Here is a 72,089-nt window from a genome sequence, read left to right on the forward strand (position 1 = left end):
AAACTGACGCATTGAGTCACTGACACTTCATATGCTTGGAGTAAATGTCCTTTATAAAGTAATTGATAGAAAACAGAAATATTAAATTGTGAAGGAGGAAATATTTCCATAGGAAAAGTATGAATGGCCTCCCGAGTGGCGCAGCAGCCTAAGGCCCTGCATCGCAGTGCTAGAGGCATCACTACAGACCCGGGTTTGATCCCAGGCTGTATCACAACCGGCCATGATCGGGAGTTCCATAAGGTGGCACGCAATTGGCCCAGCATGGTCCGGTTGTGATGCAGCCTGGAATCAAACCAGGGTCTGTAGTGACGCCTCTAGCACTGAGATGCAGCGCGCCATTCGTGAGTCGTCACTGTAAATAAGAATTTGTTCTTAACTGACTTGCCTAGTTAAATAAAACAATTATTGAAATAGTTGTTGGAAGCCCATTTGACACAATCTTCCTGGGAAAACACTGATGTCATGTAATCTAAATATATTGGTGGTGTATTTCTAAGAATTACAAGTGATGTAATTTCCATTTGCAGAAACTGAAAATAACTTGAGTGCTGTTTCTGCATAAAGCTTACTTGAGTCTAGGTGGATCTGGAGCCCAAATGCATCTGGAGCCCAAATGCATATAACAGAGAAGGTAGTTATTCCAGAATACCTATGTTTCATTTCAAGGCAATTTAAAATGTTTTATCATTCAAAATATCCAGGGGCGCAACTTTCACTGGGGACGGGAGGGGTATGGGGGACATGTTTCCCCCACAGTCTGAAATTGCATTTTTGTCCCCCCCCCCAGGTTTGTCATTGGAATGCGATACAAAACGAGGCAACGGTGTGCTTTAGGACCATGCGGACACCTGCGAACGGTCGGGTAGGCTGTTTGGAGAGTGTGTCTACTGGATTTAAAAAAAATTGTGTTCCCCCCCCACTTCTAAAACCAAAGTTGCGCCCATGAAAATAACCACCACTGAATTTCCATTCTATTAAAGCAATACAAAGAGTGAATTGACAACACTTCTGAATATCCAGTACATTCCATTTCATAGAACACTCCCCCTTTCTCTATTTTCAGCTAATGCATGTCTGTCGTGTGACCTACCTGAGCTCCTCTTAACAGAACTGGGTTTCTTGATGTCTACTACATAAAAGTTTGCCCTTTACAATGCCCACTGGGCACAGACATCAATTCATCGTCTATTCCACGTTGGTTCAACCTAATTTCATTGAAATTACGTGGAAACAACATTGATTCAACCAGTGTATGCCCTGTGGGTGGTTTGCTCTCTCCCTCTGTTTTGTTCAAACTGGGAAGGTTTTACACTCCTGTGTAACTCTGTCATGTCACACTGTTTAGTGTACTATTCAATCCCAATTTGAGATATGCAAATCTGAAATGACACATTTCCTGTTGATATCAATGAATTATTAGCACTTGAGTAATGAGTGCATCATATCTCAATGATTCTACCTTCTGTATGTGTACAGTAGGCATATTTTCTCTGTCGTGCAAAAAATGAACAGTACTGTTTTGCAGTTGTGTAAAGTTTTTGGGGGTATCTGTATTTTACTATTTATATTTTTGACTACTACCACTTTTTACTCCATATATTTTCCCTGAAACCCAAAAGTACTTGTAACATTTTGAATGTTTAGCAGAACAGGAAAATGGTCTAATTCACACACTTATCAAGAGAACATCCCTGGTCATCCTTCTGCCTCTGGCGGACTCACACATGCTTTGTTTGTAAATTATGTCTGAGTGTTGGAGTGTGCCCCTGGCTCCCTGTAAGTACATTTTAAAAAACTTGCTTACTTACAGGCTCTAACCAATAGTGCAAAAAAGGTATTCGGTGAACAATAGGTAGGTAAAGAAATAAAACAACAGTAAAAAGACAGGCTGTAAAAGTTGCAAGGCTACATACAGACACCGGTTATTCAGGCTGATTGAGGTAGTATATACATGTAGATATGGTTAAAGTGACTATGCATATGTGATGAACAGAGAGTAGCAGTAGCGTAAAAGAGGGGTTGGCGGGTGGTGTGTGGGACACAATGCAGATAGCCCGGTTAGCCAATGTGCGGGAGCACTGGTTGGTCGGGCCAATTGAGGTAGTATGTACATGAATGTATAGTTAAAGTGACTGTGCATATATGATAAACAGAGAGGAGCAGCAGTGTAAAAAGAGGGGTTGGGGGAGGGCCATTTGATTACCTGTTCAGGAGTCTTATGGCTTGGGGGTAAAAAAAAACTGTTGAGAAGCCTTTTTGTCCTAGACTTGGCACTCCGGTACCGCTTGCCATGCAGTAGTAGAGAGAGCAGTCTATGACTGGGGTGGCTGGGGTCTTTGACAATTTTTAGGGCCTTCCTCTGACACCGCCTGGTGTAGAGGTCCTGGATGGCAGGCGGCTTAGCTTGATATTTATTCAAGTATGACAATTGAGTACTTTATCCACCACTGCTGTTTTGACTGGTATTTACCTGGTATTTGATAGGAAATAATGTGGTAACATTGGGTATTTTCTGGTACTTTACACCTCTGGTGGCATGCATTTTGTTCATAGCCTAGTACAGTAGAGAAATGGTGCCCTCATGCTTTAACTGAGGGTGCCACACGTTCTGACTGAGAGATGTACTGTTAGGCTTATTCCTTACAACATATAAATGCAACAAGCACACTAAATTGTAGGCTACACACCACAACAACATTAGGGTTTGAGTTACAGCTATTATTGGGTAATAATGAATAGCAATTGGGTAATGGCAATACAATTCCATATGTACTGTAAATATATTTGTATACCAACTTTATGAAAATTGAAGAGCATTCTATTTCAAGTCGATTCAGTCCAGGCCAGATGGTAACATCAAATACATTTCAATTCCTAACTTAAATGGATGAGATGGTAATGGTTTGTCATCCTACCACCTTTCTTCAGGACCAGGGTGAAAGCCCTGTTGGTTCCCAATTGGTATTTTGAAGTTTACGGTGTGCACTTAAACCACATTCTGTGCAGAAAGAGAATGTGTTTAATATAATAAAACATCAGTTTTATTTCAACATCAAAACACTGTTTTATTGATTTGATTCTAAATGACCATTATCATAACACAAGATGGGCAGTGCAGCAGCTTCATTAGAATAGGGCCCTCTGTGTAACAGTTGTGATTAACCACTGGATGGAGCTAGTAAACTTCATAGATCTACTATCACACTCTGCACATTGTAGAAATCAGGGATTTGCTATAGTAGATGTCAGTGTTTTTATGTGCAGTTCAAGCGCAGGCTGTGACGGTGACATAGTTCCCATACGTCAGTAATCATTTAATATGAATTGATTTAGTGTTCATTAGGCATATGAATCATTAGGAGGTCAAACATGTTTAGTTGGAGAACATGAGCGTTCTTAGAAAATGACTCGCATTGTGTCAACGCAGCAAGTGATTTCCATGGCATTTCTAACGGGTTCCCTGTCTCTCTGAGGGTTGTTTGCTTGACAAGAACTAAGGAGCCATTTATTTTCTTCAGAAGTAGCGTTCTAATTCTTGCCGCCTAAATGTCAAGCATATTTTCCAAGGCCTTGTTTTGTACTCTGTGCCTGTGTAAGTGTAACTGGTTGGATGTGTGTACACTACTTTGAATGGGAGCAAGCTGTTATACTGTACAATCAAGAATGACTGACAAGCTTTCTGATCTGCAACTTCACTCACCTGTGACATGCACGCTTCCAGTAAATGGTCCAGCCTAGCACAGTTAATCAGGTTAAAAATGGTTATTTGTGTCAACATTTCAGATTCCAAATATGAATGTAGCCAACTGTAAGCCGGAGACCTAAACAAGCAGTTACAAGAAGTCAGATGCCTTACAAATTCAGTGCTACATTAGTAACACTATTACAGATTGCTATTTTGGGGCCAAGAGGAGGTTGTACATATTGAGATGCAAGCCAGTTACAGCATCACAAGACAGTCCATAATTGTGATCATCTCTGTTCATGGTTGCTAATGATTGCCATCACAGAAACCAAATCGTTCACCACGACCAAAGGAAAATAGTCGTTAGTGTCAAATTGTTGATCGTAAACTTTACCGCCAAACACCAAATCAGCATACATCCAACATCCTGCTACTTGTAACATGTTCTCAAAATTGTTATGTATAACTTTTTACTCATGTTGTCTGTTGCTACATGACACCGAAAATACTAAGAAATGGACATGGATCAAATGATAAGAGCTGGACAAAGTTGTGAAAGGAAAAATTTAAGGACGTCCGTAACACAAGTATACTCCCAATGTATTCACATTCTGAGAATTGGCACAGATACACAATGAGTCCATTCTGTATACCAACTCTGTGACCTTGTCAATCTCAGTGCTGACACTAACCACATTTTTGTTGTTTAGCAGATGCTCTTATCCAGAGCCACTTGCAGGAGCAATTAGGGTTAAGTGCCTTGCTCAAGGGCACATCAACAGATTTCGGTTACTGGCCCAATACTCTTAACCGCTAAGCTACCAGCTGCCCTGGAAGGTAATTAAGGACGTTTGGGAGTTTGATCCCCGGCCGAGTTATACTAAAGACTGTAAAAGTGGAACCTGCTTGGCACTAAGCATTAAGGAGATAGATTGAGGGTAAGGCCCTGCGATAGACTAGCGTCCTTTCCAGGGGTGTACTTCTATATCAAGCTGCCTCACACTACAGAAACAGAAGATAGTCTCCTGCCTCTATTAGCCATTCTGGCTCACACAAGCCAAGGTTCGTGCAAGGCTACTTACTTACAATTCTGTATGGATCTTTGCGAGGAATAAGATCCACTGTTGTATCAAAGCCAGTCACTATTAAACTATAGGCAAATTCTTAGTATTTGATAGTTCCTTATTTTTATAACATCTCACTCGTGATGGAACTGGTTTCAAGTACTTGTATGCATTTATGAGTGTGTGCATGCTCACTTCCTGTGGGCCGTGTCAGTTTAGTGTTATTACTGTATGTAGAGGTGTGTGTGTGTGACTCCTATGGTTTGCCTTCAACCCCATTCGATGTTCAGAACGGATGTCGGAGGGGCTAGGTCTACATAAGGGTGCACATTTTTTTTAATTCACAGAAGCTCTGACGAAGGCCGTGAGGCCGATACGTAAGCTTACTAAATATCAGTGATACTATCAAGAGCAGTGTGCGGTTTCCTTTTTCCTTCATTTTGACTCCTATGGTTTAAAAGTGGATAAACGGGCAACTTCCTAAATCTTTGTCCATCATGTTATGATCATGAAGAAAGACATTGAAACCATTGGGACAGAAAATACCCGTCCTGTATCCTGTATTTACACCGAGGTGAATAATAAGACCTGTTCGTCAGAGGGAAGTGAAGGTGAACCCAGGAGGAGGTCACTGGGTTTGCATTCTAGGTAGAACATACTGCTGGGGTCCTTAAAATAGACTCTGACGTTAAATAGTTTGAGTGAGTGGAAAGTTTGTTTGAACGTTCGCCACCGGAGACCGTTTGAATGTATTGAATTGAATGTATTGCTAAGATTCTGGCTTTGTTTTTATATTTTTTATTAAACCCAGGAATGTTGGTGGATTGCTGTTGAACCAAAGGTGCAGGGGCTTGGGGAATGGCTCCTGTTGTGATCTGCTTGGGGGTCACAGGGTCAAGTCCAAAAATATGTTGACAGGAAGCTAAAGGACATGGAGGGTACAGGTGGTCGCCCGCCATACAATGAGCTGAACACAGATGCAGCTAAAAGCATGTAATCTGCAGTCGCTGACTCCACTCAGCACACAGGAAACAATAACCTCACACTGAGTTGCCCCCTCACTTAGAGAAGTGGGATGAAAGGGCAGAATACAGCTCAAGAAGAGCATGATAGTGCTTTGAAGCTTGACAGACGTCCGCTTTTTCACCTGCTTTATGGAAGTATAGCACTACGTTCACCCAGGGCCAACCCACTTCAACCACCACTGAAGCCTGCCAAATTCCCGTGCTGTTTGTTAAATTAGCGCAATTGAATTTATGAAAACAATAGGCGCGTGATGCTCATTACACAAAGTCCTGGTTTGTGCAAGCGCCTCACGAGGGGCATACTTGAATTGCTCAGTGACACAGTATAAAAACTCCCAGAACGGAATACCTCTTGTCTCACTGAGGAACTCTCTCCAAATCTGCCCACAATATCCAATTAAGTTAGGCAGGGAAATGTTAGATAGCTGATCATCCAGTTTTGTGAAAGCCATTTAGTGCCAGCATGCTCACACAGCCACTGTGGCCCATGCCAAAGGACTCTTCCAGGAGTTAGATTTAGCAGTCTTTCCCAAACCTCTTCTCAAGTACCCTTGGCTAATGTCACTGTTTTGATCTATTCCTGATCTAGTTGACCTGATCAAAGTAACACGCCATCGGTCATTTCAATCAGGTGTGCTAGTTCATGAAGTAGTGACTATTTTGCTGCAGATCAAGAAGGGTGCCTAAAATTCTCCCCTCTACCCTGGTAGTACATTAGAACACACTTGTAACAGTCACATGATTGTGTCAATAGCATTTCTGTGAGACACTCGCGTGCCAGTAAGTTGTATGAAGCCAGTAGGCCTACACATTAATCTCATTTTGGGGATTGTCACCTTCAGACTTGTTTTTGTAGTGGTTTGTCACATTTTGAATAGTGACAATTTGTTAGACCATCAATCAAACCCATGTCATGAAGTGCTTAACAACATGACGGTGACAATAAAAAATGAACACCAGAGGGGAAGTTCATCCTCTCCTGTCTGGCCAGATAGAAGTTTAGAGTATACAGTGTGGCAAAAAAGTATTTAGTCAGCCACCAATTGTGCAAGTTCTCCCACTTAAAAAGATGAGAGAGGCCTGTAATTTTCAACATAGGTACACTTCAACTATGACAGACAAAATTAGAAGAAAAAAAAATCATGAATTTATTGACAAATTATGGTGGAAAATAAGTATTTGGTCTATAACAAAAGTTAATCTCAATACTTTGTTGGCAATGACAGAGGTCAAATGTTTTCTGTAAGTCTTCACAAGGTTTTCACACACTGTTGCTGTTTTGCCCATTCACCCTTTTGAATGGCGGACACAATCCAGGTCTCAATTGTCACAAGGCTTAAAAATCATTCTTTAACCTAGATTACATTTACATTGCTTTGAAGTGGATTTAACAAGTGACATCAATAAGGGATCTTCGCCTGCACCTGGATTCACCTGGTCAGTCTATGTCATGGAAAGAGCAGGTGTTCTTAATGTTTTCTGTACTCGCTGTATGACCATGTATGAACAATCGGTTGTCCTCAGATCCCAGCACGTGCTAATAGTTTTGTCCATCATGTTCTAGTCCATGAGGTGTGTATTGACTGTGATCCAGCGGTGTAGTGAACTTCACCTCTGAGTGGTGATAATGTAGCATTCATAAAGCCTTTATGAGCATGACATAGAGGGTCATAATGCTCTACATAACATTACTCTTTATTATGCATTTATAAAGCCTCAAAACAAATGTAGCCTCTTATGGTATGTTACTGGCGGTCATGATGTGGAAAGTGGACTGGCACGTGTTGCTGCATGTTGTGGACAGTTCTGTTGGACACGTGTATTTTTGCAGTTCTCCTCCAATCTGACCTGACCATTCGTTTGGGTGCCTTGTGTGTGAAGCCCAACAGCAGGAGATTAGCTGGGCTCTTATCATGGCTATGTGAATGTCAACAGAGGGATGCGACCCCTTAACCCATTCCATATTAAAGAACAGGGACCGTCTGAAAAATAGATTACATAATGGGTTTTACATAACGACCTCAACAATTAAAGTGAGGGTAGAGGAGCGGAAGAATTTGGAAATGATGCAGTTAACCTTGGCATTGAGCGCACAGACTGGTCATTGAGGCACAGCAGAGGTCTCCGAAGGGTTAGTCTCTAATGAGGCTGGTACAGTGTGCCTACATGCAGTCATAACAACAGCTATATATGCCTTATCTAATTGGATAATAGGGATTATGATTTTCACTCTCAACATAACTCTGTATTGACAGTTAGGCCTATTCCACCTGAACTGCCATTTTGATAAGGTACAAAGTGTTGTGAATAGTGACATGGTGAAAAGTAGTCCAAGGGGCATTTGACAAACAACTATATTTATACGTTTCTATGGTGCCCTTATGTTGTGACAAGATTTGCCACTTCTGCAAAACAGTAAACATACACCTGTGGTATTTTCAGAGTACATGACCCCCAACTAGTCATGACCTTCAGAGTACTGACACTTACTGTTGCCCCCCCCTCCCCACCTCATGGTCATGGTTAGACCGTAAACATAAAAAATCTACAGTGGCTTGCGAAAGTATTCACCCCCCTTGGCATTTTTCCTATTTTGTTGCCTTTCAACCTGGAATTAAAATGGATTTTGGGGGGGGGGGTTGTTGTTGTATCATTTGATTTACACAACATGCCTACCACTTTGAAGATGCAAAATATTTTTGATTGTAAAAAAAAAACAAGAAATAAGACAAAAAAAACTGACCTTGAGCGTGCGTAACTATTCCCCCCCTCCCCAGAGTCAATACTTTGTAGAGCCACCTTTTGCAGCAATTACAGCTGCAAGTCTCTTGGGGTATGTCTCTATAAGCTTGGCACATCTAGCCACAGGGATTTTTACCCATTCTTCAAGGCAAAACTGCTGCTCCAGCTCCTTCAAGTTGGATGGGGGTCCCACAATATTGAAGTCATACCACAGATTCTAAATTGGATTGATGTCTGGGCTTTGACTAGGCCATTCCAAGACATTTAAATGTTTCCCCTTAAACCATTCGAGTGTTGCTTTAGCAGTATGCTTAGGGTCATTGTCCTGCTGGAAGGAGAACCGTCCCAGTCTCAAATCTCTGGAAGATGGTTTCCCTCATACGATTTCCCTCAAGAATTTCCCTGTATTTAGTGCCATCCAGCATTCCTTCAATTCTGACCAGTTTCCCAGTCCCTGGGGGAAAAAAACAACATCCCCATAGCATGATGCTGCCACCACCATGGGGTGGGGATGGTGTTCTCAGGGTGGTGAGAGAGAGGTATTGGGTTTGCGCCAGACATGGTGTTTTCCTTGATGGCCAAAAAGCTAAATTTGAGTCTCATCTGACCAGGGTTCCTTCTTCCATATGTTTGGGGAGTCTCCCACATGCCTTTTGGTGAACACCAAACATGTTTGCTTATTTTTTTGGGATGTTCAAGGTTTCTGTTAGTTCTTTTATAACCAACCCTGATCTGTACTTCTCCACAACTTTGTCCCTGACCTGTTTGGAGAGCCCCTTGGTCTTCATAGTGCCGCTTGCTTAGTGGTGCCCCTTGCTTAGTGGTGTTGCAAACTCTGGGGCATTTCCGAACGTGTGTGCGTGCGTGCGTGCCAGGTCTTATTTAGGGGCTTCATAGCAAAGGGGGTGAATACATATGCACGCACCACTTTTCAAATTATTTTTTGAAACAAGTCATTTTTTTTCATTTCACTTCACCAATTTGGACTCTTGTGTATGTCCATTACATGTAATCAAATAAAAATCCATTTAAATTACAGGTTCCCTTCATCCGATCTCACGTTAGTGCAACATATTCTGACGATTGTCTACCATACAAGGTGAATTAGCTGAGGACGACTATTGGAGAAATATCCCACCCAGCTGGTACTCTTAGCCCATCGTTTTGATGAGAAAAGAAATGTACAAATACTGACCTGTAGCCTAACAGCTGAACTTATGGGGTTAGCTGAAGAGACTATTTGTTTTCTTTTGTCCAGATGCTGACCTAAACTACAACCTGCTCTAACCCTAGAGGGCATATCAACATACAACATGCATTTATTCAATCCCGTTGCACAAAGAGCAAGACAAAAAATATGGTTTTATACCTCTGGTAGGTTTTGTGTTGCTTGATTTTAGAAATTAACAAGTTTCGGAACTTCCAGAACAATTAACATTTTAATGATTAGGGTACAAAACCAATGGGCTGTGATGCATACATACTTTTTATGACAACAACCAATCACATGAAGCAACCCAGTTCAAGATGTCAGAGGTCATTCTAGGGTCAGATGATGTACACAACAGCATGTACACCAGTATAAGCAAAAGTTAATCTGTTAGTCGGTCACAGCTGTGTTGATGACAGATGTGAGGCACACAACTTGGAAGGATAAAACACAAAACTTCAGACTGGGAGGACATGGCTAAATGTTAAGCCTAATGGTGGCTAATTGGTAACCCTAATGATGGCTAAATTGTAACCCAAATTTGGAGGCTAAATTGTAACCCAAATTTGGAGGCTAAATTGTAACCCAAATTTGGAGGCTAAATTGTAACCCAAATTTGGAGGCTAAATTGTAACCCAAATTTGGAGGCTAAATTGTAACCCAAATTTGGAGGCTAAATTGTAACCCAAATTTGGAGGCTAAATTGTAACCCAAATTTGGAGGCTAAATTGTAACCCAAATTTGGAGGCTAATAATACACTTCAAAGACTGAGAGGACGTGACTAAATGGTAACCCTAATGGTGACTAAATGGTAACCCAAATGGGGACTAAATGACCTAATGGTGTCAATTTCCTCCATGCTGGATACAATGCGGTATGAATCAAACACACTTCTGAACGAGTAATGCAGAAACCCATTCGGCAACTTTTGAATTACAGTCCGAGCAACCAACTGTGAAATTCAAAATGGGTTGAGTAGATGTCATAAGACTGACAGGAATCAGTGCAGTGTGTTATTCTTTTTTAATTTTTTTATTTTACTTATTTGAACAAATTTGTCTTACCGTTAAATCATTTTCGGATGGAAATTGACAGTTCTATAATTATTCAGATAAAATGTATAAATAAATACAACGTCCAATGGTTTATGGAGTAGCTCTTTTAGTAGTTTTTGTGGTTAAAAAGGGGAATTCATTTACTAATTGTTAACAGGAGACTGGAATTTGATAATTGGTCTGAAGTCAAGCCAGAGTCCCCAAAATAAAAATATGGTCACAGAGAAGGACTGAACTGAGGCACCTATTACTGTATAATTACATTTATGACCAATACTGTGGAGCCATTACTATACCATTGATCAAAACCTGATGTGCATGAATGAGCTTGCATGCATGGATGAAGAGTACAAATATTGCCCAGACATAATGACAAGAATAACACCCAAATCTGAGTTGAGGAGACCGCAATCAATGTTCTGATCAACAGTCTAATCGTAATTTAGGCAAGTACTTTGCAAAAGACGTTTGCTGAAGTGCGACATGATGTAATGGAAATGATACCACTCAGATGTGTCGACGTCTGTGTTATTAGGGATCTTCTAACCATTCATAACGATGGCTTGTTTGCCAGTGCCCCTGTTATGCATGTTTGGATCCAAAGGGGCCATTGTAAGTGGCAATGCCTGTGAACAAATTGCTCTGCTGAGCCCTGTCTTAAACACTGATCCCAGAGCTGCGACTGAGTGGCCCCTATCCACCTGAGTAAACAGCTAGGAACAGGGGGCCTTCTATTTTACACTTGGTTGGGGAACTTCCTCTGTGTCTGTCTGTAAGATGAACTGAGTACACAGATGTTCTCTCATGCAAAAATAGACACCTTTTCACATTCACTCTTGAGTGCTGTTTGTCCCTCGAATAATTAAAGTCCAGGTCATGTTGAGAGCCAATAAAATACAGTTGTTTATTATTCTACATGAACAGCTGGTGTCTGCTGTTTGACAAAAAAATAAACGCTTGGTCTTCCTATATTTGACTCAACACATCCATCTGAAGCCTGACGTTACATAATGCATGTTCATTTTTCATCCTGATTATTGACCATATTGAATAGAGCCCAATGTATTGTACACATCAGAGTTGTAGTCTTGACTCAAAGTTTTAAAAAAATATGACATGACACTCCACCCAGACTTACCAAGTGTTTCATGCCTTAAGACTGAAACCTTTTTTATGACTGAACAAATTACGGCAAACCTTACACTAAGACCGAAAGGGTCTTGAGTAAGACTAAAACTGATGAACGAACAGATGAAATGGCATAGCTGTCAACACTTTTTTTACACAAATACCCCTCCCACTTTCACTATGTTCACAGGACAACTTCTTGAGGCTTGACCCTCTTAACTTGGAACCTTCTTGAGACTTGACGGTCAAGACGAACTGCTCAACTACACCAGAGGTATTGGGTTAGCATGCAGTGAGTATTCTATAAAGTTTAGTTTTACACAAACTTCTACAACCTCAGGCAATCTCAGAGAGAGAACTTGTCTGAGCCTGAAGTGTAAGACACTGTGTATTTATGCTCCATAGAAAATAGACTTGATACGGAGGAATACAACAGGGATGTAAGTCTGCTTGCATGTGTTGCTGCTGCATCGTGCCTAAGAACAGCCCTTAGCTGTGGTATATTGGCCATATACCACACCCCCTCGTACCTTATTGCTTAATTTTATTCTACTGTATTTAGTCAATGCCACACCGACATTGCTCGTCCTAATATTATTATTTCTTAATTCAATTATTCCCGCTTTTAGATTTGTGTATTGTTGTGTATAGTTAGATATTACTGCACTGTTGGAGCAAGGAACACAAGCATTTTGCTACACCTGCAATAACATCTGCTAAATATGTGTATGTGACCAATCAAATTTTATTCGATTTTTAAAAAAGACAGATGGGCACAGTCATAAAAAATAACATCAGAACTTGTATAAACATTTAACCTGTTTCAGTGGAGTGACTCCCATTTGGCTAACAGATCAAAACATGCAGTATTTGTTGCATAAACTCTCTTGGTATTTATAGATTAATACCTCCAAGCTACAGACGCACCCATATCTGAACAATAATGCTATGTTGAAAACCATTCACCTTTCACAGAGAAAGATCAGGATAAGCTTTTATTTTAATTTACTATAAATTGGTTGCTTTATCCCCAAGAGCAAATTAGGGATTTGTTGGTATAAAAGGGTGATATAATCTTTCCATAATACAGATGATTTACTATTCTTTATCTGGCAAAATGTCTGGCTATAAGTAGATTAACCAATGTAGCAACTAAATGGCATTCTCCAAAAATGGCATTCTCCAAAAATGCTAGCCAGCTAACGAATGTAAAAACAGGTTGGAGGAAATGATAACGTCCCAGGGAAGTCAAAAAGAAGCTAAAATGTAAAAAGAGAGAACTATTACTTTAAGACATCATTAGAACTCACTAAATCAGATATCTCATAATGGTCCAAATTACAATTCTACTTTTACAGGTTGCACTAATTCTGGGCTGGGTGGTAGCCTAGCGGTTAAGAGGTTGGGCCAGTAGAACATCTGCTAAATGACCATTTTTTTTTTTTAAATGGTCACATTTCACAGATCATTGTACCTTTTTATAGACCACACCATTTTTTCCCCCAAGTCTTTACTAAGTCCCCCCTCTAAAGTTTTTCGAACAATTCACCGATACATCATGAGAAACAATTATTGAGAGGTTTTTAGGGGTGGCATAGGTAGTGGGGAGGGTCTCGTTTTGAGTAGGAGAATTGAGTTTGGGAAGGTGTCGTGAGCATTACCATGCAATGCCATGTATGAGGTCACTCTGGAGACTGTGACCCCAGTCACGCCTGTCACTCCTGGCTGTACCTCCGCACCCACCGAAACCCCTATCTGTGCCCCTCCCCAAAGCTGAAATAGACTGGCTTCAGATAACTGGGTCAGCCACCTCTGCAAGCCGAGTTTCCCACCTCTGTGAAATACCCAACGCCTCAGCCACTCTGACACAAGAACTTGAAGTGTGTGCACAATGATTTACCTGTGATTTTACCATCAGGTATCTACTCAATCTCACATAGAAGTCATCATTCTGCTATATCATCCTCCCCTTTTAAACTGGCTGCTTCTTCTTGTTATATCATAAGGGAGGATAAAGTAGACGGCACGGGTCAAAATTTTGATTTATGACCCTGTGTCCAGATGACGTGTACAAATATGGGCCTCCGGCCAGGACATCCTGTTCCTGTGGTCAGGTGTTAGAGGGTGTGTTATTTTATATCTATATTGCATCCTTTGAAGTTGTCATGCTGATTGATGTCTAGGGATGGTTGAACTGGGGGGTTCTGTGTTTGAACTTTTGAAAGAGTATGGCCCCAAACCCCCAGTTGTATTGTCCTTATGGTTGCTATCTATGAAGCAGGTCTGTGTCTGTGTGTTAGAAACAAGGTCCCTTGGCATTGTGTCAATTTCAAGCTTTCAACAACAATTAAACAGCCATCTAAGTAATGTTTCTCAGCCTAACACACAGAGTTCCCTATTTAGTTCTCTTTATATGTACATGCACAGAGCTTCCAGATGGCTCCAGCCTATGGATGTTCGGTGCATGTACACCGGGGAGATTAGAACCCCCAAAGAAAAGATCCTAAAGGTAATTTCAGATTCCACATTTCACAATATGTACAGACATAGAGAGCCTTAGGTAACAAGCAATACGTGTTAAATATGTGTCACAGTCAATCAAGACAGCCTCTTTATGAAAGGCCTTTACTTATGGCTAAACAGTTTCTACCAAGTTTATTAATGAATGCTGTGGGATAAATCAGGTGTTTCTAGGTGGGCTTAAATAAATCTACAGTGAAACAAACGTGTACACTTTACATACATGTTTATTAACTTTTAAAAAGACCACAGTAACATGACAGATTTTGTGCAAATGCAACGAAATCTGCTAGGGGATATTCAATGTACAGACATAGAGAGCCTTAGGTAACAAGCAATACGTGTTAAATATGTATCACAGTCAATCACGACAGCCTCTCTATGAAAGGCCTTTACTTATGGCTAAACAGTTTCTACACATCTTATTAATTAATGCTGTGGGCATGCTGGTTGTTATATGCCCCTGAGGTTCATCTACGAACGTTGGAACATCTACAACTATTGAAGATGCAAAAAATGGGTTTTCAGAAATACATTTGGTTTGCAGATATGTATTATTATAAAAATAATATAACATTATTATCATAATCTTTAGTATTATTATGTTACATGTGAGACAACCAGAAATGTCAACGTAGACAATTTACAAGAAGGTGTTTACCAGGATGTGATAAACACTTTAAAGGAGCTCTAATTCAAACATGCAAGGATATATATTTGATACAATTACCCACTTTAAAACTGTTGCTGCAATATCACTTCTCAATGTGTGTACATTTCAAGCTTTCAACAATAAAACAACCATCTCAATAATGTTTCTCAGACTAACACACTGTTGAATTGTCCTAGTTAGTAAAGAAACAACCACTAAGACAACACAAAAAGTTGTAATATAATCTGTATACATGTCATTCTATACGGAAAACAGGTACATTTTGAAAGATTATGATGTTGATGTGATTTTTAATTCATCTCTCAATTTAGGATAATACTGTTTATTTTATACTTTACTTCAATTGTATTATTTATCATGTCTCATACTCGGCTAATACAATACCAAGCCATGCAAATAGCTATTGAATTAACCCAGAACAGGTGTCTTCTTTTTTTTTTTTTTTTTTTTTTTTTTTTTGGATCGATAAACGATGCATTCACACCACGCTGCGCTTTGGTCCTCTTCTTACGACGATCGTGACAGCTTGATCTGATCCTCAACCCTATTACGACAGCATATAATATGCAAAACCATAAAACTCTGACAAGAAAACAATTAAAAACGTTAATACGACTACACGCATTACCATTATTTTAGTTAACATCCACCAATGGTTGGATTTGGTACTTTTTCTTTGTACATGCACCAAGCCTCCAAGGGGCTGACAACCGTATTCTTAATGAGAAATATAGTCTAATAAAACAAATGTCTGCATAATGAAAGACATAAACTGTGTCCAACAATGTATTTCCATCTGTTTTAAATGTTGATATTGTCAGTAAGGTCACTGAGACTAACAATAGACAATAGTTATTGTGGGAGGTTTAGGGTTAAAATATATGGGAAGGATCATATGGGAATGTTAGAGATTTGGTCACTGGGGCGATTTTGAAAGAGGGAGATTAGAACCACAAAGTAATAGGTTGGTAAGAGATCCTAAAGGTCATTTCATATTTCAGTTTAGGGGGTTATTAACTTTATGGCAAACAAATCACACTATGTGGATTATAAACGTGTACATACATAGAGAGCCAACACATCAATATCTAACAGGGATGAGTGGTGATTCATAGTACAACAGGAGTCTTCTGTAACCTGCAATACTTGTTAAATATGTAGTCTAGAGATGAACCTAGAGACATCAAAACATCAACGTTTAGAGCAGCTTGGAGATTATTACCCATGTAAGGGGGAGCAAAGAGCTGATTTACCCAACTCTGTACAAACCCCGACACGGGGTATGATAACTCTGACGCGTACGTCTAATGATTATTGTAGATGTTTACAACTGAGGGAGTTTACAGTAGGTCAATGAGATGTATAAAGGAAAATTGACATAACAGACCTCAAAGACCAACAGCCTACTTTATAATATAGAATGCAGGGGTGTGTACTGAACATGTACCCATTATAAAACAAAATAGTCTACTGTCAAATGCATCTATAGTTTTTAATGAAGTGGTCGCTGCATTCATTTAGATTATTTCAACATAGTCTAGAACCAGTAAGAACATAGATTGAATGATCTGCTTTGTGCTATTGAGCAAGAGGCCTGACCCATTTCTATGTAAGAAGCCACACTTTTTATATTCAGCTTCTTAATTAACTAACTGATAAATATGTTTTTTAAGTCCGCTTAATATACATAGAAGAACATACATACGTAATATACATACGTAGAACATACTAGGTACATATACAGTGGGGCAAAAAAGTATTTAGTCAGCCACCAATTGTGCAAGTTCTCCCACTTAAAAAGATGAGAGAGGCCTGTAATTTTCATCATAGGTACACTTCAACTATGACAGACAAAATGAGAAAAAAATCCAGAAAATCACATTGTAGGATTTTTAATTAATTAATTTGCAAATTATGGTGGAAAGTAAGTATTTGGTCACCTGCAAACAAGCAAGATTTCTGGCTCTCACAGACCTGTAACTTCGTCTTTAAGAGGCTCCTCTGTCCTCCACTCGTTACCTGTATTAATGGCACCTGTTTGAACATGTTATCAGTATAAAAGACACCTGTCCACAACCTCAAACAGTCACACTCCAAACTCCACTATAGCCAAGACCAAAGAGCTGTCAAAGGACACCAGAAACAAAATTGTAGACCTGCACCAGGCTGGGAAGACTGAATCTGCAATAGGTAAGCAGCTTGGTTTGAAGAAATCAACTGTGGGAGCAATTATTAGGAAATGGAAGACATACAAGACCACGGATAATCTCCCTCGATCTGGGGCTCCACGCAAGATCTCACCCCGTGGGGTCAAAATGATCACAAGAACGGTGAGCAAAAATCCCAGAACCACACGGGGGGGACCTAGTGAATGACCTGCAGAGAGCTGTGACCAAAGTAACAAAGCCTACCATCAGTAACACACTACGCCGCCAGGGACTCAAATCCTGCAGTGCTAGACGTGTCCCCTGCTTAAGCCAGTACATGTCCAGGCCCATCTGAAGTTTGCTAGAGAGCATTTGGATGATCCAGAAGAAGATTGGGGGAATGTCATATGGTCAGATGAAACCAAAACTGTGCATGTACATATAAAGAGAACTAAATAGGGAACTCAACAGTGTGTTAGGCTGAGAAACATTATTTAGATGGCTGTTGAAAGCTTGAAATGGACACAATGCCAAGGGACCTGGTTTCTAACACACACACACACCTGCTTCATAGATAGCAACCATAAGGACAATAAAACTGGGGGTTTGGGGCCATACTCTTTGAAAAGTTCAAACACAGAACCCCCCAGTTCAACCAGGTCCCTAGACATCAATCAGCATGATTGAAGGATGCAATATAGATATAAAATAACACACCCTCTAACACGTGACCACAGGAACAGGATGTCCTGGCCGGAGGCCCATATTTGGACATGTACACTTCATCTGGACACAGGGTCATAAATCAAAATTTTGACCCGTGCCGTCTACTTTATTCTCTCTATCATACCCACCCCAAATACTGTTAATTCTTCCTTTATCATAAAGCAAAACTTGTAAAAACGTGGTGAATTATTGATGTAGCACACTGTTACTGGCAATACATATTTAACTAGTATGTTTATCAGAAATGCTTGGTACCATAGATAAATATACAAAAGGGAAAATACTTATTTCAAAGGGAATAGCGGCACCCATGCCGTGTCTGCTCTGGCGTCACCTGACTCCTATCCTCAAATGGTTCCCTAGATCAGACCTACATGTCTTCATTGCAAACTTCATTACAGTGTAGGAGTCTTTAATCACTGTCAGCTGGTAGGCACTGACCCTCCTCCTGTGAGTGCTTTAGTAGGTATCACTCTCTAAACCAGAGCGTGAGACAGTTGATCTCAGATAATGCACGACAGAAGCCAGCCTCTCCATGGACTTCAGTGAAATTGTTTAGAAATAATTTATCCATTAATAATAGCAGATCCAGAATCAGAGTTCTGATAGGGAAACATTAGCGTAACATACTCACCATCTACTGATGTACTGTAGGGTGGCAGGTAGCCTAGAGGTAGCCCAGTGGTTAGTGTTGGGCTAGTAACTGAAAGGTTGCTGGATCGAATCCCCGAGCGGACAAGGTTCAAATCTGTTGTTCTAACCCTGTACAAGGCAGTTAACCCACTGTTCCCTGGGTTCTGAAGACGTGGATGTCAATTAAGGCAGCCCCCCGCACCTCTCTGATTCAGAGGGGTTGGGTTAAATGCGGAAGACACATTTCAGTTGAATGCATTTAGTTATACAACTAACTGGGTATCCCCCAGTCCCTTCCCAGTAAGAGTTTGCAGGTTTTCAGAATGTTCAGCTGTACAGATGTAGGAATTTAACAGGAAATGTCAAATCTGTAGTGTATTTGAGGTTTAAAAAGGCTTCTGAAGTTCATAATTTCCACTTTGAAAGACTTGATTTTCCCTTACAAAAAAAATATCAACCCCTACAAAAATCCACATAATAATCAACATTTGCTGTTGCTGCAGGATTATATTCCTGCTGTAGCATATGGCTCAAATTAAGATCCTACATCTGTACTGTATGTTTGGGACCAAAACAGCATACCGTACATATGGATTATGTAGTTGTCACTTAGATCAGGGGTTCCCAAACTTTTTCACTCGGGGGGCCCCCCCCCTCCAGCATTGGGGAACATTCCGCGCCCTCCTACATCTGTACTATATGTTGACAATTTATGTCTATGTGATATATCCCCCACGTCTATTTCTATGGGAACAAGCACTGTTCATGACACAAACTGTTGACACCCCTCTTATTGGTGTAGAGAATTTTGCAGGTTTAAAGCTTCTTTCCTGCAATTCTACACATTTTGTCATGGGGTAAAAATAAATGTTGCAGATTTAAAGCTAGTTTTCTTGCAATTCTATACATTTTGCCATGTCTAATGTGTATTAATGTGATATTTGAGTGAAAAAAAGTACAACTATATCTTTAGCTAAAATAAAGGTGAAATTAAATAAAATACTCAGTCATACAGACAGAATGGATAAAATATTAAATAAAAATCATATAAAACAAGGTCTCTAGAAGCCATGCTTTTCAATCCAGAACACAAAGGATAATGCCAGAATAGCATCTCATCCTCACAAGTAGAAAGCAGAAACTGACTGTCTTCACTGACCTGACTAGTGATTCAAGTATGTTCTTAATCTGAGCACATTTGTTGTTTTTAGAGAGACAGTAGGTTCAGGCAGAGTAATCATGAGACTTTGCTCCCAAATCATGGGGAATGTGTTTTTGCCAATAATCTCATAAATGTGAGGACTTGTCAAAGTCCTGCCATTGATCAAAATGGCATGAACCGCTTTATAATGTATGGCTGTCACAGTAAACGCATAGTCAAAATAGTGCACATAGTGGACTCAAACTTGAACCCTGAACCTCAAGATAATGGTGTGCAAGGTAATAAGGTCATATTGACCATGTCAATAGCCAGGCCTTGTTTAATCAGTCCATTACTCAGGGCAAGTCCAGAAGAGGACTATTTTGCACTTGAAAACAAAATATATAGTGCAAATGAAAATAATTCTACATACTAATTTGTGATTAGTATGAGTGCCTTGTCGCTGAACAGGAAGTTGTTTTTTACTTATCAGGATACCAAGTATGGTTGAATATGTCCCTTTTGATTGGTTTGTGGAGTTATTGATGAAACCTTGTTATGCCAAAGTGTTAAATCCGTTGTTAATTGCAGGAAATTAATTTGTGTCATTATCACCTTCAGTGCATGAATTGTGATTTTTCTCATTTTGGTACTGTATTATATCGTTTTTAGTATGCTTAGCATGCTTGCTCTATCGGTTGGTTGCTGACTCATAGCTTTTTTTTAGTATGCTTAGTTCTTTGATGCTTTAACGCTCTCTGACATGCTACTGTATAGAACATTTTCTATTCAACTCACCACCTACCTGCCCTCCAGGACACCTTGCTGGACTAAAGATCATCAGCTTTGAGAATGTGAAAGCTGGGATTTTATCTCAGCCATCAGACTGTTAAACAGACAAACATTGCTAAGTCAATGACACTGACTCTACTCCAGCCAGTTGAGATGATGTTATTTTTTAAACAATGCTATCCAATTTATACAGCTCACTCAGTTCTTTGATTACATTGGCTCCATTAACGTCCTTGCATCTGACATGCTGCTCTGTACCATCACTCATTCATATATCCTTATGTATAGAACATTTTTTTTTGGAATTGTTAGTTAGATTACTATTCAACTCACCACCTAACATGAACCATGGTCACTATATGGGTGTTATTACCTTGTAGCAATAATGTAAAAGTACAGACAATTGCATACAGATGTAGGATCTTAATTTGAGCCAGTTTGCTACAGCAAGATAATAATAATCCTGCGGCAACAGGAAATTTGAATTATGCGGATTATAATTCATATAAATATTTGTAGGGGTTGATACATTTTTCATAAGGGAAAATCAAGTCTGTAATTTCCACCTTGAAATGTCAAACTTCAGAAGCGTTTTTAAACCTCAAATACACAACCAGAAAAGTTATCCCGCAACAGGGTGATCAAATTACGATCCTACACCTGTAGTAGGTTGTTCGGGAATTTATGTAGCTAGAAAATATAAAAAGTTAGCACCATGCCTTTATGAGATCTTTGTGACTGTATATATTACACATATATTAAACCATTCATAAGCTGTTGTAAAGTGGAGCGAGCGTATTTATTTAAAAAAAAATTGTATTTAACCTTGATTTTAACTAGGCAAGTCAGTTAAACACAAATTATTTTGTACAATTACGGCCTACCAAAATGCAAAAGGACAACATAATTAAGCTACTTGTCCTATATCAACATTTTACCTGAAATGTTGGTGATTGGCTAGATTTTTATTTATTTATTTTGATGGCAATTGTTTTTAATGCATTATTACGATACATGGGTTACGAAAATGTCATCTATTTTCAGGATAGCCTGCCCTACAGTGATAAACTGCAAAAAACTTTCCATAATGAGTTCTAGGATTACGAAGACAAGACATCTTTAGAAAAACACTGTAGGTTGTTGCATGTTCAATTATTTCATATAAGTAATTACTTTTTTTAATCAGTTATCCAACTGAAATGAATTTGAAAGTGAACGTGTTGAATGAAAATGCATCCACAATTGAAGGTTTTTGGAAACTATATGAAGCGCGCGCAAACAATGGTAACGGTGCCCACTCCTCCTTGAGTGCGTCTACTCTACAAACATAATGTGAAATGTCTACGAAGATAACACACCAACGTGAAGGCGCTCCAAAATCAAATTTTCTCTTCATATTGCCTACGTTACATATTTTAGTCGGCCACTGTCACTGTCCATCATACAACATACAACATACAACTTCCATGTTCTGCCATTGCCTATCGACGACTGCGAGATACAACAGCCAATTGGTTGCGTTCAGTCGGAGGGTGTCTTGGTAGTGAAACATGATGCTTGAAGAGTTGCCATCACATGGTGGAAATTTCCACTGTGTCCCTCGGTTGTTAAGTGGGAAGTGTCTCCCTTACTGGTGTTCACTACGCTTACTTGTCCTCCACCTATGAAGTCCCGAACAATTAAAATTTAGGTAGGTAGGTCCCCATTTAAGCTTTTTTCAAATGTTTAGCGTGTATATGTTCTCCCGTAGTTGTATAGGTATTGCATACTTGTTTGTCAACGTCGGTATTTTGAAACACTGTATCCCATTTTCAATTCGCACCGGAAAGCTAATGGTTAATGTTGACATTATTGACAAAACATCAACAAGATAAATTAACCAAGGCTGAAAATTGCGGTTTAATCTCTCAGGTAATATGCTTAGCCAATACATGTATCGTTTAAATGAGCTATGGGATACTTAAAACACGTAATGTATTAGCCATGATATCTGATCAAATGTCAAAGTCCCTGGAGTATATTTGCTGTGTTGGGTGTAGCCTGAACGTTAAAGAATAATGTTTTTCGCGCAAATAACATGTGTCGTGTAGCCTACATGAAGGGCAAATATTCTATGGTAGACCGTTAATTATTCTTATAACGCCAGTAAGTGATATTACATGTGTATGTCACTATTTTGATGTGTTTTGGAGAAGAAAGAATGCCGTTTCTTCCAATGTTTGGAACTGCCCCGCGTGTGTATTTCGCATACTACAAAGGAACGTGAAAATCACTATTTTTAACCATTCAATAACCTTCACAACGACACTGTCAGAGTTATAAAGTTTACAAAGGTTTAATAGTTATTTTGAATAATCATTTCTGTAAGTGTGTTTTAATAGTTGTACAATTATAAATATAGTGGAAATATCTGAACATGTAGAAATAAATTAGAAATCGAGGTATGTTGGAGTGTGTGGTTTAGCCTACAGACTGATTCCGCCTTCTTTCGTTGATTTGGGAGGTGCGTATTTCAAAAAGATTCCTCAAGGGTTAAGTCATTTTAACCCTTAAGCTTTTTCTTTATCTTTGTCGTTGATGAGGATATGCTTTGAGAATATTCATATTAAATTTCACCTCTCTATTTGCTACTTTGCTATTTGAAAATGTAAACTTAGATATATATTATAAAAGTACATAGGGTTCTCAAATCCATGTGGTTTAAAAACACTCCTCTCTGTACCAGCATTGACGGAAGGTTGTACCTTATCAGCCCAGTGAGCCTACCTTAACAGAGGCTCAGGCATGCCATATCTTAAATAGAAATAAAGTAAGTGATTCAGGGAAAGAGTTATATATATTGTCTGGTGAACTCCCACTGACACTGCATGCATTATTAGGAAACATTTGCCACCAGTAACATATTTTTATAGTAGCCATGCAGACTACTGTGAGATGGGATTATTTTAAGTAATATTGGTTTTGAGTTGGGTAACCAAATTCAGGTGGCCTGACCTCAAGTTTGTCCCTAAATGGTAATGTTTCACACATATGTAGACAAATTCTGATGTTATCAAGTGCAGCACACGTATAGGCTAGCATTGGAGCATAGTTTCCCAGTTTGGTTAAATGTGTTTATGGCGTGAAGGTTCAGGAAGTGAGACATGAAGTTAAAACAAAATGTCCAGCTTCCGAATGTATCACAGTGATAATACAGGTCTGTTATCTAGATCATGCCAAAAGGGTTCATACAGTTCCTGTTGTTTTGAACTTTACAATGCAATTTTAGGTAGGTAATGCAGTTACTAAATTGTTGCTTGGTAAAATCCAACCCACATCTTGGGTTGCTGACTGTGTCCACAGACTATTTTCTAGGTATCCATTAAACAAGGTCCATTTGTAATATGGGTAAACTATCTCTATCTCTCTGTGAAGTCTCTTTGGACTCCTTTCAAAAGGACTATTAATAAAGTGTAAAAGTTTGGTGTTTTTTTTCTCACAAATGGTAACACAAGTTATAGAGACAAAGATTGGAAATTACTTGCAAAAGTGAGAAATGCTTTTCACATTTGATAAAGTCTTGATTTCACAGCTAATCTACTGATGTAACCATTCGGTGACAGACAGAAGCCTAGGCTATTACAGAGAACACTGTATACCTTTCATTGTTTACGGTCTAATAGAAAATGGGACAATTCTATGTCAAAGACTTTCATGTCAGCAGTGTGCAGGTGTGTTCAAATGCAGGCCCTGGCACTTTTTCTCAGCACACACCTGTCAGTGGGGATATAGAAATGGGCATGCTCTTTTCATTGGTCAGTATGAGGTGTGTGATGCAGTGGCTTGAGTGACAGAACAGATGTAGGTTAAAAGCCCAGAGCTGTTCATGTTCGAGCAATGACAGCTGATGCAATTGGGACTGTGTGGAACAGAGCAAAGTCGGGTTTGAGGTGTGTGGTGCATGGCAGCTACTATTAACACTAATCCACTATTATTCCGCAAAGGAATCAAAGGATTTCAGGGTGATTTTCTAAAACACTGTCACTATGTCCTATTGAAATCTGAGAAGGGCATACAATGTGAGGGCTGGCTATTTTTACCACTACTGTTGCATAATGCAACTAAATAGTTTGAACAATAAGAATATGGAACTTAAATACGCCCTGCACTAGCTATGGTAAGAAATCATTCCTAGGCTAGCTTTAAATTTGTGAAATGGCTTTGAACCAGGTCTCTTAATAATTGATCTTATCTCTGAGACTAACCTGCATTGATAAATCACATTATGTAATACCAAATCCTACTGCATAACCAGTTTGCTCATGGCCCCCTCAGGCAGGCTGACAGTCAAATCTCTATACCATCTATACATTTTATATGCAGTACATTAAGAGCAGGTAAGGTACATAATTAATGCAGACATAAAGCTGGCTCATATCTCACAGTTCTTACATGAGGCAACTGTGTGGCTGATTTAGTAATGCAACCCAAGTCCTGTCATGTGCATTTAGCCAACCTTTTGAAAATCATTCCACAGAACTCAATTGGGAATGTGTTACCTTTTGGTAGCATCAAAATCATCAGTGATGTAGTGGAGGGTAAACACAATTTATCCACCTTTTTTTGCCCAACAGTTTATCCACCTTTTGCGGAAAAATGCATTGAAAGAATAGGAAGCTTCACTTTTTCACCACGACTGGCAATCAACGTTTACCCACCTTTTTTCTTACCACTACATTATTGTATACAATATAGGCTAGCATTAGGGATGAATCGCATCAAATTCAAAGGCGAAAGGGTTAGGTGATAGTCAACAGAGGATCGTATGAGATCACATCATCTTATGTAAGACTTTGGTTTACTCGGGTAGAACAGTGATAAGACCACTAAATGAAAATTACGTAGCGTCAAAACAGACATTTCCAATGTTACAAAATGTAAGTCACTCTGGACAATTACATAAATGTCTCTCCCAGCGTTATTCCACCACCTCTGTTTAGTTTGGCAAGTTCTCAAAATGGCATAAAGCAGTGAAAGGCAAACAGGTTTGCTGATAGTGCACCCCTTCCCTGGAGGAACCTGGCATATCTCTAAATGACCATACTGTCCCAGACTAGAGCTGGGCGCTGCCAACCACATGAGTCCGCTCAGGGTTTTAAGAGTTTGCCTGATAGCCGGTCACACATAAACTCGCCAATGGGTTTGAAACAGAGAGACTCTACAAGTGATTACTTCCTGTAAATAACTAGCATGGAAAAATTTGCCACTCCAATTTATGCTGGATTGTGAGTTTGTCTTGAAGGTTTTACAGGAAGCAATCGCTCGATGAGTCTCTGTTTCAAATGTCTCAGTTGCCAGCACGTACTGGCTCGAAAATTGAGCAATTATCAGCAAGTGTCTAATGACATGCAGGGCCTCACCTGGCCCCGGGAGTACCCTCCCCTAGCAAATTCAAGGCCACTCAGATGTGGTTCTACGTCAAGCAGTGCAACTTCGTCATCAGCCAACAAAAGCCATGGGCAGATCAATATGGACTGATAAGACCATCGGAACAAGGGGGACCTGGGGAGAGTGTTCACAAACAAAGTTAGGACGGACCCTGTACAGTACCAGGAAGCAACAACGACTACAGCCTGAACCCCATCAAGGCCAACAAAATAGATCTTACTGCAGAGGTCCAGCTCAAACACGCAGGGACCATGCTTCGGTGATCCTCTTCACCACAAACCTGGTCACACATTGTTGTATTTGATTATACCTTATATGAGGCCCTGCTATTACTATCATGCTCTTGTGCTGACCTGACCAATATATATCACCATACCCTTCACAAGATCGTTATGAGTATGTACATTCGTTATTTTTTGACAAAAATATGTACAGCATGATAAATGCCAGTATTGATGCTAAGGCTTGAGCAAAGAAATATGTACAACAAGGTCACTGAGTTGTACGTATGTACATAGTCACATGGAGACCATGTGTTTGATCTATTTGATACCATTCCAGCTATTCCTTTCTGGCCATTACCATAAGCCCATCCTCCCCATTTTAAGGTGCCACCATCCTCATATGCTTAGTACAGTACATGCTTGTGACTGTAACTCATACAGTACCTTTGTTACATTGATGGCTAATATTTTCTTTGATGAATCCCAACTCCAATTCTGAAATACCTAATGGCTCAGACACACCGGTAGGATTGTCAAACATTTGCCTGCTGACAGTACTTAGTGCCTCTGAACAGAGTGTTGGCAGTCAATCTCTTCTGTGTTCAGACAGCAAAGACCTTGAAGTCATCAGCCACTCAGCCTTATTAAAATACACCCTACCAGAAGGTGGCAGTAGCGTTTTTTGCCAATACATGTCTGTGTGTTGCTTTGTCTCGTCAATGTTAGCTAGCTAGATGCACTAATGTTGCTATTGTTGTAAAAAGCCCTTGTTGATACTAGCCAGATGGCCACAGCTAGATAACTAGCTAGCAAGATGACAAAACATTGTTTTATTTCCTCTCCATAATCGCATACCGCCCATATACAGTTTTAGCTAGCTGGCTAATGTTAGCATGATTTGCTAGCTAGGGTTCTGATGTGCTAGCTAGGTAAAGTAAAGATACTGCATTGACTCTCAACAGCTATCCCTTGTGATTTAATCATAATGTTTCTAGCTACAGTGGCTAGGTAGCATGCTTGGATAATGTCGTGTGTATTGTGCTGCACTTAGCACCCTATTTGTTTCGTATGAAGTGTGTGTGACTGCCTTGCTCACTTAGCAAGCCAACGTTAGCCAGCTAGCTAGCTAACTAATAAGCTAGTGCACATTTATCAAACCTACCAAAAAAATCACAAAACTCCTTAGCTACACATAAAATATGTAAATACTTGCTCTAGATTTTTTATTTTTTTATGCAGCTTTATTGTTTTAGGTAGAACAGTTCTGATTAAAAGGATGGATTAGCTCTCTTTTTTTCCTTCTTATTGTCACTACTGTCGGCTCCACCACGTGGAGGTTTGTGCTCTTTGATTGGCTCAAAGTCAAGTTGTTGGCCACCGCCGGCCATTGTGATTCTACAAGTACACAGAAGGTATGTCTTGTGTTCTAGCAAGAGAGGGATCGGCCTCCTACTGTGATAAGTACCCAATCGGCAGTCAGATTCTCGTGTGTTTCATACTTAGCAGTTTTCACTGAGAGATTGAATTTGAACAATATTAATACTTTCCCATGGGATGCCAAGATCTTTTAGACTAAACCAGATGTTCTCTTGAACAGTTCTCTTGAACACTTCAACTGTGATGGTTTCAGGTGTAAGTGTTGCATGAAGTGGTAAAAGCATGGCAGTCATGTCACAGCTCGTGTAGAGATGTGAGGTTCTGAGGAATGGCTTATATTTAGCTCTGTTGCTATGTGGACTTTGGCCTGATGGGAGTCTCTCAGGCTCTATCAGATCATTTCTCCCTTACTCCAGTCTAGCTATGCTCTCAGTCAAATCCCACAGATGAATGCGAACCTGTGTTCTTGAGGCCATCTTGCTCTCTCAATGCTAACTTGTGTTCTTTTGGCTAACTTGTGCTTAATGCTAACATGTGTTCTTTAAGATAACTTGAGCTCTCACTGCTAATTTGGTTCTTAAAGCTACCTTTTGTGCTCAAGAGTCACCTGTGTCGTCCAGGCTAACTTGCATGGCTATTTTTATGCTCAGGTTCAACTTGCATAATGCTTGCGTTGTAGGCTAGTTAGTACTCTACACCCTTAGAAAAAAATCGTTATTCGGCTGTCTCCATAGGATAACCCTTTTTGGTTTCAGGTAGAACCCTTCTGAGTTCCATGTAGAACCCTCTGTGGAAAGGGTTCTACCTGGAACCAAAAATTGTTTTCCAAAGGGTTCTCCTATGTGGACAGCCGAAGAACCAGTTTTCGCTTCTAGTGTAGAAGCAAAACCTCAGCACTGTTGGCTAACGTGAACATCAAGGCTAACAAATGCCCTATTTGGCTGTGTTCAATCTGTATGGAGATCCTCATGGAAATATTTGCATGTTTTGGAGCTTACCCTCAACCAACATCTTCAGTTCCATAGACGCCAGCTCACATGCTCTGACCTGTGGGAATGCTAGCGAACACACCTACTTGTTAGATGATATTGGCAAAGGCCTAACCAAACACTTTGCAAGTTTTTGGATGGAGAGAGAGCTGAGAATAGAGAATATTACCACTTGGTATTTACTGATACCGGACAGGTGAATATCAGCAGTGTCATGAAGCAACCTTTCCTATGTCAATAGCTAAATGCTGCATTTGCAAATTTGAGTTCCTGGCATTCAGAAACCATTCTCGCGAGTTGAATGGGGAGAAGCAACACCTAATTTCAACATTGGGTTTAAAACTGATCAGTGGCGGACATTCAAAGCTTTACTAGTTGTACAGATGGATACAATGACTCACACAGCCAATAATAGTAACTAGCTAGTGTAGATAAGCAGTGGATCGAGCGCATCTCAAAGTAGGATACACGAGTCGACCCCATCTTGAACTGGGCTCCCATAACACCCAGGCATTTATGGTGGAGCTGAAATTGTGTCAGGGAGCCTCGGAGAGTGGACATGTGGAATGTGTCACGTCTCTGAGAGAGAACGAGATGTACATGCCACTCATAATTAACTTGCATGTGCAGACAACATCTAAATAGTGGATTTGTGGGTATCAACTTGACAGACAGGGTGGTTAGGACACTTTTAAAAGGTAATGATAATAGTAATTACTAATCATTGTATAGATATCAATGTAATCCCTGGCTGAGTCATACAGTAAAAATGGGAACTGATGTGTCTCTGCTTGGCGCTGCTTCATAGATATGATACCCTTGACTTTCTCCTAAACTACCCTGAGTTGGTCAGCTGATCACTAGCCTGAGTCATTTTGATGTCATGTTGTACCCAAACTGTTTGTATTGACCCCTCCTTTTTTTTACGCTACTCGCTGCTTATTATCAATGCATAGTCACTTTACCCCCTACCTACATGTGCATATTACCTTAATTACCATGACTAACCTCTTGCCCCCCACATTGACTTGGTACCGGTACCCCCTGTATGTAGCCTTGTTATTGTTTTTGTTTTTATTGTTTTGTTTTTTCAACTTTAGTTTATTTAGTAAATCTTTTCTTAACTCCTATTTTTCTTAAAACTGCATTGTTGGTTAAGGGCTTGTAAGTAAGCATTTCACAGTAAGGTCTACACCTGTTGTATTCGTAGCTAGGGTGTGGAAGGGCTGGTGTATCTCTTGCACTGTATTCATTCATTCCTTATTGACCTTTCAGCATTTGAGGGATTACCAGAAGGAGTGTTATATCCTCTTTGCTTTTGAATGCCAGTGTTACGCACCTGATAGTGCACAGGCTAATGGCTTCTAATGGTTCACCAGACGTAAGCATAGAGTTACATAGCTAAGCTCAAAATGTGTTGAGAAACACATTCTAAACTGTTATGATGTTAGGGCCCAGACATTCTTCCAGCAATCTTGATGTTGGACAGAAAGAGATGTTGGTTTATTTGACGCAACAAAAGCGTGACTTTGCATTACCGTCCTGGTGATCTGTCATCTGGCCAATCATTCACCGCCTACCGGAGATATTTGCAGCAAGTCACATGGCGTCTGAGGTACCAACTTATTTTGGTTGCTTTAAAATTCCTGCTTTTTATAATTGGTTAGAGAGCTGTGGAGGCTGCTGGAATGAGGCTAGCTGGACGACTGCTGCGCTGGTAAGAGTCTGGTGACTGGAGTGCTTTGCACAGTTTGTGGGTGTGCATGCGTCTTTCTTGGGACAGGACCCTGTATTCACCCTATTAGAAATGCCTGTAGTATTGTGGTGACATGGTGTTTCAGCTGTTCCAGTTACCTGCTGGTGCCAGTGGACTGGTTTGGTGTTTTTGTTTTGGAAGATAAGAGAGGTCAGGGGGCCCCTTGACCTGTAATTGACAACCCCTGTTTACCAGCTGCTATTGACCCAACCTGTGGGTCTCCTGCTGCAGAAATAACCCCACTATAGAGCATCTACTGGCCAGATCCTACTCTGTCCACGTCTCTTATCTTGTAACTAATTACAAATACTACATGTGAATATACGACATGCTATTTAGGTTATTCTGGGGAGATTTTAGATCTGTATGTGTGAGTGATGTTATGTGACTGTACTGCTCTGTTTCTGCAGATGTCTTGTGTGGACCAGACAATACTCTCTGCTGTAACAGGTGTGGACCAGACAATACTCTCTGCTGTAACAGGTGTAGACCAGACAATACTCTCTGCTGTAACAGGTGTGGACCAGACAATACTCTCTGCTGTAACAGGTGTAGACCAGACAATACTCTCTGCTGTAACAGGTGTAGACCAGACAATACTCTCTGCTGTAACAGGTGTAGACCAGACACTACACTCTCCTGTAACAGGTGCAGACCAGACAATACTCTCTGCTGTAACGGGTGTGGACCAGACTATACTCTCTGCTGTAATGGGTGTGGACCAGACTATACTCTCTGCTGTAATGGGTGTGGACCAGACTATACTCTCTGCTGTAATGGGTGTGGACCAGACTATACTCTCTGCTATAACGGGTGTGGACCAGACAATACTCTCTGCTGTAACAGGTGTAGACCAGACAATACTCTCTGCTGTAACAGGTGTGGACCACACAATACTCTCTGCTGTAACAGGTGTGGACCAGACAGTACTCTCTGCTGTAACAGGTGTGGACCAGACTATACTCTCTGCTGTAACGGGTGTGGACCAGACTATACTCTCTGCTGTAAAGGGTGTGGACCAGACAATACTCTGCTGTAACGGGTGTGGACCAGACTATACTCTCTGCTGTAACGGGTGTGGACCAGACTATACTCTCTGCTGTAACGGGTGTGGACCAGACTATACTCTCTGCTGTAACAGGTGTGGACCAGACAGTACTCTCTGCTGTAACAGGTGTGGACCAGACAATACTCTGCTGTAATGGGTGTGGACCAGACAATACTTTCAGTAATATTTATTTTATTTCAGAAAATGTGGAGGTTGGTTGTGGACTCAAAAGAAGCATTTCATGTGTCTGATTTGAAGTTTCTCTGTGTATAATGGGTGTGTGTGAGGGGGGTTACAAAGTTGGACTGTTAAGACCCTATCCTTCAGCGGAGTGAGACCTTGCACTCAGCGGCACACTCAGCTGCGGCCCCTGATTGGCGGGCAGTGTCACAGCCTCCACAGTGGATTCCAGTTGTCACTGGCAGGCCCTGAACACTTACCGGCACGTTGAGTCAACCCATGGTAGTAGGGGTAGTGGGAAGGGAGGCGTGTGTGGTTGAGGGCAGGACAGGGTAGGACAGTGACCGCAGCATGAGGATGGTAGCGTTTGCACCCAGGGATGACCACCTGGGGTGTGTGCTCGGCGGGCCAACACAGAACAAACAGCAGTTGCTGCAACAACGCTCACTGTGCAATCTTGGCTGAGCTTTCAGGATGTCTGTGTACTGTCCCCCTCTCTCTAACCCCTCCCTTTCTTCTTCTTCTCCTAATTCAGTCTCTCTGCCTATCTCTCTCTTGCCCTTTTTCATTGACGTGGGGGGGGGGGCGTGGTTGGCTTCAGGCTCCTGATATGATTGGCCAGGGTGGGTCCTTCCCCTGCTCTTTAAAAGCCTTCCTCTCACCTGGGTTACAAAAAAGCAGCAGCTCTTGCCTCTCCTGGCTGTTCACTAGCACTGTCCTCATTCTCCCCCCAAACAAAAACAAAACAACACTTTGGAACCTCTCTCTGTCATCTCTGAATGAGTGAGTATGTCTCCTTTTCCACATGATTTATCTGCTTCTCATGTCAGGGAACTTTAGTTACCTTGGTCTAAGTTTGTGATTCAAATAGCCACTAAATTGAAACTGTTGAGAAAATAAAATCTTGTATTGAAAAGTGGAGAATTTTCCACAGTTTTCTTGAGAAACTGTAGATGCACCTAGCTGAATTAGTTTGTTTTGTGCTTTTGAGATTGTGGGAGGTATTTCATTGGTTGAAGTATTCAGTTGGTTTCCTTTGAGCATTTGTTTGTGGGTTTATTAGATGTTTTGTTGCGTTATTGAGATAACCAAGCCACTGCTGAAGTGGGACTTGCATAACTTGAGTGGTAGTTTGAGTTAGACAGAGCTAATCTTTGCGCTAATGATGTATTGTGTACCTCCAGTAAGAATGGGATCCTCTGGTACTGTACTTTTATTGTGTCCTTAAACTTGGAGTTGAGTGTTATGTAAGTTGCACAGACTCCTTTTCTGCTACTTCTGGATATATAAAACTAATGAAGTTCATGTTTTTCCCATTCAGTTGATTGATGTCACGCTGTTGGCAAATTGGATAAGAAGAATCTCAAGTTTTGATCAGTGTTTGTTGTGTCACAGTGCTGACTTTTCTATTAAAAGTGTTGTAGCCTTGTTGTATGCAAGCACACTACTGTTAGTCATTTTCAAGAAGGTTCTTTATTTGCACAATGTACAAGGCTTGTTATCAAATATTGTGTTTGATAATGCAATAAACGATTTGGCATACAGTATCTTAATTTGATCATCCTGTTGTTGCAGGAATCTTCCTTAACAGCAGGACATGCAAACTTGTGAGGTTTTGAAAAGGCTTCTAAAGTTTGTGATTTTCACTTTAAAATGTCCGACTTAACTTGCCCTTAACTTGCCGAAAAATGTATCAACCCTTACACAAAATGTCCATGAATTATAATCCACGTAATAATTCACATTCCCTGTTGCTGCAGGATTATTTTCCTGCTGTAACAAAAACTAGGCTCAAATTAAAATCCTACGTCTCTACTTGCATGCATTTATCACATTGGTTTTATCAAACAGCAAATGCACACACATACACATTGACAAACACACTGTGACAACTTTAAATCACATTCACTCAGTTGTTGTTATTCAATATAAAACGCGTTTCAAACAATCATATGCAAAAGTACCAGTGGTTTTAACTACAGTGGGTAAAGCATACATTTCAGATGTGCATGAAAGGCAAAGGTTCAAGGATTTTGCTGGGGCTGGGTCCATGGCTATACGTAGCTTAGTCATAGCATAACACAAGGTATACGCACAGGGAGCAGTGGAGTGCTTAGTTGCATGGATGGAGGGGTGAAGTCTGGTTGTGCAGGTTTCTTCTTATTTCCTCGAGGGTAGCACACTGGGGAGGTGTACAGTTGGGACAATGATTGATTGATTGTATTTGTATGCAATGCACACTTTTGATCAAATATACAAATATCTACCAATACGAAGATATAGGCCTACCAGTCAATCTGTCTATCTAGAGGAGACATGGGAAATGTATTAGGACACACAGCAGTTCCAGGAACGCAGCTGGTCCAGGCACAGCAGGAACTAGAATGCGATCAAACCAGAACTGTGTAGAGTAGACAAGCCAGGCAAAACTAAGTATGTAGAAAAATGCTTCGCAAACTGCTAATGATTTGCTTGGCTATGCGTTTCCATACAGGGTAGGTGACAGCAGTCACAACAAAAGAGGTGTGTGTTAAGATACAGGTTCAGTCTGTCTATGACTTCTCACAGCATGGAGTTAAAGGGAAACATGGAACTCCTTACATGACCTGTTTCAGTCCTGAAGGCCATGGATCTCTGTCCTGACTGGGTACAACATGGAGGACCTACTGTGCATAGGCTCACTTACGTAATGGCTTATTGACTGTAAACGTGGCGCGCTTTGACGATCATGTGAGGATGATGGATTTTATACTTGGCCCAGTTTCATCAACGCCTTTCAATGGCTGGGGCAAGAGTTTAAATAGCCAGAGTTGAAATAGCATGTGACTGAAATGTATTTTCTAGCACTAAAACTTCCTTTCGAAGAGTTTTTACAATCCTTGTTTTTTGATGGCAGCGCTGAAATGTTAATTCATGGACTTGGATTGGTGGATGAGGTTATGTTCCAGAGCTGTTTGTTTATGGCTTTGTCACAACATTGGACATCCATGTGTGTTACTAAGGTTTAGATGTGTTTCACCGTTGTGTTTTTCCTGGAGAGTTGGTCGGTAGGACAGGGGAGGGAGCAGGGTGCCACTTTTGGGAACCTGGCTGCTCGTCTGTTTTTACCCATTCCTATCAAAGAAGCCTTTGTATGGGAAGAACAGCACTGTGGGTAATTGGCTGTTAAAATCATTTAGCAGAACTCTGTGTGCGCTGCCCAGTGCCTCATCTTGTTGTTACGTAATAGCAGCAATCAAATGTTCAATAGAATGGAAATATGAACACATGCCTCCTGCTGGCCCACTACTTCAGTGCACTCGGTGCGTTCAATTGAATTGGGTTTACCGTGGACAGCAATACAGACAGGCCTTTGTAGCATGCTCTCCCAGAGGTTAGGAACATTTGGTCGGAAACTTGCCTGCCTCAAGGCCTCATTAGCCGACCTCTTTGACCTGAATTTAGGGTTCAGGCGTGTTTTTGACATAAGGTTGAGACTTGCTTTAAGGTTATAGTATCATAAAGGAAACTGCACAGCAGCAATAGAACATGGACTTGTGTCTGAAAGGGTTACTTAGAGGTTATTTTAGGGGAAATAATGTGTGCTAATCTCTAAAAATAGATATGTAAAATTGAGGTCACAATTGATATGGGATTTTACAGTCTGTCAAGCAAAAAATACTACAATGACTTATCTACGTCGACTACAAAATCCTTTTGAACTTAATACAGTTAGAGGCCATTTCGTTAACTCTCAGTGTATAGCAGAGTACAAAAGGTATCCAAAACCAGTCAGCACGGAACGTCAAGATTCCAACGCGTGACAGGAACAGTGATTTTGAAAGACGCCATAGTTAAAGCATGTATCGAATGGGGAGATAAAATGCTGCTGCGGGTTCAGGGGAATGCGACACAGAAGGGTGTGTGTAGAACGACACCTTTTCTAACACATGAAGTGTTTTGTCAAGGCCCTAGAGTTCTGGCCAGTCAGATAAGACTCATTGAATGTATCTTCATAACATTAACAGTAACTAGCTCATTGTTGACAGATTAGACAGTCAAATCAGAGAACTTGTGGCCATGGCCTTTTTGACTGGACATGTACTACTTTGTATCTTATTAGGGATATTGTCACTTTATTGAGGGCTAGTCAACGTGTAATTACAAAGAAATTATGGCTAGTTGAGGCCCAGAACTTTTAGTCAACGTTTAGACAACATTGAATGATTGGTTGTATGTTTGCTGGTTACAAGGGCTTCCCGCCACCTCAGCAGCTCTCTGAATATTCTTAGAACTTTTACTATTTCTCCCTTTGCCCTTATCTGCAGGTATTTGCCCTATAGTGTAAGGCTGAGCTAAAGCACGCCAACCTACCGAGTACAACTGCTCTGCTTTGGACCGTGACCCCTTCCCCAGCCCCGCACCACTATAGCCGTAACCATGGACCGCATGGAGCTGAAGAAAGTCTGCACGGAGGCAGACGATGACAGCACAGACAGTTTGGACGACCGCTTCACAGAGCCCATCGACTCAGAGAAGGCCACCATCAACAGGTGTGGTTCAATACTGTATCAATTATTTTATCTGAGTCTTTCTACAGAACAAAACTGGAAATAAAGCGCATTGCCTTAGTTGTGGCAACAAGAATGTGTTCTTTGCCAAACTGTACAGAAATTGTTCTTTAACATACATTTCTTGTCTCCTACCGATCATTGTCTAATGTACACAATGCTATTCAATACACTGGTTAGGAGAATCTCTCGGCTCATAGCTTCACTGTAATCTCATTTCATCCATCAACCAAAAAAAGAAAAGAAATAGAAGCTGGAACTAGCCTAACTGACCCTGTAACCTCTCATGAGGTCCTAACACGACTGTCATAAACTAGTCATAAAGAAGTATTTTAAACTAGAGATTGATTCAATGATTGTACATCTGCAGTCACTTCCTGGATGAGGATGGAGATGCAGAGAGCCACAAGTTTCTCACTAATGGGATTATGAAGAAGAAGAAGTACGAGGAGTATCAAGAAGAATACGTAAGAAGACTGATGATGAACTATCGATGACAACACATGCATGTTTGCTCTTGCTCATGGACACTATCTCTTAACAACAACCTTGACCATTTCCTCAAAAGCTGTCTGCTTTTATTCAAACCTTCATTCCGAGGAACCCTTTCGTAGGAACTGGTAGTTACGTGTCTGTGACGGGTGGTGCATGCACGTGTGTGTGTGTGCGTGTGTGTGTGTGTGTGCGCGTGAGAAATGTTCTTGTTTACGATCAGTTGAAGTCATGGTAATCTCTCTCTTACCCTCTCTCTCTACCTTTCTCTCTCTCAGCACCCAGGACATACCTCCTTTGGTATGTCGGTCTTCAACCTGAGTAATGCGATCATGGGCAGCGGCATCCTGGGTCTCTCCTATGCCATGGCCAACACTGGCATTGTGCTTTTTGTGTAAGTGTGTGTTAACTTCTGCCATAGAGACAATGTGGAACGGGGTCAATGTTTGGTTTCTGCAACAGTCAAGTGATTAAAGCACCAGCTAATAAAGTAAATAAATCTGTCTGCATCGTATAGTGTTACTGATAGGACTGAAATAACTTCAGAGTCCTTGGTATAGCAAGTGGGGTTTGACAACAGGGTGAGTGGTGGGGTATGTATTTGGGAATAGACAGACACTGACTTTGGCTCGAAGTCGGGACCTTCTTGTGACATGCCATCCCCAGCATGCATGCAAAGGTGGCGTGAACAACCATGTTACAGCCCCGCCTCTGAACTCCATCCCCCCATCCATTCCCAGCTTCCCCGGATTGTGTTGACGGTCCATAACAGCCTGTTCAATCAAACCCTATAACCAGGTTTCTCAAATGTCCAAAACAGGATGATGATGCTTTATTTCAGTTCTGTTTCCACTGTGTATAGCTGGGCTTTACCAATAAATGATTTTGTGACTGAGTACTTTCACTAAGCAAAACATTGTCATTTTCGGCATATCCCTGAAAGTGATTGAAGGACAGGAGACAAGAAAATAGATTAGGAACCCACTTGATTATTATAGTGGCGCAGCCGGTTTGTTTCCGGTCCTAAGGAGTTTACAGGGAGTCCCCAAACGTCAGTCCTCCATGTCAGTTGCGACATCTTACTTCCTCACCATCTATTCTGGTCTTCCCTGACATTCTGGAAGATGGTATCACATAACACCCATTTGATACAGTCATTCAATATTTATTTAATACATTGGAGCCCATTGGAGCCTGGATGGATGATTGGGTTAAAGGCCCCTTGTGAACTCTTTAAGTGTAAGAATTTAAGGCTGATCATGTTCAGCCGATGCAGGAAACCCATACATCCCCTGCCGGAATAACTCTAAAGTTACTTTATTGACTTATATAATAGCTCAGAGTTTAGTCTGGTCTCTAAGCACTGACACGCATTGGTCTACCACTATTTTGTCTGAGCTGGCACATACAGTGCCTTTGCGAAAGTATTCGGCCCCCTTGAACTTTGCGACCTTTTGCCACATTTCAGGCTTCAAACATAAAGATATAAAACTGTATTTTTTTGTGAAGAATCAACAACAAGTGGGACACAATCATGAAGTGGAACGACATTTATTGGATATTTCAAACTTTTTTAACAAATCAAAAACTGAAAAATTGGGCGTGCAAAATTATTCAGCCCCTTTACTTTCAGTGCAGCAAACTCTCCAGAAGTTCAGTGAGGATCTCTGAATGATCCAATGTTGACCTAAATGACTAATGATGACAAATACAATCCACCTGTGTGTAATCAAGTCTCTGTATAAATGCACCTGCACTGTGATAGTCTCAGAGGTCCGTTAAAAGCGCAGAGAGCATCATGAAGAACAAGGAACACACCAGGCAGGTCCGAGATACTGTTGTGAAGAAGTTTAAAGCCGGATTTGGATACAAAAAGATTTCCCAAGCTTTAAACATCCCAAGGAGCACTGTGCAAGCGATAATATTGAAATGGAAGGAGTATCAGACCACTGCAAATCTACCTAGACCTGGCCGTCCCTCTAAACTTTCAGCTCATACAAGGAGAAGACTGATCAGAGATGCAGCCAAGAGGCCCATGATCACTCTGGATGAACTGCAGAGATCTACAGCTGAGGTGGGAGACTCTGTCCATAGGACAACAATCAGTCGTATATTGCACAAATCTGGCCTTTATGGAAGAGTGGCAAGAAGAAAGCCATTTCTTAAAGATATCCATAAAAAGTGTTGTTTAAAGTTTGCCACAAGCCACCTGGGAGACACACCAAACATGTGGAAGAAGGTGCTCTGGTCAGATGAAACCAAAATTGAACTTTTTGGCAACAATGCAAAACGTTATGTTTGGCGTAAAAGCAACACAGCTCATCACCCTGACCACACCATCCCCACTGCCAAACATGGTGGTGGCAGCATCATGGTTTGGGCCTGCTTTTCTTCAGCAGGGACAGGGAAGATGGTTAAAATTGATGGGAAGATGGATGGAGCCAAATACAGGACCATTCTGGAAGAAAACCTGATGGAGTCTGCAAAAGACCTGAGACTGGGACGGAGATTTGTCTTCCAACAAGACAATGATCCAAAACATAAAGCAAAATCTACAATGGAATGGTTCAAAAATAAACATATCCAGGTGTTAGAATGGCCAAGTCAAAGTCCAGACCTGAATCCAATCGAGAATCTGTGGAAAGAACTGAAAACTGCTGTTCACAAATGCTCTCCATCCAACCTCACTGAGCTCGAGCTGTTTTGCAAGGAGGAATGGGAAAAAATGTCAGTCTCTCGATGTGCAAAACTGATAGAGACATACCCCAAGCGACTTACAGCTGTAATCGCAGCAAAAGGTGGCGCTACAAAGTATTATCTTAAGGGGGCTGAATAATTTTGCACGCCCAATTTTTCAGTTTTTGATTTGTTAAAAAAGTTTGAAATATCCAATAAATGTCGTTCCACTTCATGATTGTGTCCCACTTGTTGTTGATTCTTCACAAAAAAATACGGTTTTATATCTTTATGTTTGAAGCCTGAAATGTGGCAAAAGGTCGCAAAGTTCAAGGGGGCCGAATACTTTCGCAAGGCACTGTATATTGACATGGCATGATGGTGTCTTTGACATGTGCTTTAGGCATTGGAACATGGTCTTCTCAAATAGGCGGTAGATGAATGCCCGAGAAAGCATCCGGACCCCCCCCCCCTCAAGTGAAATATGACTGCAGTTCTAACGCTAAGTTTACCTCCCTAAATAGATAATGGGGAAAACAGAGTGAGAGTGACTAGGGGGGGAAACTGGTGAAAGTTATTATGTAGGGTGTTTTGTAACCCAGTTGATTCCCCTCCAAGTGTTGTTCATCGTGATTTGCGTAACATTTCCGTATGGTATAGCCCAATGCTAATGTCTGACTGGTTTCTATCCCAACGTAGAGTCCTTCTCTTGGGTGTGGCCATCTTGTCGTTGTACTCCGTTCACTTGCTGCTAATGACTGCAAAAGAAGGAGGTATGTATAATTTCTTTATTAATGGAAATGTCTGTCTTTCATCAGCATCTATCTATCTGTCTGTCCTCGCCTTTCTGCTTTTTTCCCTTTGTGTCTTTGAATATCACTCATCAGCACATTGTCATTGTTCTAACAGGCTCTCTCATCTATGAAAAGTTGGGAGAGCGAGCTTTTGGCTGGCCGGGGAAAATGGCTGCGTTTGGATCGATAACCCTTCAAAATATTGGTGGTAAGTGAACAGCTAATGTTGCATTCATTGTAGTGTTATGATTCTATATCGAAATGTACATTTGTGTTTGTTTGCACACAGCCATGTCCAGCTACCTCTTCATTGTAAAGTATGAGCTGCCAGAAGTAATCCGTGCCTTCATGGGACTGGAGCAGAGCTCTGGGTAGGTGTCTGTCTGTCTGTCATTGGTTAACTATTTCATAAAATCAGTTTATTTGTAGTTAATTTGACACAGGTGGCTCAACACACTACACAGTTTGGTTGGTGTATCGATAGATAGATGGATGGATTGATGCTCTGTGTGTGAGACCTGTTCTCTGCGTTGTTTACAGTGAATGGTACATGAACGGAAACTACCTGGTTGTGTTTGTGTCCATCGGTATCATCCTGCCTCTCTGCATACTCAAAAACCTGGGTAAGTGGTGTGGGTATGTGTGTGTTGCTGTTGTTTCAGATTTAGTCTTTGTATACTTTGTTTACATAATGTGTGTGAGTGTTTGCGTGATAGTACATGAGTTTCTCTCTAATTCTCTCTCTTGTCTCTAGGCTACCTTGGCTACACCAGTGGATTCTCCCTATCCTGTATGGTGTTTTTCCTGGGAGTGGTAAGTTTAACCTGTCTAGGTCACCACCAAGCCACAGAAAAACACAGCCATTTTTTTCCAGCCAAAGAGAGGAGTCACAAAAAGCAGAAATAGAGATCAAATTAATCACTAACCTTTGATGATCTTCATCAGATGACACTCAAAGGACTTCATGTTACACAATACATGTATGTTTTGTTTGGTAAAGTTCATATTTATATTAAACAATCTGAGTTTACATTGGCGCGTTACGTTCAGTAGTTCTAAAACATGCGGAGCCACATCAATTTACAGAAATACTCATAATAAACATTGATAAAGATACGACTATTATACATGGAACTTTAGATAAACTTCTCCTTAATGCAACCGCTGTGGCAGATTTTTTTTTACTTTACGGAGAAAGCACACCATGCAATAATCTGAGTACAGCTTTTAGACAACAAAGCAGCCAAAAAGATACCTGCCATATTGGGTAATCAACATTACTCAGAAATTGCATTTTAAATATTCACTTACCTTTGATAATCTTCATCAGAATGCACTCCCATGAGTCCCAGTTCTACCCTAAATGTTTGATTTGTTCGATAATGTCCATCAGTTATGTCCAAATATCTTCTTTTGTTAGGGCGTTTGGTAAACAAATCCAAAAGCGCATTCAGGTCGCGCCGAACGTCGGACGAAAAGTTCAAAAAGTTCCGTTACAGCCCGTAGAAACATGCCAACCTAAGTATGGAATCAATCTTTAGGATGTTTTTAACATAAAACTTCACCATCACCTTTCACATGAGCGTGCCAGACCGAGGCTGTGGCACTCTGCCAGACCACTCACTCAAAGAGCCCTTATGAGCCCCTCCTTTAGAGTAGAATCCTCAACAGGTTCTAAATACTGTTGACATCTAGTGGAAGCCTTGGGAAGTGAAACATAACTAATATCACCCTGTATCTTCAATGGGGGCTGAGTTGAAAAACTACAAACCTCACATTTCCCACTTCCTGGTTGGAGTTTTTCTCAGGTTTTTGCTTGCCATATGAGTTCTATTATTCTCACAGACATCATTCAAACAGTTTTAGAAACTTCAGAGTGTTTTCCATTCAAAGTTACTAATTATATGCATATTCTAGCTTTTACGGCTGAGTAGCAGGCAGCTTAATTTGGGCACGTTTTTCATCCAAGCTACCCAATACTGGCCCCTACCCCAAAGAAGTTAACCTGCCTCCGCTTGCTCCGGTAGTTTAGCATTTTTAGCCCCCTGAATGACTGAACAATGATGGATGATGGTGTTGATATTATATAAAGTACCATCAGATGTGAGATAAGACGGCTACATTTCACCTTCTGTCAATATGGCAACAACTCCTGCTTTTTATAAACTCTGACATTCTTTTTCTGTCCAGTCATGTTTCAATGCAGACAGAACATACTTGTTGCCAAAATAGTACATTTTGTCCTACATTGCTTTTGTATTCTTGCCACACAGCGTCTTGATCATGCCTACTTTCTCCTCCTTAAATGTCATCCTGACCTTTTGTAGGGTATTATGCCAATGCTGGCTTTGCTCTCACAGGCAATGTGGGCGATTTGCATGCCATGGTAGTTCTTAGTAACATTTAGAGTATGCCTGGTGTGGCTTTCAGCTGGTTAGTTACCGTACATGAGATTAGAGATGAGTTTATCAATAGCCTTCTTTTGATATCTTAAACTCCACTTTGGCCCACTTGCTCTCTAGTGGTGTATCATATTAAGCACTGATACAGTCTGTATCATCATTAATGAAATAGAACTGTGCTTGCGGTCACACTCCGCTTTACACAGGGTTTATACCATAGTAGCTATCAGAGAGACATCCTATGTAGTTAGTAACCCTGAAAGTACATAGTTTAGCGTTCAGCGTCTGTTTCTTTGAAGACAGAATGAAAGATTACAGGATGGAAGGAACTCATTGCTCTGCAATATAATGGATTACTGCCTATGTAATATAATGCATTTCTATGTTTGCTAATCATCCCCATCTCACTCCTCTGTCCCCATCTGACTCCTCTCCCCCCTATTTTCCCATCTGTCCCCATCTCACCCCTCTGTCCCCTCTATACCTCTCAGCTGATCTATAAGAAGTACAACCTCCCCTGCCCGATGCCCTTCATGTACCATACCAACCACAGTATGAATGGAACAGCCCTGGGGCCCCACGCCCTGCACAACGGCACCGTCCTCATGGACTTCTCCAGAGCTGACATGTCCCCCGCCTCCTACCTGGACGACCACCACACCTCAGGGGTCCGCTTCGAACCACACCCCGACGACGTGGAGGAGATGTGCACGCCCAAGTATTTTGTGTTCAACTCTCAGGTGAGGTGTGGAGCTACTGTATGTGGGTGGGGGGGTGGAGGTATGTGGGTGGGGTGTGAGTGTGTACGTGTGTGTGTGTATATGTGATGAGTCGGAATGCTTCATGTCATAATTCTGTGTTTTGGAAACAATATCCTCTGATAAACAGTCCCAGAAATGGGATTAATCAAGGTTTAGAGGATCCCAATTATTACGTACATAGCTGCTGTGAGTGTGTATCTGGGCCTGTGTTTCATTCCACGATCTCTTCTCCTGTCATTGCAGACTGCTTACACTGTTCCCATCCTGGCCTTCTCCTTTGTGTGCCACCCTGAAATTCTACCCATCTACAGTGAACTCAAAGAGTAAGTGCATCCAAGTGAATTACAAAAGACACGTTTGCATAGACGCTCATATAAATTGCTGCGGTACATTTTCTCCATATACAACTCACATCTCAACTTGCGTCTTCCCCAGTCGCTCCCGGAGAAAGATGCAGAATGTGTCCAACCTGTCTATTCTTGCCATGCTGGTCATGTACATGTTCTCAGCGCTGTTCGGCTACCTCACTTTCTATGGTAAGATACACACACACAATAAGATACATTTGCAGCAATTGAATTACTTTGTTTCTGCTTTTATTGCCGTTATATGTTCATTTTATGAGTGAAATGTTTGAAAAAGAGCCAGTAGTATGTATTTCAACACTAGAGCCAGTAGTATGTATTTCAACACTAGAGCCAGTAGTATGTATTTCAACACTAGAGCCAGTAGTATGTATTTCAACACTAGAGCCAGTAGTATGTATTTCAACACTACAGCCAGTAGTATGTATTTCAACACTACAGCCAGTAGTATGTATTTCAACACTAGAGCCAGTAGTATGTATTTCAACACTAGAGCCAGTAGTATGTATTTCAACACTACAGCCAGTAGTATGTATTTCAACACTACAGCCAGTAGTATGTATTTCAACACTAGAGCCAGTAGTATGTATTTCAACACTAGAGCCAGTAGTATGTATTTCAACACTAGAGCCAGTAGTATGTATTTCAACACTAGAGCAAGTAGTATGTATTTCAACACTAGAGCCAGTAGTATGTATTTCAACACTAGAGCCAGTAGTATGTATTTCAACAATAGAGCCAGTAGTATGTATTTCAACACTAGAGCCAGTAGTATATATTTCAACACTAGAGCCAGTAGTATATATTTCAACACTAGAGCCAGTAGTATGTATTTCAACACTAGAGCCAGTAGTATATATTTCAACACTAGAGCCAGTATTTCAACACTAGAGCCAGCAACACTACAGCCAGTAGTATATATTTCAACACTAGAGCCAGTAGTATGTATTTCAACACTACAGCCAGTAGTATATATTTCAACACTAGAGCCAGTAGTATGTATTTCAACACTAGAGCCAGTAGTATGTATTTCAACAATAGAGCCAGTAGTATGTATTTCAACAATAGAGCCAGTAGTATGTATTTCAACACTAGAGCCAGTAGTATATATTTCAACACTACAGCCAGTAGTATGTATTTCAACAATAGAGCCAGTAGTATGTATTTCAACACTAGAGCCAGTAGTATGTATTTCAACAATAGAGCCAGTAGTATATATTTCAACACTACAGCCAGTAGTATGTATTTCAACAATAGAGCCAGTAGTATGTATTTCAACAATAGAGCCAGTAGTATGTATTTCAACACTAGAGCCAGTAGTATGTATTTCAACAATAGAGCCAGTAGTATGTATTTCAACAATAGAGCCAGTAGTATGTATTTCAACACTACAGCCAGTAGTATGTATTTCAACACTACAGCCAGTAGTATGTATTTCAACACTACAGCCAGTAGTATGTATTTCAACACTACAGCCAGTAGTATGTATTTCAACACTAGAGCCAGTAGTATGTATTTCAACACTAGAGCCAGTAGTATGTATTTCAACACTAGAGCCAGTAGTATGTATTTCAACACTAGAGCCAGTAGTATGTATTTCAACACTAGAGCCAGTAGTATATATTTCAACACTAGAGCCAGTAGTATGTATTTCAACACTACAGCCAGTAGTATATATTTCAACACTAGAGCCAGTAGTATGTATTTCAACACTACAGCCAGTAGTATGTATTTCAACACTAGAGCCAGTAGTATGTATTTCAACACTAGAGCCAGTAGTATGTATTTCAACACTACAGCCAGTAGTATGTATTTCAACACTAGAGCCAGTAGTATGTATTTCAACACTAGAGCCAGTAGTATGTATTTCAACACTAGTAAGCTACCATAACCATCACCTATATTTAACCAGGTAGGCTAGTTGAGAACAGGTTCTCATTTGCAACTGCAACCTGGCCAAGATAAAGCAAAGCAATTCGACACATACAACAACACAGAGTTACACATGGAATAAACAAAACAGTCAATAATACAGTAGAACTAAAGAAAACAAAAAGTCTATATACAGTGAGTGCAAATGAGGTAAGATAAGGGAGTTAAGGCAATACATGGGCCATGGTGGCGAAGTAATTACATTATAGCAATTAAACACTGGAATGGTAGATGTGCAGAAGATGAATGTGCAAGTAGAGATACTGGGGTGCAAAGGAGCAAGATAAATAAATAAATACTGTATGGGGATGAGGTAGGTAGATAGATGGGCTGTTTACAGATGGGCTATGTACAGGTGCAGTGATCTGTGAGCTGCTCTGACAGCTGGTGCTTAAAGCTAGTGAGGGAGATATGAGTCTCCAGCTTCAGAGATTTTTGCAGTTCGTTCCAGTCATTGGCAGCAGAGAACTGGAAGGAAAGACGACCAAAGGAGGAATTGGTTTTGGGGGTGACCGGTGAGATATACCTGCTGGAGCGCGTGCTACGAGTGGGTGATGCTATGGTGACCAGTGAGCTGAGATGAGGCGGGGCTTTACCTAGCAGAGACTTGTAGATAACCTGTAGCCAGTGGGTTTGGCGACGAGAATGAAGCGAGGGCCAACCAACGAGAGCGTACAGGTCGCAATGGTGGTTAGTGTATGGGGCTTTGGTGACAAAACGGATGGCACTGTGATAGACTGTATCCAGTTTGTTGAGTAGAGTGTTGGAGGCTATTTTATAGATGACATCACCGAAGTCGAGGATCGGTAGGATGGTCAGTTTTACGAGGGTATGTTTACCATATCTCTCTCTCACACCCAGTTCCGGCCTTTTGTATTGGTATGTCTCTTAATAAAGCTTGTATTCTTTCTTTCTCCCAAACACAGGAAACGTGGAGGCGGAGTTGCTCCACACCTTCACCAAGGTGTATAAGTTTGACACCATGCTCCTGCTGGTCCGTCTGGCTGTCCTGACCGCTGTCACCCTGACTGTCCCCATTGTCCTGTTCCCTGTAAGTACAATGAGGCATCTGCTCAAACGCACGCAGACACACACACACACACACACAAGCAGAGACTCGCACACACATGCATGCACACAGACACACATACATAAAACATATGCACACATTCTCACACATACAATCTATGCAGACACATTCACACGCTGCTCAACACCTAGGTCATTTTATCCAAATGAGATAAAAATTCATTAATTATTTTAATACCAACAAGAGGGTCTCTTTCTGTATTGGCTGAGTGAGTGGGTGTGTTGACACGGCTGGTTTTCTTGCTGAACTTGGTGAAGCACAAACTGTTCTGCTGTGACGTTAGCAGACTCATTATTGGACTTTCAGCAATCCCGTCAATCCAACTCCCCAGGTCCCAAAGGAGAACCAGCCCAGGTTTTCAAAGCTCTGTTTGTCTGTCTTAAGCTTCCTTACAAGAGCACTCTGTCCCTCCTCCAATCATAGTCTCGATCATACTTTAGACGTACAAGCATAAACACAAATTAATACACACACTCATACACAGCTTTGAAACAATTACACCCCTACACTGCTCCCCACATGATGCCAGACATATTCAGTCCCTTCCTACTGGGAGACACATAGATGGACACACATCAATAGGCTCAGCATGTGAAAGCACGGAAATGTATTCACTCACTACTGTAAGTCTCTCTGGATAACAGTGTCTGATAAATGACTAAAATGTCAATGTGAAAAAGCAGTGGTACAATAGACGTCTTGTTCGTCACAAGCTCTTTAGCCTGGCTGCCAAGGAATACAGTGTAATGTTCACAACTCCCCTGCCTCTCATTTCCCCCTCTCCTCTCAGCAGCACATTGTCACCAGATGCTGTCCTTGCAAATAAATGCAGTTCAGTCACTTGCTACTGTCCTTATTTTGTTCAAGTCTAAGCTGCAGTTTAGCCTTGGTTTCGACAGTTTAGCCTTGGTTTGTACAGTTTAGCCTTGGGTTTGTAGTGTCAGTTCAGGTCTGATACTGTGTTTCTGATCCACTGGTTATTATGTAATCTCCTGTTCATGCTGCCTGCCTCTCTGCCTGTGTGGTGTGTGAGTCACTGAATGAGTGTTGGCCTTGCATGGCGTACCTGACCCCCCTATATGGCCGTGGGCTATATTTGTCTTGGCCCTAGCCTGGCACAGGAGCCCATAAAGGGCTGAGGGTCTCAGAGGTGTCATGGACCTACCTCCTTTGTTCCCTACAATGAACCATGCATTAGCACTTAGCAGTGCCCATTAGAATTGATCCTCTCAAAGGACTTAGTTGACCCAAGGAACATTAATGAAGATGGTAATATTAGATTTATGGAATGTTTTTTTCTCCAGTGATCAAAGTGCCATACAGGGCAACTGCACCACATTTCCACTGTTTACCTACAGTCACTGTAGCTTGCAGGAGTTGGGAGATGGGTTCATGTGATGGGAGAGACAATTTTAGGCTGGAAGGGTTAATGGACTATGTGGTGGTGTTACACTGAGCCACCAGCAGAGGGCAGGGGAGAACTGTCAGCCCCATGGCTCTAGTCAGCCCTGCTTGGAAAGAGAGGTGGGGGGAGTATCCGTTTTGTCTGTAGGCTATACTGATACTCCCACATTCTTACACGCCCACAGAAACACTATCTCTCTCTCACACACACACACACACACACACACACACACACACACACAGACAGAGAGAAACACACACACTCACCAGCTCTCTCGCTGTGGGAGTGAACGCTTCTTTGGTCATGGGAATGTGCGAGTGAATCTCACAGTCCCAGTGGAAGTTTACAGGAGATAAGCCCTGAGCAGACAGTGGAAAAACCCTCACTGTGACCTCCACCTTAGAGAGAGGGAGGGAAAGAGAAAGATTGAGGGAGGGAGAGACAATGCACTCACTGACTACTGCAGCTGACACCAAAATGCAGTGTCAGAAGGGAGGCTATAGGAACACGCCTGGTGCCCAAATTAATTAAGTTTCTTGCGCACCAAGAGTCGAGTAGTGGCTAACGGATTGGGTTCAGTCAGTCCCGATGAGCCCTTCCCAGCTACCTAGTTTATGCTTATGGCTAGAAACTTCAGCGAGAATTTGAAACTTGTTGAAATCATTTTGTTTTTATCTGAGTATATATCTTTTTTTATGTAACGTTAGATGTTAATGCCATAGTTGTACATTTTTGGTCAAATCTACAATAAATGTGCTTCAGCTGTCACCATGGTCTGTTATTGGCTACACTATCTAGCTACCCTTTCCTTACTGTGGCAAGTGCAGCGCAAACTCTCCCCATTGAGCAGTAGATTGTATCCAGATGGTTACTACAAACATTACAAGTTATTTCTTGTCTAGGCTTCTATCCTACTCGGAATAAAATCAATTTGGATGGAACAATTTGGAGATGGTGACCAATAAGACAAGTTATTTCTCTCATCAACATAATCATCACGTTCTTTAACAGGTTTTAACTAGCGCCATGCTGTTGCCAGGTAGCCAGCATTACCTATCTGTGAGGGGCTTATCGGGACGACTGACTGAACTAAACCCCTTCGTCTCGACATGACTCTCAGCTGCGCCACATACACTTCATGACCAAAAGTCACCGAACATCTCATTCCAAAATCATGGGCATTAATAATATATTGGTCCCCCCTTCGCTGCTCTAACAGCCTCCACTCTTCTCCACTAGATGTTGGAACATTGCTGCGGGGACTTGCTTCTATTCAGCCACGAGAGCATTCGTGATGTTGGGTGACAGGCCTGGCTCGCGGTCAGCATTCCAATTCATCCCAAAGGTGTTTGATGAGGTTGAGGTCAGGGCTGTGTGCAGGCCAGTCAAGTTCTTCTACACCGATCTCAACAAACCATTTCTGTATGAACTTCGCTTTGTGCACGGGGGTATTGTCATGCTGAAACAGGAAAGGGCCTTCCCCAAACTGCTAGCACAAAGTTGGAAGCACAGAATCGTCTAGAATGTCATTGTATGCTGTAGCGTTAAGATTTCCCAGATTCGTCCGTTGGACTGACAGATGATGAAGCCTGGTTCATCACAGAGAACGCTTTCCACTGCTCCAAAGTCCAATGGCAGTGAGCTTTACACCACTCCAGCCGACGCTTGACATTGTGCATGGTGATCTTAGGCTTGTCATGGCTGCTCAGCCATGGAAACCAATTTCATGAAGCTCCCAACAAACAGTTATTGTGCTGAAGTTGCTTCCTGAGGCAGTTTGGAACTTGGTAGTGAGTGTTGCAACCGAGGAAAGATTTTTTTAATGCGCTACATGCTTCAGCACTCTGTGGTCCCATTTTGTGAGCTTGTGTGGCCTACCACTTCTCGGCTGAGCTGTTGTTGCTCCTAGACGTTTCCACTTCACAATAACAGCACTTACAATTGACTGGGGCAGCTCTAGCAGGGCAGACATTTGACGAACTGACTTGTTGGAAAGGTGGCATCCTTCGGTGCCATGTTGAAAGTCACTGAGCTCTTCAGTACGGGCCATTCTACTGCCAATGTTTGTCTATGGAGATTGCATAGCAGTGTGCTCGATTTTATACACCTATCAGCAACAGATGTGGCTGAATTAGTTGAATCCACTCATTTGAAGGGGTGTCCACATACTTTTGGTCATGTAGTGTACATCATCCATTAGGGAAAGGGGGATACCTAGTCCGTTGTACAACTGAATGCATTCAACTAAAATGTGTCTAACGCATTTAACCCAACTCCTCTGAATCAGAGGGCACCAGGCGTGTCTGTGCAGCCTCTCCCATAGCCGAAAGACTCCTTGAGCAGGCCGTGGTCAAGCACAGGAACTAAGGGAGGAGATGTGAACATAAAGCAAGTACAGCATGTGGAATACATGTTTGGACGCAATCATGTCGATGTGTCTGCTGCCGTGTTCTCTGTAGCCATTGGCTACTGGTCTGTTACACCTGAAAAACTGTGGGGCATATGCATGGCATCTTTTCCAAACACATTAGTCCAGGCCTAGATAACCCATCATCAAACCATTGATTTCCCCCCTTGACTGCTGCTCAGGCTTCAACAAAGCATCACGCGCACCTCAGCATTTTCAGCGCAGTGAGTTCAGTTCACCGCACAAGCTTGAGGATATAGTTGTGGAGACATAGGAGAGGTGAGATGAAAGTAACCAGTCATGCTGGCATCACGTTGCCAGGTGTCCAGCCCTCTGAATCACGAGACGTGACATGTGAGATCTCCCCTTGAGAGTCCTTTGCTCTTCATTTGGCAGAGAAGCCTTCAGCACCCAGATTAACGTTTGCTTAGTCTCTGAAGCACTATGTCCTTTATTACAAGCAGGAGGGCTGGGCTTGTGTAGGAGGGGCGAGGTGAAAGGGTGGGCTCAAACAGTAAAGAACTTAAAGGCAACAGTAAAGATACTTGGTCACGAACCAGCAGGTTTTAATGAAACAGTGTTTAGATGTGGTAGGCAGACTTGTCCAGTTCCCATGCTCTCTTTGTTTCATGGCTCCTCAATAACAGGAACACACATATTTAAATTACCTCAAGTCAACTGTTCATTTTGATGTTTAAGAAGTCACTTAAAGTGTTAAGTGTAACGATTCCTGTTTTCATGAGTCATTTTATTTTAATTGACCCACAATATTGTTTTTGAATGTTGGTGTGCGATGTTATATTGTGATATTCTATGGCCTCATCTCAAGGTGGTTGACCTTTTCTTGATCGTATTTTCTAAATAAAGCAGTGGAACCACCTTCTATCTATTAACCTTGGTATTTTCTGCTGCTTATGGCTCTGTAATAAGAAGTGATTCTGTTTGTGTTTGGTTACATTGGCTTAGTAGTGATGTTATTCTTGTGATGGGGTTGTTAGGTTGCTGCTGAGTTTTCCCCTAGAGGGCAGGTCAGAGAAGGCAAATCCTGTGGTGCACAAGCACAATGCCCAGTTGGCTGTGACCAATAGTAGCCTGCCATGCATGCTGTCTTTTCACAGTGACTTCATGGAAAAACAGCTTATAGTTAGTGAGTTAATTATATATCTGCCCTTGTTATTGCTGTAATACACTATTTTCAGGATCATTTGACTGGCTTTATAAAGTGAACCCTGTCACCTGTGTTTGATAGTGGTTGAATAGGCTTGTTGGATGTGGTGGGAAAGGGTTTAAAATGGGTTTTTATTTCTGATGGTCAGTCAATTGAGGATTTAAAACATCTCAAGTTAAAACCTGTATCTTATTCCTGACTTTATGGTGTGATTGTTTCTCTTAATCTTGGATTTACCTTTTTGCTCTTCCCTTTTTAATGTCTTCCACCCTATGAAAAAAGCAGGGGCAAACAAAGGCGTAGTAATACTATGCCATATATCTAGCTGTAGCTGAAAAGGTTGCAGAATCTTTCTTGGTTTGAGCCCAGGAGGCTCGCTGGTTTTGGGCCATTTTGCTAGCTTTTGGCTGGCCTGGTAGACCCAGGTACCTTAGCAGCGGTGGCGCTTTGCCACATATCACACCCCAGTGGGAGCTGTCATAGCGGGTGGAGGGAGGGAGATGCAGGCAAATATTGCATGGTGCACTCCAAAGGCCCTGCGCAGGATCGTTGTTGGGCGCTGAATAGTTCAGAGCCTTGGAGGCCGGTGGGTAGAAATGTCACGCCCAGGCGCCAGGTTTTCACCGGCCCAATTATGCCATGAGTGCTGGGAGAGGGGATTGTTTATTATCAATGTGGGGAGGAGGTAATTTTACCTTGCAGAGTTACTGCCACGCCTTAAAATAATTTTGGTGTAAATCTCTGCCACTCCTTCATACATTCTTTCAGCAAGGTGTCAGTGTTGGCCATTTTGGTTCTTGATCCACAACTCAAGAGAGTAGCGCGCCATCAACCCTCCCCAAACAAGTATTTAGACTGAAACATGAACCAGCCGAGTGTCTCGTCTTTCTGCTGTCTAAATGTCTACGTAGGAAAGGTATCATTAGTGAAAAAAAGCAAATGAGAGGATTTCAATAAAGGGGAAAAAAGGGAAACTGTTAATTGACAAGCGTTGCCTGGGGGCAGAACACTCCTATCCTGCTGCATCCAGTCCCTCCTTCTCTGGCCCTCGGCTGATGCAATCCCAGGGTGCCGTTGCAGGAGGCTCTCCCAGAGTTAATCCTCTGCCTTTTGAATGGCGCTTTAAGCCCCGCCTCCTCAACCTCAACCGGCTGGCCCATAGCAGTTGCTTTTCACCTGATACCCGTGACCTCTCACCCAGTGAAGTCTTTAACTCAATGCCTTGAGCTGTGCAGCTCTCAGCCTCTTAGCTGGTGGCCTCCTTCCCTGCCTCTCTGCCTGGCTGCCTACTTAGACTCTCACATGCTGCAGTTGACACACTTCAGTCAGCAGCCAACTGTGGGAATTGGCCTGTGGGCTTAGACTAGTTTGCAGACATGACTGATGATATAGTTACCTACTCGCCCTTGAATTTGTGTGTGTGTATGTGTAAGAGAAATAAAGAGAAAGTGCTGTATTAATCAATACATTAAAAAAACACTTTACAAGTGGTATCCTAAGGGTCAACTGATCGTCAGTATGTAGGGGTTGATCAGATATTATAAAGGAGGTTTGTGTTCCAGATCCGTTCCTCCATCAATACGATGCTGTTCAGCCAACGGGAGTTCAGCTGGGTGCGTCACATGCTCATCGCCGCCTTCATCCTCCTGTTCAACAACCTGCTGGTCATCTTCGTCCCCACCATCAGAGACATTTTCGGCTTCATCGGTGAGTCCTCCTCAACCACAGCAGTGGTCCCCAAACCCATTCCTGGAGAGCTACGGGGTGTGCAGGCTTTTGTTCCCACCAAGCACTAACACTGATTGATGTCTTGATGTGGAGGTATTTCATTGAGTGAGGTGTGTTAGTGCTGGGCTGGCTCAAATGCCTGCACACCCTGAGGCTAGTGCTGTCTAAGTGAGGACATTTGTTTAGACAGAAAAAGCTAGATGACTGATGGTGGTCTTCTTCCTGTTTCCCCTCTGACAGGCTCCTCTGCAGCCACCATGCTCATCTTCATCCTCCCTGCTGCCTTCTATCTACGCCTGGTCAAGTCTGTGCCGATGCGCTCCGTGCAGAAGATCTCGGTAGGTGTGCGGGAAACGATGGTGCACGGACACACACACACAAACACTCAACACAAAATCACATACGGTGACTCAGACACAGAACAGCCACTCTGACGCACGCAACATATGACACACACGAAATTAGCACCCATCAACATGCCCATACAGACACACCATAGCTGTTATTAGAACAGACCCCCCACAGCACTTAGACAACACCCTGATTTACAGAGTTACAGCAGTCCCCCAAAACAAGGTTTCCCAGGGGCCCACTGAGATTCCTGGCAAAAAAATATTGCACTGAATGTACAGATATGAACACTTCACACAACCTCCTCTCACAGTGTCGTTATTTTTTTTCCTGATGTCTTTTAGGCGGCCATTTTCCTGGTGGTGGGTATCATCTTCATGTTCAGCAGCCTGTCGCTCATCGTGATGGACTGGATCCACAACCCTCCCGGCTCCGGCAGTGGTCACTAAGACGACCCCCCTTACCTCCACCTCCACCCCCTCTCACCTCAAACCCCCTCCCCTGACTGTGCCTTGGGGGTAAGGTCACCGGGCCGGGGGGTGCCCCCACACATCACCTACAGACTGAGTACGTCAGCGTACTGTAAAGGGGCGGATCGCTTTTCTCAACCCCCACCCCTTTCCACAAAGTATTACTGGAGGGGACTACGTTCTACGACTGAAAAATTTAAGTTCGTTATTATTTTTCTTTCTTGTTGTTGTTGGATAGTTTAGCTCTGTAGAATCCTCCACAACAGGAGCTCGCCGAAAGGACACGAAGTAATCAAGGAGGACGGTCAGAAACGGGAGAAAAGACATCAGACGCTGCGGCTGTCGCTGCCGTAGTTGTCTAGATAGCCCATCATCTCTACTCTGTGATATTCCCTGAGAAGAGGAAAAAATACGAGCAGGGACCTCAACCATTAAATGGTCTAGAGAACCCAAAGAGAACGAGAACTGATCTGAGAGCTGCCACTATTGGAGCTGGTTGTTATTGCAGGTGTGGCTTCAGCGCCATGGGCTCTGCACACTTGAACATTAGAGAGAGAGGTGGGATAAGGGTTCAAAAACAAAGAGCACTTTTAGCATGTGTTTCAAGTTTTAATGTATTTTTAACACATCAAGAAACACACACACATACAGTACGCCATCTACACTAATTGGAGCTATTTTGCTTACTGTCAAAATGTATTTTTGTACACCTAGGGAAAAGAAAAGTCGATGTAACCGTACATAGGACAGCTGTAGTATCTTTTTCCGAGCTAGAGCCTGGAAAAAGTTGTTCAGAGTGATATTTGTAAACTAGGTTTTGTAAAGTAGTTTCTATTTTATTTTATACTCTCACAATCAATCACATCACCAAAGTTTGTGCACACACATATTTCTCAGTGGCTAGTGTGTTGCTCTCAAAACATCCCTTGACAGCAATCATCAGATCAGACGTTAGCAATCGTACACATTGACAGACACATACACCAAGTTCAAATTTTCAGCCATGTCCATTCTCCCAATCAACACTTAACGTGATGATCAACACACACTGTCAGCCATTTTGAAACCGCCCAGTAGACTGAGCTTCAAACAAGAGACTCCATTCATTCAGTGTTATTGTCGCAGAGATTTGAATGTTGCCGAGTTTTGAATGTACCGGTACTTGGCCAAACGTCTAGTGATCTACTGAATGACAGTTTACGTGTTTCTTTCTTTGCCTTCTTGTTCACTCTTGTCCAATGTGTCACACTACAGAGCCCTTGGGTCAATTGCAGCGAACAATACCAGGAGATGAGCTCATGTTGATGGCTTGAGATAATTTTCAATTTGTAACTCCATCTCTTACTAAACTTCATGTGAAGTGAACTGTGCTATGAAATACAACTAGTGAACGCTAGTTTCAGTGAAGAGGAACAAAATCAGAACTCTATGAGAGTTAAAGAAGGTCTACTGGCAGTATACCATACAGGTTATTTGTGTTGGCACAGCGATCTTATAACCCATGAGAATGTTTTTCTTCTATCCCAGTGTGTAAAACGATATCTTGTAACAAAATTCAATTGTGGGAAAAAATATTGTGGGTAAAATAAGCAATGGATTGAACCTCCAGACTGTGCTGTTTCTGAGATACAAGATAAGTTATTTTATCTGTGTTTGCAGTTCACACCTTAAAGGGGAAATCTGCAGTTGCTACATTTTTGGACTTATAAATTAATGATTTGTACCGATTGATTCTTGAAAAATATCAATTGTGAATGCCTCAAGAGCTTAGTTTAACCGTCGTACCCCATCAGAACCCAAAATATATGATTGGTTTACTCCAATGTTTGTAAACAACATAAATGTAAACAATATATAGCCTCAAAACATGGTTAAAACCGTAATTTTGATATCATGGATGGTCAGTCCTTGCATCCGTATATCTCAAACTTTTTCTGGAACAGACGGTGACAACACTTTGTTATTGCTTCAACTGCTGATTGCCCCTTTAAATTCAATATGGGTCATAATGTCAAATTTGGAAAAGATTAGAGAAATGAAATGCATCCACTGTTACTTAGCAGGCTTGTCATTTGGTGATGTTTTTTTACCAGCGATTTGTTTATGCCAGATTGCTGCTTATAGTGGAGTTAACATAAACAGTATGTGTTTATTACTGTAATTGTGACTTGTGTTACTGTAATTTACATAATTTCAACGGACCATAATTTCTTAAAATGCCCTAATTAATTAATTAACACCACGATAAATGAATTTCAAAATATTGTGCCGTGCTGAAAAAACATTTGTCAGTAGGTGGCTACATTAGCAGTTTGCATTCGAAGCACAGAGTACCTGTTTTCTTAGGTGTTAAAGCAGATACGTGTTCCGAATGGATCCAGCCAGAATGGACAACATTTACAGATCCTTTATGGATCTACATATGCATGAGACAAATTGATATTTCAAATGAAATGGTATAGTGTGTGCATGTTTTGGATTACAAACATGGTCTTTTCTGACAACTTGTATATGCTTTGTAAATAATCTTATTATATGGTACTCACTGAATTATGTGCGTAGGGGGTTGTAAGGGATTTTACCAGAAGTCTTCTACAATGTTATTTTAGTATTCAATGTTTTTGATTTTGCTCTATGATGATATTTCTTCTTTTTTTATGGAAGCTTGTACATTTGTAGAAAATCTCTACCCCTTGTCATTTCTTTATAGTTACATATCTGGAGGACCTAGACCTTGAATTAATGAATGGTTTTGTCGGTAATGTTGTCTGATTCCTCAGTCCTACAGGGGCTGCAGGGTCCAAGTAGAATGTCAGTGTTGATGTCTTGCGAGACTTGGGTAGATATTGCCTATGTTGAGCTGAAGTATTTGATTCATGCCATGCGGGTGGGTGCGCTGTCAAGAGATCAATGACGTTCAGATCACATGCTTTTAGTAAGAACCACCCTACAGTCACATTTGAGATGCGGTCTGCATCGATAGGGGCTGCTGGGTCTTTGCTGAAATTACTCCTCAGCCTCAGTTACTGTATATGAAGATACATTTCATGAAGTGTATTGACAAAAACCTTACTATTGAGTGAGAATGCAGAAACCAACCTTTGCCTTAATAATTGCAAACTTCAGTTCATCTAGGGAGCAAACCTTAGGGTCAGGTACAGCACCAGATGTAAGACCTTGGTCAAAGTGATTTTTGTCATTCGTTTTTTAACATTCAAAAGGGGCATGTTTTTTTCCACCAATGAAGGACTAGAGCGGAGAGCACAAATGTTGGTCTCAGACACTCAAGAAGGAGGTCGGGGAGGGGCTCTTTCAGCGCTATGCCCTCAATATCACTCAGGTACAACTTTAGACTGTCGTAGCATAACATGCTGTAGTCATGACAGTTGACTTTAATATACGTTAAATGACCAAACACTGGCATGCAAACTACATGTCATGCGTTGGACAACATAAAGTAGGATTCATGCCGGAGGGTTTAAGTAATGTGTTACCCCAAAACCATCTGCCTTATCTGTAACCTGGCCCGAAAGAAGCACTGGGTCAGCATCAGTGTCCTGCCGTTCAGTGTCTGCTTCCTGTGGATCAACTAACATTCAATTGTATATTTGCCTGAACAAAGGGGATTTTTGTATCAGTGAAGCTGTTTCAATATCATGTAACATGAACAATAAAAATGTGAAATAAACTTGGCTGCATCTCTCTGCTGTTGAAATGAGGGAAGAACAAGGACTTGTGCCTAGAGTCCACCAGATCAGAGGCAGTAGGGATGACCAGGGATGTTCTCTTGATAAATGTGCGAATAGGACCATTTTCTGTCCTGCTAAGCATTCAAAATATAACGAGTTCTTTTGGATTTCAGGGAAAATGTATGGGGTAAAAAGTACTTCATTTTCCTTAGGAATGTATAAATAGTAAAGTACAGATACCCCAAAAAACGACTTTAGTGCTTCAAAAGTATTTTTTTTAACCTGAAGTACTTTACACCACTGAATAAGGGACCTCAGGTGTTTGGTATATTGCCAATATCCCACAGCTAAGGGCTGTATCCAGGCACTCCGTGTTGCGTCATGCTTAAGAACAGCCCTTAGCCGTGGTATATTGGCCATATACCACATCCCCTCGGGCCTTATTGCTTAAGTAGTACCCGGAATAAACTAACAGTGCAAAATTCTCTTTTGCACTGATTATTATAGCTACTGAAAACACAACTTTTTTAGTAATGTGTCTTATAAATGCCTTGACCAGTTTTAGTATAATCATTTGAGTACCAAAACTCTTTGTAAGTATGTGAAATATTGTTATTTTTTCAACATTGACAACAAGGTCTAATTAATTTACATTTTATTGAACCTCAACTTATAACATTTTCATTTCATTCCTTCTCTTCTACAGCTGTAGTGTTGATGCTATTTCATCATTATCTCTCAAGCTCCGTGACAAATATGCAATATGTCTAATGGACGTGCGCACTTGTTTGGGGTTATATCTACTCACCAAATCCCCTCTCGCCCTGCCCACGGCTGGTGTTACGTAACGTGGCGACGACGCCTGTGACCGACTTGATTTGGGAGCAATTTTGCTGGCATAATGACATAGTGCAGACTGGCCTGTCCAGAAATATACCTCTATCCTGTCTATTTAACATCCAGCCCTGACATCTAGCACCCACTTGTCATGTTCCAGGACTGGTCACAGGCTGGTGGGAGCTAGGAGGTGTTGTCCTCTACCCTCCACCTTACCAAAAACATCTAAGATCATGAATCAGCCTTCAAATGATGAGGAGCAGGTTGTGAGTTTCATTTGAATTAAGACACTATTCTGGCTGTACAGTAGCTCAAGTGCATTCAGTTCATGGTTAATTATGAATGCTATAAATGTTATTTTATTTACGCTATGAAATTTGGGGAAATACCATAAGTAAATTCCAAGAAATTGGGCTATGAAGCAATACCACTAAATGTTGTAGTAAAATATAACTGTAAAAAATAGAATACTACTTTCTTGTATTATTACATTTGTTGGGTGTGTGTGTCTGTGTGTCTGTGTGTCTGAGTGTGAGCACCAGCTCATAGCCTCACTCCGGATGCAGGTCACACTCCTCTGCATGGTTCCCTGTGGATCTGGTTACATAACGCCTCTGGATCATCCCCTGCCTCTACCACCCCCCTCTCTCTTTCTCCCTCTATCTCTTTATCCTCACCCTGTCCCACCAAGGACACATACTCACCTGATTTCCAGTGATGCACTGACCCTCCTTCTGTGTCCTTCTATGACACTGTGATACAGTAATTCATCCAATGAGACATCTCAGAGATTTCCTTTCAACACAGAAAGGTCTAGGCCAATGCCATTTCTGTTGACATACGGCTCTGGTCTAGAGAATTCCATATACAGTAAATATGCTGTACCACAATAATGTGTTTGTTGAAGAGGTGAGTACAGAATCCTCCGTAGTAAGGCTTGTGTAGCACTGTCATAGCAGTGACATAATATGCATTATATGCAGTCATGAACTCTTATGACAGATGACTTAAAGTGATTCTCCAGAACTTTTGTGTAATTTCAGCCAGTAGTTTTTAAAGGGGTGCTCACGAGCCAAAACGGGTCTCCGTTTTTTGTGTACTACGTCATCCAGTTATGTATAATATGTTACGTCCTGCAAATTCACATGATATGTTACATTTGTACAATATGTTGTGAAATTGTTGTGCTTAAAATGCCTGACTGCATCTTTAACACTATGGCAGATGTCAGCTAATTGACCATCTGTAAGTTTAGCCAACTAGCTTAGCAAAATAACGGTTTGTGTCACAACTGAGTCAAGTTAGTTGCCATGAGCTGACATCAGCTGTCATGACTTCTTAGGGCATCTTATGCCATTGTTTTTTTATTTATTGCATTTTTTTAAATGTAACCTTCATTTAACTAGGCAAGTCAGTTAAGAACAAATTATTATTTACTATGACGGCCTACAAAAGGCAGGCATTACAAAGAGGTGATGAGGTGAAGTGTTACCGTTGAGGATAAATGCCTCTATGCCTGCTGATTCCATTTCCCATTAACCAACAGCACATACATCAATATCTCCTGGCAAAGAATCGATAGGAATTGATTGTAGCCGGCAAACTGACATATTCCCCGGAAACGGAGCCATGGTGTGTTGGAATTCAAATGCTGTATACATCTAAGACACATGCTGATGCAGATGCTATTTGAGGTTGTGTACATGTGAGTCACATATAGTGAGCTCCAAAAGTATTGGGACAGTGACACATTTTTTGTGGTTTTGGCTCTGTACTCCAGCACTTTGGATTTGAAATGATACAATGATGATTGTGGACTACAGGAAAAGGAGGACCGCGCACGCCCCCATTCTCATCAATGGGGCTGTAGTGGAGCAGGTTGAGAGCTTCAAGTTCCTTGGTGTCCACATCACCAACAAACTAACATGGTCCAAACACACCAAAACAGTCATGAAGAGGGCACAACAAAAACCTATTCCCCCTCAGGAGACTGAAAAGATTTGGCATGGGTCCTCAGATCCTCAAAAGGTTCTACAGCAGCACCATCGAGAGCATCCTGACTGTTTGCATCACTGCCTGGTATGGCAACTGCCCGGCCTCCGACCGCAAGGCACTACAGAGGGTAGTGCGGACAACCCAGTTCATAACTGGGGCCAAGGTTCCTGCCATCCAAGACCTCTATACCAGGCGGTGTCAGAGGAAGGCCATAAAAATGGTCAAAGACTCCAGCCACCCTAGTCATAGATGTTCTCTCTGCTACAGCACTGCAAGCTGTACCGGAGTGCCAAGTCTAGGTCCAAGAGGCTTCTAAACAGCTTCTACCACCTAGCCATAAGACTCCTGAACATCTAATCAAACGTCTACCCAGACTATTTGCATTGCAAATTACCTCTATTTGCATTTACATATTACCCCAATTACCTCGACTAACCTCGACTCTGCACCGGTTCCCCCTGTATTTTACTGCTGCTCTTTATTTATTTATTTAATGTATTTTTTTCTTAAAACTGCATTGTTGGTTAAGGGCTTGTAAGTAAGCGTTTCACTGTAAGGTCTACACCTGTTGTATTCAGCGCATGTGACATAACATTTGATTTGATTTGAACTACAGTGCTGACTGTCAGCTTTAATTTGAGGGTATTTTCATTCATATCGGCTGAACCCGTTTAGAAACTACAGCACTTTTTGTACCATAGTCCCCCCATTTTACACCCCCCTATCCACATCGATGGAACAGTAGTGGAGAGGGTAGCAAGTTTTAATTTCCTCGGCATACACATCACAGACAAACTGAATTGGTCCACTCACACAGACAGCATCGTGAAGAAGGCGCAGCAGCGCCTCTTCAACCTCAGGAGGCTGAAGAAATTCGGCTTATCACCAAAAGCACTCACAAACTTCTACAGATGCACAATCGAGAGCATCCTGGCGGGCTGCATCACCGCCTGGTACGGCAACTGCTCCGCCCTCAACCGTAAGGCTCTCCAGAGGGTAGTGAGGTCTGCACAACGCATCACCGGGGGCAAACTACCTGCCCTCCAGGACACCTACACCACCCGATGTTACAGGAAGGCCATAAAGATCATCAAGGACATCAACCACCCGAGCCACTGCCTGTTCACCCCGCTATCATCCAGAAGGCGAGGTCAGTACAGGTGCATCAAAGCTGGGACCAAGAGACTGAAAAACAGCTTCTATCTCAAGGCCATCAGACTGTTAAACAGCCACCACTAACATTGAGTGGCTGCTGCCAACACACTGACACTGACACTGACTCAACTCCAGCCACTTTAATAATGGGAATTGATGGGAAATTATGTAAATATATCACTAGCCACTTTAAACAATGCTACCTTATATAATGTTTACATACCCTACATTATTCATCTCATATGCATACGTATATACTGTACTCTATATCATCGACTGCATCCTTATGTAATACATGTATCACTAGCCACTTTAACTATGCCACTTTGTTTACATACTCATCTCATATGTATATACTGTACTCGATATCAGCTACTGTATCTTGCCTATGCTGCTCTGTACCATCACTCATTCATATATCCTTATGTACATATTCTTTATCCCCTTACACTGTGTATAAGACAGTAGTTTTGGAATTGTTAGTTAGATTACTTGTTGGTTATTACTGCATTGTCGGAACTAGAAGCACAAGCATTTCGCTACACTCGCATTAACATCTGCTAACCATGTGTATGTGACAAATAAAATTTGATTTGATTTGATTTGATTTTTTTAGGGGACCAAAAGTATTGGGATAAATGCAGTTATATGTATATTAAAGTAGTCAAAAGTTTCATATTTGGTCCCATAGTCCTAGCACTCAATTATTACGTCATGCTTTTGACTTTACCAACTTGTTGGATATCATACCCTCAAGACATGCTAACCTCTCCACATTACAATAACAGGGAAGGCTGGCATTTTGGGGGGTATGATATTTGTAACATTCTCATTCATCAATATTCACAATGAATTCAATACCTTTGGAGCTCAGTGTAGTTGCGTTGCCTTTTCACCATAGACAACATGACATTAAAACTCGTCTTCTCAAACAGTACAGTGCCCATTACAGGACTGGCCTTTCACTTCATATACCAGGCAATTTAGACAGTCTCCCCTGTAGTTATATTGCATGGCTATTATGGTCCCAAACAATCCATGTAACTACAAGGTTCCATAATTACTTAGCGTGTGTGTATGTAGACTTAATTGGGCCCCGCCCGGCCACTGACCACACCCATATTCACTTAAATAGAAGTTTATTGTTCATCAAAGTTCTTGTGGACTAATTATTTGGATTACTTCATACATTCTCCAGTAACTTGGTTGGGTAAAACATTTTGACATTCAACGCTGCTGGATTGAATTGTGCCTATTTTGGGGGATTTCTTCTTTCTAGACATTGGATTTTGGGTGTCATCATCATCCCTGCAACATTGAAGATCTTTGGCTGTTACCAAGGCTGTGTTTATTTAATAGCTACTGCGTTTACAGGCAACTCTATACCTTGTGCGCACTCTTAATAACTTAACCTGGATCAGTTTGTTATGTTACACAGACTGCCATGACTAGGTAAATAAAGGCTTGGCTACCCTGTACTTTTGTCTTCACATCCTCCACATCTTCCGCCTCTCTTTAACCCCTCCAAAATTAACCCCTCCAATCACAGAGACACAGGCTAAGGTGTAATGAGAGCCCATAGGCATTTTCCCGTCCCTGGGCTAAACAACCCTAAGAGCACTTCCATGACTATAGGCTACAGATATGTAGAAATAAAGTATTGTTTGTGTATGAAAATCCAATGCGATGACATTGCCTCCAATGTTTACTGTTGACTGTTGCTAAACGAGTCTCACATGCATCAGACTCTGGAGGTCAAGGCAAACAAACCGGCTTGCTTTCCGTGTTTCTAAATTTAAGTACAACTCAAATGGAACCGTGAATGAAGCAGGTTTGGGCAATGGCCTTGGAAACTAGGCTAGTTGGCCAATTCAATGCCACAGTCTTGACACATACAGTATTGTACATAGGCAGCGTCTGTCTGAAATGTTAGTATACCAGTTGATGGTCACAGTATGATCCTAATGTACCAGGACAAAATGTACAGCACCAGGACAGAAAGTCTTCATGTGCAGATGATGGCCTTTATATATGCTGATGGACTGGATGTCCTAAGTATTAAAAGGACCTCAAATCCTGAAGTTGATCCCCACTACGGTCCATCACAGGAGCATTCTTCAAGTGGTGCCTGTATGTGCCCCTTTTTGTCACAAACAGGAAATAGATTCATCATGGCATGTTCAGGCTTTGAAAGTCACTGAAAATGATGCAACATGGGTTTTATTGGGGTTTTATTGTGGAATCCCGTTTATTGCTTCCTGTTGATAAGATACACAGCTTTGATCATTTCTGAGTCACTGTTGTTATAGCCCTGAAAGAACGTGAGCATTTCCCAACGACATTCCTAACACAGTGATAAGCCATCTCGTGCAGCATATTGCTCCCACCTAAATCAATGGTTCAGTCCAAAGGTAAGATTAAAAGAAACCCTTGGCCACAGAATGGTCTTCGAGACACTTTTCAGACCGCTATGAACAGTACACTTTGTTGTTATAATGTGACAGGACAATAGTCTTTGACAGTATATCCTGTGACCAACTCATACCAGGGAAATAGATTGTATTTGTATGATCCTGCCAGCTCTTAGGAGAGAAAGAGTACTGTCCCAAAAGGAAGTATCTATTTAGGTCATTCCCATTGTCTAACAGACTAGCGCTGGATAGGAGTGACACCACCTACCGGAAGACAGTTTATTTATTTTTTACAGTGCATACATTTTTGTACTGGTCCCCCATAAGAATCAAACCCACAGTCCTGGCATTGAATGTGCCATGCTCTACCAATTTAGCCACACGGAACCATAATGGGTCATTCCTAACGGAACCAAGCACGTAGCTTTTCAAGCCAATCGCTCTACATTTTAGACTTACTTTATCAATAGCTACATTATCTGAGGTAAACATCAATGATTGGATTGGTATCAGGATGCTGGACGTGAGTTGACAAACTTTATCTGAAAAGTGCTCGTTAGCTAACCGTATCTTTCAGGTGTGAACTTCAAAAGCTGTTCACTTGTTATTTGGTGGCACTGTTTGTTTTTTGGGAGGTATGCAACAGCAAATGTTTTCAAAAAGTAAACGCAGAGTCATCCAGAGTTGCGATAGAGTGGCCATTGATGTTCTCTCCAGGTGTAAACCTGAGAGCACCTGAGGGAAATGACTGTGCAGGAAATAAATTAGACTAGAGACATACAATGAGAGGCGTCTACACCGCACACATTCTCTCCTTCTTTATAGCCATAATGTGTCGATCATAGGTGATCCTAGACCAGTAATTAGGTTATTGCATGTTTTTCCTTGACATAATGCTGATAGCTAGTGTGTTTAGACTGATATGTTCATTATGGTTATGTAGGCTGAAGGGGAATGTTAATGCCAATAGGGAGGCTTGATAGCATTGTGCTCTGTCACAGGATATGCAATGCTTGGTGCTGCCACATGGATCTTCCAGGAAAGTAGTAGTAAAACAACTAGATGAATGTGGAATCAGGCCTATCTCTATATAATGCTGTGGACGGAACCATGATGTTATAACATGAGGGTAACCTGTTTGTTGTGTTCCCAGACGCTACCGATTACTGTCCACTGTGCCAACCTCTAAGGAATGGCACTGTCGCGTCTTCGGTTATGCCGGATTAAGTGATATGACATGCTATTCTATAAAATCATTTATCTGTAATTAATATTACCTGATCAAGCTAATCATGTAAATGTAATTAACTAGAAAGTCGGGGCACCACAAAATAATGTTTATAGAGATGTTATCTTCTGAATAAACTCTTAAAGACCTGGTAATCTTTTACCTCAATAGCAGTCAATATTTCATCGTCACCTTATTCCGTCTCATCTGAAAGTTGTAAATGCTTAGTTATCTTCACGAACCCTGGCTAACTAACCCTGGCTAAAATGTTGGTTTAATTATTTATTGACTAAATACCTAAATAACCACACAGAATTACATCGACACAGAATGGATCATAAATTGATTACAAATTATGTCATAAAGGAAAATGTCCCTTGCGGACGGAACAGATATGACGGCTGGTTACACAAAGAAGGGGGATTGGGTTCTGAATGAAAGAGCGGGAAGACTAAGAAACAAAAAGGTTTTGTGTCTCTATCGGGCCGTAGGCAGCTATGCTATTGTAAATACAGTATCTTATGCATTCTAAATAACTGCCCATTTGGAAAAGGAAAATGCAATAAATATTTACTCTGAGCTGCGCTTCGTTAGATTGGTTGTAGATAGAAGGCCTGGTTGCCCAGCAGGGATCTCTTTCTCTGGTGGTAACCTGGATACGTTGTAGTATCGTTATGTGTGTTAGACTGGATACTTTGTCCGTCCTTTCCTTGCCCACATTTACAGCGGCTGCTGCTAACTCAACGGCTAGGAGGTATCACTTCTGGAGTACATAAGAGTTCAAAGTTCATACCAAGTTGCCATACCTTTAAGCTCGTGCTATATTCTGGCTGGTATAGTCGAAATTCATCCTTTCGGCGTGTCGATTGTCACCTTTACATTGAACACGATGCTAATTTTGTTAGGTTATTATCTGAGCCCTTTAAACATAGGTCCGTCGTCCTCACGTCCTCGGAACAGAAAGTTGGATTTTCGTCAACGGGCTTATATCGGGGTGAAGAGAATGGTGTTTCATAGTTTACAACCAATGTCTGTTCACTTGGGCGGTGCCTCTGAGTGAGCAGAGTTTCTCTATGACAAACCGTTTTCTCATTTAAGAAGCTAAAATTACATTTCATCTTTTCACAAATAGTTTCATATTTAAACATTTAAATTGCACAATAATTCCATGTGAATCTGATAACTAGAATGTGTCGACTTTCCAAGATACAGTTTATGTCATCCTGTCATTCGTAGTAATGTCTGTCTATGACAACAACTGATCTAAGATCATATTCATTAAGTACCAATGCATATTTTCAACTGGTTGGATTACCGAAATATGGTTCCGTTTCCCACCTTTTGATGTTACCAGACTCTCTATGTTACAAAGGCTTTACAAGAGTCAACTCTATAAATTAGAGAGAGAGAAAGGGGGAAAGGTATTTATGGGGGTCATAAACCTCCCCAACCGGCCAACAGCACCAAAAGGGAAACATTTTAAGATATACTTGACTTTTCATCTTTACCCTCTACTATCATTTAAGTAACTGAATCCATCTTTGAAAGTAGCTAAAGTTTTTGCTTTTTGGGGAGGGAAAACTGCAGGTAGGGTCCCTATACTTGCTAGGTCATGCCTGAACACATTTTTGGAGACAACATTCTGACAATCAATATGTTGTTGTGAGAAAAACGATCCAAAGACTTATGATGACAGCTAAGTTTGTGTGTGAACAAGTTCCTATTTTCCTGCAGCACATACCAAGAACTTGAGTGAATGTGAGTGCCTATGTAATAATGAGACTGCACAAATAAACTGTTTCTACCCCCTGCACAGCGGTAGAGATCACTGGCAGTGTGTATCAGTATCTCATATGCTCTATCTCAGTGGGTGGGTGAACGGACACCGTAGACTTATATAATCAACGTTGGACACAGAAACAGACAGTCAGAGAGCCAGGCGGCTGTGGGGTCTGAGGAAGAAGCGACTGAGTGGACAGAAAGCTCCAGGTTTTCATGGGTCCCTGACCCCTATCAGATTCCACAGCCTCTCCTGACCCTTCCATAACTGTGCCGACGGGCCCATTGCCACCTGGTAACCCACCTCTTCTTTCTCACCCCTCCAGAGGTTCACGCAACTCAAGTCAACCCAGTTCTCTTGGCTCATCTTGGTTTTAGAAGCACTTGATGGTCATTGCAATCCATACTTTTTGGTTCTTCCAGACTATGTTCTGATTTTCATAGTCTTCCTCAAGGCAGGACATGAATAGTCACATATGGTATCCTCCATTTTGAACTAATAGCTACAGTCTCACTACCAAGTCTGCAAATGCTGCTGGAATCGGTAGGACTCAACAATAATTTATGACTGAACAGCATTAGAAGTGAAGTTTTAGAATGAAGTTTTAGAATGAAGTAAAGAAACAATCATGAAATTCCAAACAAAACTCTTATCAAAGTATGGTCCACTGTAGAAGTTCAAAGATGCTAGCTATGGTAAGCCATGAAAATGCATAGTCACAATCCTCTTTTTTTTCTTTTTTTTTACTCCTGAGCCCTTTTGTCAATTACATTTCTGCATAGAATTTTACTGTATCGTGCTTATCAGTCTTTCTACAATAAAATGGAAAAAATAATTGGATAACGTAGCTTATATTAGAGTTTACTAGAGTTTAAATATGGCTGAAAGTGGGTTTAGGTCCCACCTGGCGTGTGGAAAGGAGGCAGGGTGGAGTGTCTGTCTGTGTCAGGAGCTCCTAGTGTGATGGCCTTGTGAGTAAAGTCCACAGAATCTCATCTTGAAAACCATGAAGGTCAGAAACCAAGGAGAAGAAGAAACAACAAAGATGGGAACATGTCTTATATGGGTCAACCTGAAGACACTAGGAGGTTGAAAAAGTCTACACTGGGAGGTTCAAACAGTCTACACTGGGAGGTTCAAACAGTCTACACTGGGAGGTTTAAACAATCTACACTGGAAAGTTCAAACAGTCTACACTGGGAGGTTTAAACAGTCTACACTGGGAGTTTCAAACAGTCTACACTGGGAGGTTCAAACAGTCTCCACTGGGAGATTCAAACAGTCTACACTGGGAGGTTTAAACCACTGGGAGGTTCAAACAGTCTACACTGGGAGATTCAAACAGTCTCCACTGGGAGGTTGAAACAGTCTACACTGGGAGCTTGAAACAGTCTACACTGGGAGGTTCAAACAGTCTACACTGGGAGATTCAAACAGTCTCCACTGAGAGGTTCAAACAGTCTCCACTGGGAGGTTCAAACAGTCTCCACTGAGAGGTTCAAAGAGTCTCCACTGAGAGGTTGAAACAGCCTACACTAGGAGGTTGAAACAGTCTACACTAGGAGGTTGAAACAGTCTACACTGGGAAATTCAATCAGTTTACACTGGGAGGTTCAATCAGTCTACACTGGGAAGTTCAAACAGTCTACACTGGGAGGTTCAAGCAATCTACATTGGGGGGTTCAAACAGTCTACACAGAGGTTCAAACAGTCTACGCTGGGAGGTTTAAACAGTTTACACTGGGAAATTCAATCAGTTTACACTGGGAGGTTCAATCAGTCTACACTGGGAAGTTCAAACAGTCTACACTGGGAGGTTCAAGCAGTCTACATTGGGGGGTTCAAACAGTCTACACAGAGGTTCAAACAGTCTACGCTGGGAGGTTTAAACAGTTTACACTGGGAAATTCAATCAGTTTACACTGGGAGGTTCAATCAGTCTACACTGGGAAGTTCAAACAGTCTACACTGGGAGGTTCAAACAGTCTCCACTGGGAGGTTCAAACAGTCTCCACTGAGAGGTTCAAACAGTCTACACTGGGAGATTCAAACAGTCTCCACTGGGAGGTTCAAACAGTCTACACTGGGAGGTTCAAACAGTCTCCACTGGGAGGTTCAAACAGTCTTCACTGAGAGGTTCAAACAGTCTACACTGGGAGATTCAAACAGTCTCCACTGGGAGGTTCAAACAGTCTACACTGGGAGGTTCAAACAGTCTCCACTGGGAGGTTCAAACAGTCTCCACTAAGAGGTTCAAACAGTCTACACTGGGAGGTTAAACAGTCTACACTGGGAGGTTCAAACAGTCTACACTGGGAGGTTCAAACAGTCTACACTGGGAGATTCAAACAGTCTCCACTGGGAGGTTGAAACAGTCTACACTGGGAGTTTCAAACAGTCTACACTGGGAGGTTCAATCAGTCTACACTGGGAAGTTCAAACAGTCTACACTGGGAGGTTCAAACAGTCTCCACTGAGAGGTTCAAAAAGTCTCCACTGGGAGGTTCAAACAGTCTCCACTGAGAGGTTCAAAGAGTCTCCACTGAGAGGTTGAAACAGTCTACACTAGGAGGTTGAAACAGTCTACACTGGGAAATTCAATCAGTTTACACTGGAAGGTTCAATCAGTCTACACTGGGAAATTCAATCAGTTTACACTGGAAGGTTCAATCAGTCTACACTGGGAAGTTCAAACAGTCTACACTGGGAGGTTCAAACAGTCTACACTGGGAAGCTCAAACAGTCTACACAGAGGTTCAAACGATCTACGCTGGGAGGTTTAAACAGTTTACACTGGGAGGTTCAATCAGTCTACACTGGGAAGCTCAAACAGTCTACACTGGGAGGTTCAAACAGTCTACACTGGGAGGTTCCAACAGTCTACACTGGGAGGTTCAAACCTACAATACATTCACACCACTCTGTAAGTAGGTCATTTTGGAATTATGACGGATATACTATCAGCATGCCGTCATGAATCTGCCTCCATGTTTTATGTAGGAAGTTGATGGTCATATTTTTTGGATGCAATTCACATTACTATGATTATTATTGTCCATTTACATTTCTTCACGTTTCTCAACAATAAAACATTAAATTGTCTTTTTTGTCACAATCCATCACCCACGTTACACAATTACTTTAACATTTATCATTAGAACTGTTGTGCAATCCACAAAGCAACCTTTTAAATGTTTTCTGTTCGTATTTTGAAAGCAAAGTGAGCACTTAAATCAATCATAGACAGGAAATGAATCCAACATGCCAATGTTCAGCTCTAGTAACACACTCATACAATTAACCCATGTCGGCTTGTCAACACGTCTTTTCCAAGAAAAGCTTGTCTACTCTAAAGGATTGTACTGCTCAAATAAAATAAAAGAGTTTGTTCAACAAAAAAATGACATGTAAGCAATGAGAGAACAGGAAGTGTTGTGGATAGAAATGTGTTCAGAAGTGATTTGAAACTAACCCCAGACTAATGTGGTGCTGTTTTCATTCTGTCTGATGTGGTTAGACACTGTCTGACTCTGTTGAAGAAAAGGGCACTAACCATTTGCAATGAGGAACTATTGGTCTACTAGTTGTAGAAATAGTAGTAGTCCGGTCTGATGTTTACGCCACCATTTTAGCCACTGTTTCAGGCAACATTTCAGCCACAATGAAAAATGTGCTTGATTAACATCACAACACCACATTTCCTTCCTCTTCCCAGAAGACACTTGAAAACACCTCTTACAGTTCTTCATGAGAACATTTTTTTTTTAATCTTCTCAAATGCTGATGCTATTTCAGACAGGAAGCTGTGTCATAATGCCCACCTTATATTGTCCCCTTAACCTCCTGTCCTCCACAGGAAATGGTCATGGAGATGGTATTTCACAGCACTTCCGGCATGGTGCACTGCGACAATGCTGTTGAGCAAAGAGACCAAAATCATGCAACAACGACTGGAAGACAGGAACTTTGACTGCCGTTGCTGTGGCAGTGGGAAAACAGTGCACTCATCTGTAAGTAGATCGAGTCTGCATGTCTTCTTCACAGCCTTGTCTCAGTGTCTCTGTTGATGTTTCTTTCATGCTCTACCACTTGTTGAGTGTATCACTTCTGTGTACACCTCAGCGTATGCTGTTGGATCTTTGCAAGTCTCAGAGTACTTTCTCTAACACTTACAAAGAGTTAGGCCAATGTATTAGTGGTCTAATTGAGTCTTATCTTAAGCCTGTCTTTCTAGTGTCGTCTTAAGCCTGTCTTTCTAGTGTCATCTTAAGCCTGTTTTTCTAGTGTCGTCTTAAGCCTGTCTTTCTAGTGTCATCTTAAGCCTGTCTTTCTAGTGTCGTCTTAAGCCTGTCTTTCTAGTGTCATCTTAAGCCTGTTTTTCTAGTGTCGTCTTAAGCCTGTCTTTCTAGTGTCGTCTTAAGCCTGTCTTTCTAGTGTCGTCTTAAGCCTGTCTTTCTAGTGTCATCTTAACCTTGTCTTTCTAGTGTCATCTTAAGCCTGTTTTTCTAGTGTCATCTTAAGCCTGTCTTTCTAGTGTCATCTTAAGCCTGTCTTTCTAGTGTCGTCTTAAGCCTGTCCGTCTGTCTCTCATTGAGTCTCATTGTACGCCTCTTCCTTTCTCTCTCTCTCTCTCTCTCTCTCTCTCTCTCTCTGTCTGTGTCTGTCTGTCTGTCTGTCTCATTGAGTCTCATTGAGTCTCATTGTCAGTGGTGTAGTGGTACTTGGAGAAGTGGGTATACTCTAATTTTGCCTAACATTTTCCTATAGTTGTTTAATGTTTTCACTCTCAAAATTACGCTTTTTAATAGAAAAACTTCAGAAATGTGAAGTTTGAAGTCTATAACCGGCTACTGATGT

The 72,089-nt window shown here is 41.5% G+C and overlaps 1 protein-coding gene across 5 annotated transcripts; it reads left to right on the forward strand.

Moving 5' to 3' along the window:
* Window positions 1–22,101: 22,101 nt before the first annotated feature.
* On the forward strand, window positions 22,102–57,825 carry LOC112264559 (sodium-coupled neutral amino acid transporter 4-like). Of its 5 annotated transcripts, none has more exons than XM_024441232.2 (16): window positions 22,102–22,235; window positions 35,854–36,078; window positions 36,467–36,563; window positions 36,867–36,982; window positions 39,964–40,037; window positions 40,174–40,266; window positions 40,348–40,429; window positions 40,599–40,681; window positions 40,813–40,871; window positions 42,952–43,200; window positions 43,465–43,544; window positions 43,657–43,757; window positions 46,445–46,569; window positions 53,151–53,295; window positions 53,557–53,654; window positions 54,012–57,825. In XM_024441232.2, the coding sequence occupies exons 2-16, from the start codon at window positions 35,966–35,968 to the stop codon at window positions 54,114–54,116; spliced, it is 1,620 nt and encodes a 539-aa protein (XP_024297000.1). In that variant the 5' UTR covers window positions 22,102–22,235; window positions 35,854–35,965; the 3' UTR covers window positions 54,117–57,825. The 5 variants fall into 5 exon arrangements, with proteins under 5 accessions (XP_024297000.1, XP_024297002.1, XP_024297004.1 ...); XM_024441234.2 differs by having other exon boundaries at window positions 22,143–22,239; XM_024441236.2 differs by lacking the exon at window positions 22,102–22,235 and adding an exon at window positions 22,369–22,456.
* Window positions 57,826–72,089: the final 14,264 nt, after the last annotated feature.

Source organism: Oncorhynchus tshawytscha, linkage group LG15 (assembly GCF_018296145.1).
Source record: "Oncorhynchus tshawytscha isolate Ot180627B linkage group LG15, Otsh_v2.0, whole genome shotgun sequence".
NCBI classification, from domain to species: domain Eukaryota; kingdom Metazoa; phylum Chordata; class Actinopteri; order Salmoniformes; family Salmonidae; genus Oncorhynchus; species Oncorhynchus tshawytscha.

Coding starts and splice junctions, on each gene's coding strand:
- LOC112264559 (XM_024441232.2), top strand. CDS start 35,966: ATGGACCGCATGGAGCTGAAGAAAGTCTGCACGGAGGCAGACGATGAC. Junction 36,564..36,866: donor AGGAGTATCAAGAAGAATAC/GTAAGAAGACTG, acceptor TCTCTCTCTCAG/CACCCAGGACATACCTCCTT. Junction 53,655..54,011: donor GCTCCGTGCAGAAGATCTCG/GTAGGTGTGCGG, acceptor GATGTCTTTTAG/GCGGCCATTTTCCTGGTGGT.